This window comes from Pleurodeles waltl, chromosome 9 (genome assembly GCF_031143425.1).
Source record: "Pleurodeles waltl isolate 20211129_DDA chromosome 9, aPleWal1.hap1.20221129, whole genome shotgun sequence".
NCBI lineage: Eukaryota > Metazoa > Chordata > Amphibia > Caudata > Salamandridae > Pleurodeles > Pleurodeles waltl.
Window position 1 is genome coordinate 343685714 of NC_090448.1, and position 72089 is coordinate 343757802.

Genomic DNA, 72089 nt, shown 5'->3' on the forward strand with positions numbered 1-72089 from the left:
TCTCCCCTCCGGCTGCAGGTAGCCAATTTGCACCTTCAGCAGCCTGCTGGAGATGTGATCACCAAACTGCCGATATTCTGTACTGTCTCTTCTCGTCCATGTTTGCAGACTTACTGGCAGCAAGTATCATCCACCATCAACACCGGCTACGACCTCAGTTTGCACCACTCGGTTGCATTGATCTTTTTTTATGATACACTGGCGGAAGTTGATCATGATCACCATACGAAACGATGGGTCAATACATCATTGTTGGTGACCACGATGGTGACTCTACGCCGTTGGAAACAGATCACCACTCCAGCTCACTCTGACTGGATGATGGACATGGCCGTATCAGCCTCACATGAGCAAATTCTTTCTCGTTTTCAGAATCAGCTCGTTGTATTTGAAAGTACATGGTCTACCTTTGTTCCGAGGAGTGTGCATTCTTCTCATTGACTTATTTGGACAGACTTGATTTCGATTATCCTTCCTCCACTTTCTTATTTCTCGTTTTCTATTTCTTTCCCTTTAACTCTTCTTCTCTGATGTGAACCATTTCAGTTGTTTGGTGTTGTGGTGCTAGAGACAGAGCAGATGGTTCACGTATTTGAATGTTTCTTTGACTTTGTAGGCCCTTGCGGCTGTCTAATAATGTAAATAAATAATGTGATTGTAAATTTATGGTTCTTGATGTTAGTCGTTAGTGATTACCTGCGAGTAATTTGAAATTACGCAAACCCTTAATAGTGTTCAAGCAGTGTTTCACTCAAAATAAAATTTCTAATAAAGAAATGTTATTAAAAAAAACGTTTGGCAACAAGGAGAAACGTAGCAGTAAATCTGTTCTGCTTAATTGGTTGCAAAGTCTGCATTTTAAAATATATTATGGGGGTTAAGGCACCTGCTGTAGAGAGCTTTGTGTGTCCAGTAAATCTCAGGCAATAATAATAATGGTACGATAACTCCTGTTGGTAAACAAATTAACAATATGTGTTTGGTTTAGTCCCAATTTTGAATGAAAGAAACATGGAGGGTTAATGCGTTGCCTGCAAAGCTCATCATGTAACATGCAGATTACATCTTTTTATTTTATGTAGGTAGGTGGCCACTGCTTTTAACAAAGAGATCCTTTTGTTACTTGCGGTTCATAATTTGTAATTCTTGTAATATAGCACATTGAGGTGTGAAGAACATGTGACTCCTGCACCCTGTGGCACTCACTGACTTATTTAGCACATCCTGTACATTAATTTACACACTTACATAATTTTCTGTCAATGTATAATATGTTCGTGTGAAGTAAAGTGCTCTGACACGGCGCATTGGGGAAAGTTGAGAGCTCTGTATGAAGTGATGGCACGTGCACGAATCCTCAAAGGGACAGAGTCACACAATCCATGCGACTGATGGGTGGTGATGGCTCTCAATGAAACACAAGAGGCAGAACATTTGTAAGATGAAATCACATCCGGTACAGATCTTCTGAGAGGCATGCGCCCTGCACTTACAGGCAGGTTGAATTCTTAATGATAACCTCCAAAGGAATTTATTCCTGTGTTACCGGATTCGCACATGGTGCGGAAATGGATATTACTGAGGACGTGCTCTTGAAGCAGCGTTTGAAACTTCCACTGTGCATGGAATTGCGGGAGTCTCGAAAACATTTGATTTGTTTGAGGGTTTTATGCGTTTTATTCTGGGTTTAGAGCTCTGCTATGGATGACAAACCACAAACATTCCAGAGGTGACCACCTCATTTAATGTCATCAGGCACAGTATTTAAAGTTCTGAGTTTTAAAGATACAACTCATTATCAGGGCCTGTGTTGTACATAGGGTGTAATGTGCCTATTTGCACCATTTTCAAAACGTGCATCTGACGTAGGCGGGATAGTGCACTCTAGTATCATGAATGTGCTGCCCCGAGGGCAACTGTCAATTTGTGCCTACCCTGGGGCCAGTGCATTTAGTGAAATGTAAGCAGGGTCACTGGAATTATGCATCAGAGGGTTACCAGATTGTACGTCAGGGTTAAATAAATTATGCAGCAAGAAAAGGCAAATTATGCTGCATAATGCAACACATTTTTTGATAGTATTACTTCATCATTTTGTTATTTGAAATAATTTGTTATTGTCTGGGCAAAGATTTCACCTTTAGAGTACATGTTTAATAGCCAAATATATAAATGAGCAACTGAAAGATGAACAGTTTACTGTTGCGAAGGGTTTTCCAACGAGCGTGAACACATATCACCAATTTTTTTATCAAATTTGATTCAATTGAGCTAGAAACATTTTTTTTGTTAAAATTTGGAGATTATGCACCAGATGTTGAATTATCTGGCTAAGGTGGCAAATCCTTAAATATGCAAAAAAAAAAAGGCAGAGGCTGCAGAATCGCATAATTCCAGTGGCCCTGAATATAAACAACTGTTTACAAGCTGCTCCATATTTGACAGTGCAGGCATGACCGCCTGTGATTTAAAGATGGGACCAAATCTCCCTGCATGTGGGTACTGTGAGTAACCTCATCCACCAGCAGGGGGATGTCAAGTGGGGGATGTATAGGACCACTTTCCACCCTCCAGAGGGCTGCCTTTAGGGTGTACACTGACAATATGCCACATTTTTGTGGCACATTCAGCGCCTCTCCTAGGGGCCTGTTTGCCTCTGTGCCTGCATCTTTAATACAATGTGGGCACAGAGTCAAAGTGATTCCCTCATTTGCATGGGGGTTATGCCCCTATGCAAATGAGGTAATACCATCTCAACATAGCGCTGGTGCTTTGTGTGCACCAGCACTATCAATATTGATGAAGGGGCAGCACAAGCATCTCTGGTCTTTCCTGAAATACAGTAGTGACCTGGGTTGCACAAAACTGGCCCACATGCATGTTGTGGCCCCAGGGCACTATGTATAAAACAGCCCCAAATGTGTTAGTTGAATTACACAATGGAAGCAAAGACTACAATGCCCAGAAGGCATTAGGTGGTTATCTGAAAGCCTAAGACTTGAAGTCTTAGGTTTGACCTCTTATTCCACCCTGAATTGCCACAGCAGCCTCCTATTGGCTTCTGAATGTTAGGGGAAAGGCAAGCAAGGGCGGCTCCTTCACTGAGGCGAAGGAACGTCACCCCTGCGGCTGTGCCAGAAGCAGAAAAATAAAACAATAGTTTTCTATCCTTTTATTTTCCTGTTTCTGGCACAGCAGTGCAGGGTGGGGCTGGGCTGTGCGAGGGGGGAAGAGGCGTGAGTGCACGAGTGCACATGTGTGTTTGGCCGGCTGTCTGAGACCGGCCAAACACACATGCGCACTTGGGTTTCTCCAACTCGGCTGCATACACAGCCGGGCTGGAGAAACTGAACAGACCCCAGGCTTGTGTCTGAGTGGCAGTGACTGCCGCTAAGACCAATCCTGATGCTGATTACATGCTATGTATAGCATGTAAGCAGCACCAGGATTGCTGGGGAGCCTGTGATGGTGTCCCAGCAGTTCATGCCGGGGCACCAGAATAGGAGGAGCCCGAGGTGGCAGGTGGCGGCGAGGGAAAAGGGTAAGTTAATTTATTTTTTATTTCCTCCCAGCCCCCATCCTTCTCCCCCTTCCTCCTGCCCCTCCCCTTGAGATTTGTGGTAGCCGCCGCTGAGGGCAAGGAGAGGAAACCAGAAAAACCAAAATGCTTTTTATATCTCTTTTTACTTTTTGTTCCTGTTACTGCGTTATTGATGGGGCTCAGAAAGGATTATTTAGAGCACTGTCAGGGGTATCACATGGGAAGTTAAGAGGAGCAGTCTGTACCCCTTCATTCACATTCATAAATATCCAGGAAAATGATTTGAACTCATTAGACCTATACCTTCTGTCTTCTCCAACTCATGACCTTCGCAACATTCTTGACCTTACTTTCATCTCCTCTATCTGCCCCCTTCAGCTGATGCATCTGGCACAGTCTGATCATTTTGGGTCACGTGTACGAAATTCAGGTTTTGCGACTCGCAATTTGCGAGTCGCAAAACCTGATGTACAACAGTGTCAATGACACTGTTTGCGATTCCTAATGGGGTCATAAATGACCTACCTCATGAATATTCATGAGGTAGGTCGCAATTTGCGACCCCATTGGGAAAGGCTGCCCTCACAGGGATGGTGGTCTGCTGGAGACAGCAGAACACCATGTCTGTGACTGCTTTTAAATAAAGCATTTTTTTTTTTAAATGCAGCCCGTTTTCCTTAAAGGAAAACGAAATGTATTTCAAAAACAAAAAATGAAAAGTTTTTATTTTCATTTTTTCAGAGCAGGCAGTGCTCTATAGGTCCACTGCCTGCTCTGAAAAAATATTTTCGCTGCCATTCACAAAGGGGAAGGGGTCCCATTGGGACCCCTTCCCGTTTGCAAATGGGTTAGCACCAGTTTGAAACTGGTGCTAACTGCGATTATTTTGCTACCACGTTCGCAGTCACAAAACAATCATACATGGGACTGTGACTCGCAATTAGGAAGGGAACACCCCTTCCTGATTGCAACTCGCAAACCCTTTTTGCGATTCGGTAAATAGATTACCAAATCGCAAAAATGGGTCTGCACACCCCTAATTGCATTTTTCAAGTCGCAAACAGCCTGATTCGCCGTTTGCGACTTGAAAAATGCTTCGTACATGTGGCCCTTTATTCTTTTCTCAGAATTAATTCTCTCCCCACTTGACCTTTTAATCTTCATCTAAACTTGCATTACTTCCTAGTGACCTAGGTAATGTAGCCCCTTTCTAACCATGTGGTCTTACTGCTCTGCCTTATGAAGATGAAGTTCAAAATGTTTATCTGATGAAGCATCCGATTCTTCTACCTGACATATTCTGAGATGCTGAACTCCTTTGCCCCTCTTGATACTCTGCTGAAACTCATCAATCCTGGCTTATGTCTGAATTATTTCTACCTGCTTTGCTGCATCATATGGAACTCCTACAGCGCAAGTACACAACAGCTGATGACCTCTTCCATTTTATAGCCTTTCACAGAGGCCATGTCTCTAAACTGAAGTCAGCTAGAGAATCTCACTTTACATGTATCTATTAGTATCTTTTTAGGACAAATTTTGCTAGAAAGCAACAGAGGGCTGTATGTTACTTGGGTGAATGGCAGATGATCTACAAGATTGAATACCTTTATGGGTATAACACAAATACAAATCATACATACATTTGACATTTTTAGGCACAAAGAGATTAAGTGATATGTCCAGGATCACTCAATGTTTAAGTCAAGCACCGAGTCCGAGATTCAAACATAAGTTCCCAGGTTCCAAAGTTAGCAGATATAGCCACTAGGCCACATCTCCTCACATCTCCTCACTTTCAATCCCTTATCTCCAACAACTCTGATAATCTCATCATTGTATTGTATTGTAATTGTATTGTAATAGTATTTATGTAGCGCTTACTACCACTGATGAGGCGTTGAATCGCTTTTCGGCGAGTAGCACGCTACTCCAGAACCCAACAAGAATTAGTGATGGATTAGTATCGGGAAATATAAATACAGTTTTAGTATTATTATGAGTTAATTTGAGCCGTGGACATGAGAGTTTGTTAGACTGAAAGGAGTAATGGAGGGGTGGAGGAGGAAAGAAATCCAGAAGTGTTAATTGGGAGTACATCCCTCATTTACTCATCCCAGGGCCTTGGGATGAGTAAAGGGGGATGGAGGAGGGAAGATTCTGTGGAAGGGTTAGGGAGATCATAGTAACAGGGTCAGATAAATGAGGGCAAATTGAGTATGGTTGTTTGGGAGGTCATGGTAATAGAGTGAGGTTTTGTGAGTTAGATGTGGAAGAGGAGGGAAGAGCTTAGGCAGAGTTATTTAGGAGATGAAAGTAGTAGAATGGATTTGGGATGAGTCAGAGTGGGGATGGAGGATAGATTGATAGAGACATGACATATGATGGTGGGTAGATAAGTGTGATAAGATGAGAGCAGGGATTCATAGATATCTAGTATAACAACCCACCCAGGAGCCATGCAATGACCCACGAACATGCCAAGCACAGAAACAATATACACACACACACACACATATATATATATATGTATATCTATATATACACACACACACATGAATACACACACATATGCACACATATATGTACATACAATACATAATTAGAACCATGGGTAAATATACTTAGTCAAACAGGTTTAAAGAGTGTGTGTGTATTTTATTGTTATGACATAGTAGCGATACATATTTTCTATAGAACTAAAATAACTATACATAACTTGAAATAAACACATAATCAGAAAAAATATTTATCAACATAGGCATATGCATTCCATAGTTGTATGAATATGGTGGTTATGAAGGAAAGAGCCAACTCTTGAGTAGTTTTCTGAAGACAAGAAAGTTATCTGTGGCTCTTATAGTTGGGGGTAATGAATTCCATAGTTTGGCTGCTTGAACTGAGAAGGATGTACCACCTATAGTCTGTTTCTTGTATGGTGGTGTTCTAAGGCAGGGTGCCAATCTTGAGCGGAGGTTTCTTTGTTGGATGTATTTGGTTAATTTGCTTCTGATAAAAAGCGGTCCTGTTCTATGTATAGCTTTGTGGGTGATACAAAGCAGCTTGAAAGTGCATCTTCTGGCAACGGGTATCCAGTGTAGTGCTCTCAAGGCAGGGGAGATGTGGGCTTGTGGCTTTACATGTAATAGTAGCCTGGCTGCGGAGTTCTGGATACGTTGTAGTTTTTTCATAATAGAAAGAGATGATCCATGGTAGAGCCCATTGGCATTATCCAGTTCGGATAGTATAAGCGAGATAGTAGCTTGCAAATTTTGGGGAAATCCGAGGTGGGGGAAGATGCGTCGTAGAGTTGTCAAGGTGATGAAACTTGTTCATGTTAATTTGTCCACTTGGGCATTCATAGTTAACGTGGAATCCATGGTGATTCCAAGGTTTTTAACTTCCTTGGATAATTGAGGAGGTGGTCCGAGATCATCAGGCCAGACGCACAGAGGGTCATAACTTTTCCAGTCACCACATATGAGTATTTCTGTTTTGGAGTTATTTAGTTTGAGATGGCTCCAGGTCATCCACTGATCAGTGGCTCTGAGGCAACTGAAGATTTGTGAGTTTTCAATGTTTTTGGGGCATTCTAATTTAAGTGGTATTTGTGTGTCATCTGCATAGTTGTAGCATGTGAGATGAATATTATTGATCAGTTCTGGTAATGATATCATGTATATGTTGAAAACAAAGGTGAGGTGATTGATCCTTGGGGGACCCCTGCTTTTGTGAGGTGACCCCTGCTTTTGTGAGGTAGGGTTTGGACGAGAAGGGGGGTGAGTAAATGATATTAGATCTTTTTTGAAGATAAGATGTAATCCAGTCAAGAGCAGTCCCTTGTATGCCGGCTTCGTGGAGTCTTTGAATTAGGGTGTCATGGTCAACCGTATCAAAGGCAGCCGAGAGGTCCAAGAGAAGAGTGCAGCAACTCCATTGCGGTCGACTGTGTTTTTAAGATCATCATCCCAGATTGCTATGAGTGCCGATTCAGTGCCTCTTCCTGGGCGGAATCCAGTTTGGAAGTCTAAAAGTATAGAATTGTCTTCAATAAATTGTGACATCTGGGCGAATGCTGCTCTTTCTATCAATTTGCCAAGGAAAGGTCCATTTGTGATTGGTCTGTAGTTGTTGGGGTCTTGCGGGTCTAGGTTTGTTTACTTTAATAACTGTCGTATGTATGTCTTTTTCAGGTCTACAAGAAATGTTCCTGTCGTTAAAGAGTTGTTGATGATTCTTCTTACAGGTGTGGCAGCAGAAGTAGATAGAAGAATGTTCTTGAAGATTTGTGGTGGACAAGGGTCCGAAGGGCAACTAGAAGGCCTGCTCGCTTTGACCAAATCGATCAATTCACCTTGGGATATTTGTTGGAAAGACTGTAGAGGCTGGGGTGGTTTATTCTTAGAGGATATTTTTGGAAAGGGGTTGGTGCTGATGGTTTTCTTCTGTTTTAAATAGGAGTCCAATGTGTCTGCCTTGGTTGTGTAGTGAGTTGCCAATTTGTCTGTGAAATCATGAGTAGAGGGATGACTGCCTTCCATGCATGTAGGTTTTTGAAATTCATTGAGAATTTTATAAAATTCATTGGTTGTAGATTTAGCATTTTGAATTCTGTCTGAGTAGTACCTTTTTTTAGCTTTTTTGATTGATGATTTGTATATTCTGTTAAGTTTGTGTAGCTGCAGTTTGTCTTGACTGTTGTTTGTTTTGAGCCAGGTCTGCTGCAACTTTCTGATTTGTTGCTTTATCTTTTTAAGTTCTGTGTTTCTCCAAGGTGTTGGTTTTCTTTTGTCGTGTTTAGTTTTTCTGAGTGGTAAAAGCTTCCTGTAGCCACTCATAAAGTTTTGGCACAGAATTAATTGTATCTAGATCTGTGTTGGCTGTTAGTTGTGTTTCTAAGTCATCCAAATTGAGTTTGCTCTATGGCCGATAGGTGCATGTATGTAAGTAGTTGTGGGGTGTGTTGATTTGTGGAGCTTTATGTCGGAAAGTTATCAAATGGTGGTCTGACTAAGTGATTGGCGTGATGCTATGAACGGTAACTACTTCAGGCTTAGCAAAAATGACATCTAGGATGTGTCCTGCAATGTGTGTGGGATTGTGCACAATCTGATGTAGGTTCAATGCGACTAGGCCAGTGGTGATAGCTTTTGGATGGGGCATATTGGGTTTGTCAAACCAAATGTTTAGATCCCCAAGAATACATAGGTTGGAGTATAGTGTAATAAGGTTTGAGCATGTATCTAGAAAAGCATCTGGGAATGTGGAGTTGTTAGGTGAAGGTCTGTAAAGGAGGAGAAAGTTACAGGAGGAAGGTGGAGTAGGGTGGCATCTGGTGAGGAGGGCTTCACAACCTTGTATGGAAATGTTGTCTGTTTTTCGGAGGTTTATTGCCTGTTTGAAAATAATAGCTAGTCCACCTCCTCTCTTGCCCATACGGTTTTGTTTGATGGTTTGATAGCCCGGAGGAAGGGATTCGTGCAACACTGGGACCATGTCATCTCCCAACCAGGATTCTGTTATGAATAGTAAGTCAGGTTGTGTGTCTGTGAGCAGGTCGTAGATGTGGTGCTTGTTTTGTTAGAGTGATCAAGCATTTATGAGCTGGCAGTTTAGAAAAGGTGTGTTAGTGGTAGTGTTGTTTTGTTTAGGAGAAGGGTTACTAGTATGATATGAGCTTGAAGCAGGAGTGTTGTTAGTTGTGATAACTGTGTGAGGCTCACCATAGTCTTGCTTTTCAATATAGTGTTCCTCTTCCAGCAGGTTAAGGAGGCATTTTGTTGGGTCTGTGTATGTGGGTGGTGGACTTGGTGGCTGAGAGAGACATGAAGAGTGTAATGTTTTTGTAGGGTAGACTTATTATGTAATAGACAAGGGGATGCGAGGTTGCTAAGAGTGGCATGTTGTTTATTTTGTTTGCGTTTGTTTAGTGTAGATGGAGTATGGGTTAGTGGTGGTGGAGGAGCATGTGGATCATGATGTAAGGCTCTAAATTGTGCAATGGAGCAGAGGCGAGTGAATGAAAGTTGCTGGGTTAGGGTGCTTTAGGTAGGTGTTTGTGAAGAGTGAGAAAGTAGGGGTAAAGATAGGACGGAATTTGTATTCTTTGTGTAGTCCTGAGAGTGGGAGTGGGTGTGACGATAAGTATATTGAGAGTTTGTGTTGATTTGATGTGCTGATGTATGTGGTCTGTATTGTTTTTGTGGAATAGTGAGAGGGGATATTGATGTAGTTGTTTTTGGTGAGGGATTTGTATGTGATTTAGTGCTGGTGAGTGAAATTAGAGTGTTAGATGGGGTGTTGATGTGTTTTGGAGATAAATGTACGAGGTGTGTAAGAGGCGATGGATGTGTGTCAGGGGAGTTAGTGTTAGTTGATCATATTCCATTTCTTTTAATAAACCATATACCTTCACCTCTGTCTCTTAACCTTCAGCACCGATGACTGTGCCTCTAAATTCACTTCTAAAATTAGTAACATTCTTGCCTTTTTCTTTCTGCCTTCCATTATCAGCACCTGCATCTTCTCTGTCTTTACTTTCTACCTCATAAGTTTCTTATTGCCCCCTCTAGATTGCCTGACACATTTCATCTATCTCTGAGGACAATATATTAAATTCATCAACCGTGTAAAACCAATGGCTTCTCCAACTGATTCTGTTATTTCCCTTTTTGACTTTTGTTTGTCCGTACTTCCTTTCTTACCTTGCTGTTTTATTCAATACTCCTCACATATGACTCACAAATGCTCCTTCTAAATCTGCTCTTCTTCCTCTCTCTAAAAAAGTCTTGCTTGACCCCTGTGAACTAATTTTTGGAACACCTTGAATCTCTCCTACCCATGAAAAACATTTGAATGTGTTTTTCCCAACTTACCTCTCCATTATGTTGCTCCTACATCTCTGATGTGACTCGGGACCTCAGTAATCCGGGTGTACTACAACCTCACCAATTTCATTACTTTGTTCTGCTGACTCTCCTACTCCCATATCGGTTGTGACCTCTTTCATATGTACTTCTTCTGCCAAGGCCCATTTTATAGTTTCCTTTTCCCATTTCATTTTGGAGGTTGTCCTGGGGGAAAGGTAATGTTTAGCAATAATGTGTTTCACTAGCAGTGAGCCAAGTGCTGCAAACCTATGTTGTATCTTTGCTTTTTTGGACTTAGGAAGGATGTCTGTGAGAACTTGTGATGTTGGTTGACTGGGGTGTGAACCCTTGTCAAGTAACAGCAACAATCCCTTGAAGGGTGAGCCACAGAAGTTTATTAAATTAATCTGTGCTTAACCCTGAGTAGCTTCGCACAAAAATCAGTCAGGTTTAACTGAGGAGCAATGTGTAATGTATTTATGCAGCACACAAACAATAATAACGTGAAAACCCAACACAAGGAAAATCCCACACCAATTTAGAAGACATAGAGTAAATGTCAATAAATGATTTGACACCAAAATGAAAAAAATCCAATCAATAGAAACACAGTTAAGAATTTTCAAACTTTTATAAAACTAGCACCTAAAAAAATCAAAGCCCCAACCATGGACATCTAGTTGCATGAGACCTTGTCAAAGTTGAAAAATATGGCTGACTACGATGGAGTGCCGGTTGGATACTAGAAGTGGATTGGGCCTGGTGAGCACTTACTTTCGGACATAAAATACATTTTGAGAAAAATGCTCTGAGAAGGTAATGTTCAGCAGGGGAAGGCTGCAGGGAGTGTCTGAGGGGGGAACATCGTCATCGGGGAGCCTTGGATCAAACCTGCGGTGAACATTTCTAGGTTCAGACTTAGGACCCGATTTAGATTTTGGCTGAAGGGTTACTCCGTCACAACCGTGACGGATATCCTGTCTGCCAAAATATAAATCCCATTGGAAATAATGGGATTTATATTTCAGCAGATGGGATATCCGTCACCATTGTGATGGAGTAACCCATCTGCTCAAATCCAAGTCAGGCTTTAGTCTCAATTTTGAAAGTTGAAAATCTCCAGCGGGACAAGTCAGGAGACTGAAGCCGAAGACCGTTCCAGGGGCTCGGATACCTCTTTGGCGAAGGTCTGCTGATCCTGGTTTGCTGCTTGTGTAGAAGAACGTAGCAGGAGCAGGTTGACTGACAATGCACCTTGGGTAGATGGATGTGCAGGTTGGTTCCGATATCCCCTCTGTTCTAAGAGCAGATTTTAGCCAAAAATATTCTAAGTTGTCAGTTTTGGATTTTGGCTACCTGGGCACCTTTAGCACCACAATCAGGGGTACAGGACTAGTGTGACAACACTAGGGAATTCAGGACTCCCTCAGGCTGGGTCCCGGTGCGGGTTTCAGATCGTGAGAGGCTTTTTATGTCCATGTGGCTCTAACAGGAAGCCAGCAAATTAGCCTTTGGAGTCGCTCTGGTAGCCTTGGGTTCAGATGAGGATGCAGGGCTCAAACAGTAGGGTTGACCTCCGTGTGTTCAAGGCAGGCTCCAGGTAGCAAATCCATCCTAGTAGAGCAAAGCAGTCCAGCAGAGCAAACAGCAGGTCACAAAAGAAGGCAGTCCTCTCAGAGTCCTTTCACAGGTCCAGGAGTGAACTAATGAGTGGGACTAAGGGTCCTATTTTTATACCCAGTGCCTCCTTTGAAGCTGGGAGAAGTTTCTAGAGGTTTCTTCCTTGAAGTGCTTGGAATTTCCTGACTCTCCTGCCCTGGCTCCAAGCTGGCTGCAGTGGTGATGTGGCTGTGATAAGCCCTTTGTGTGTGGGCAGAGCACAGCATATTCAGTTTCAAGTGGAGCTGTGCCCAGTTCTCCCACCCCTAATCCTGAAAGCAGATGGCCCGTTCAGACAAATCTAATCCCTTTATTTTGTGACTGTTAGAAATGGGGTATCTAGTTGGCAGTCGGTTTGCACCCTGTCCAAGTAGGGACCCTCACTCTAGTCAGGATAAGGGAGATACTCGCTCAGATAATCCCTGCTCACCCACTTGGTAGCTTGGCACGAGCAGTCAGGCTTATCTCAGAAGCAACGTGTAAAGCATTTGCACATAACACACAGTAACACAGTGAAAACACTACAAAAGAACACCACACCAGTTTTAGAATAGCCAATAGTTATCTATTCAAAACAATACCAAATACAATACAAATCTAACATACAGTAATAAAAATATGAATTCTGCAAGATTTACTCAAAAATACAGTTCTTTGAAGTCAATAGCTCCATGCTGGGGTTATCACGGCGTCGTGATCAACAAAACCAAGAGTTCAGGCTGGCTGCATCATCGCGGGCCAACTACGGTGTCGGAAAGACCAGCAAACAGTTCCTTGGATTTGTAGGGCGTTGTGATCCTCGCGGTGAGCTCCGGAGAGCGGCGTCACTGATGTCGTGGTGTCGGTTCCAGAGTCAGTGCAGGAATCGTCGGGCCCTTGAAGTCACATGCGTTGCAGATCGAACTCCGGGCTGATGAAGTCAGGAGCACTGGCATGGATGGCGTTGGGGCTGCGGTGTGAAGCAGCACAATGTGATGTGCGGTGCCCACAGGTCATGGTGCAGGCAGCTGCTCGGTGACGCGTCCACCGACGTTGGTGGGACCAGAGCTGCAGTGTGAAGTGGGGCGGTGCAACGTGTTGGTGTTCACAGGTCACTGTGCAGGCAGCGGCGTCGTCGTTGCGGAAGCGCTGTTGTCGATAGGCCCAAGCCAGTGGTGCGGGATGGGACGGTGCTGAGTGACCCTCACGAGCGGTGTCCACAGGCCACGGTGCAGGCAGGGAAGCCTGGTGACGACACTGGAGTCGATGGTGCTGGCGTCGGTGGTCCAGGGCTGTGGTGCGGGACAGGATGGTGCTTCGTTCTCCTCATGAGCAGTGTCCACAGACCACAGTGCAGGCAGCGGCGTCGGGGTCGGCAGGAGCGGTGTAATCGGGGAGGCCCAGGCTGCGGTCTGAGCAGGCGATGCCGAAGTGTGGGGCCCACAGGTCGCGGTGCGAGCAGTGGCTCGGTTAAGTCATCTGATGGCGGCATCGGAGAGACCAGGGTTGCGGTGCGAATCTGGGCAATGTGACTCCGTGCAGCGACAGCAGGTCACGGTGGAGGCCAGTGGCGTCGTTGGCGGCTTCGCAGTGGTTTCTCCTCTTGAACAGCACAAAACACACAGTTCCCAGTGCTGCAGGTCGAGGAAACTGAAGTCTTCTGTGCCCCTGAGTTTTCCAACAGGAGGCAAGCTCTACTCCAAGTCCTTGGAGAACTTTCTCAAGCAGGACACACAGCAAAGTTCACCCTTTGCACCTTTTTCAGGCAGAAGCAGCAACTGCAGGCCAGTCCAGCAAAGCAGCATGGCAAATGGACAGTACTCCACCTCTAGCTCTTCAGCTCTTCTCCTTGGCAGAGGTTCCTCCTGATTTCAGAAAGTTTTGGTGTCTTCTTATTATACCCTGTTCTGCCTTTGAAGTTGGCAAACTTCAAAGCAAAGTCTCAAGTGTTTGCAAGATACAAGGCCCCAGATGCACACTAGGGACTGCATTGTGTGAGGGCAGACACAGTCCTTTTAAGTGTGAACGACCACCCCTCCCTCCCTTCTAGCTCAGATAGCTCATCAGGTTATGCAGGCTACACCCCACCCCCTTTTGTGTCACTGTCTAGAGAGGTGCAAAACAGCTCAACTGTCAAACTGACCCAGACAGACAATCCACAAACAGGCAGTCACAGAATGGTTTAAGCAAGAAAATGCCTATTTTCTAAAAGTAACCTTAAAAAGACATTAATGAACAAGTCCAAATCTAACATATATGACTCTCATGGCAGGTCACAACCACAAATATTCTTTTGTTCTGGCAAGTAGTAATCTTCATCACATCCTGTGAGATGTAAATTATTTTTCCATTTCAGGATATTTTTTAATGCAAAAGCACACTGCTTGTTACATAGGTGTAAATCTACATGTTATCAGATATGAGTGAGGATTTCCTCACAATCTCCCAAATTTTCTTCTGTCATAATATTGAACATTAAGGGCCATATGTACGAACACTTTTTCCCATAGACACAGAATGGGAAAAAACCTTTGCTACATCTGGCCCTAAGTCCCTATAGATTCAATGATGAATGATATGTGGAAAACAGTTATCTGTATTTTTAAGACCAGCTACGAAAAAATGTTATCAACAAGCTGGAGTTGTTTTCAATGAGAACACATATACCTATTTTTCAATCTCTTTATTGACATTTTCAATTAAAAGATATACAATTAATAAGCAACAGTAGTTCGTACAATCTTGAGCACAATTTCTAAGCGAGAGAGCACAGAATGGTTGTATCAGTGCTGTTGTCACATGTTATATGTAAACCAAATGATTAACTCAAATTAGCAAACCATCTAATGTAATGAGGCACTTAACAAACAATAATATACAGGGCTTCATGCATGAACTGATTAATCCGACCTAGTTATACAGTGATAAAGCCAAGAGAGGACAAAAAAAACCACAATAACAACCGTAACGCTAGCTTCTGGTTTGGAGGTGTCTCCTCATCATCGTAGAGAGAGTAGGGATAGTTGAAAGGAGGTCAACATACACAACATCAGTGAACCTGAGGGATCTTAGGGAGAGCAAGGGGACCCATAATAGAAAAAACATGGGGGACTTTGTGGGAGGACCAGTGCTATTGAGATCATCTTGGAATCGGGGACATAACACCCAAGTGCCAATCTATCCAGCCAGCAGCCGTAGCAGGGCCTAAAGTGAGGCGCATTAAGGGGGTAAGAATGTAGCCTGTCAAACAGCTTAATGACATATGTGTCACAGACTGTGGCGGCTCCTGCCCCACCCCTCCCAACAAGAGCAGGTGACAAAGTATCTTCTTCCACCACTGCCAACTTTTGCATCACCTTAAGCCACATTAAAATCCCAGGTGGCTGTGCTGCATTCCAGGACATGGATATCAACCTCTTAAATATTGCTAGCGCTAAGTCTGCTAGCCTCCAATAGTGTTTAGAGCGTTTTGAGTGCTTAGTGATTCCCACTAGACAAAGCAACAGATCAGGGGATAACTTTATGTCAATCACTGCAGAGGTGTTCTCCAATACCTGATTCCAGGTCTGCGCCAATGGCGACCATTCCCAGACCAGATGTAAAAATGTGGCATCATCATGCCCACATTGGGGGCAGGTAGGAGGTGTCCCCGGGAACATCATATGAAGCCGGTGAGGTAGGTCTGATGAAGGTAATTAAATTGTGTAAATTTAAGGCTCGCATTCCGAGACACTGGTTTAACATGTCCCAGCGCCATGGCCCATTGTTTGTCTGTAAGGGTAGTGCCCAAATCTGCCTCCCATCAGGGTTTACCCTTAGGTGTTCAATGTAACCTGGTCCCAGAAGAGCCGCATAAAGAAAGGAATATAGCTTTCCGTCCTACCCCATGTGTAAGGAAGCATTGCAACCCATGATGGAGTGTAGACTCAGTATCTCCCACTAACCACATGTCCTTAATGGCTAGTGTTAAAGTATGTTAGGTGAGGAAGGAACGTGCACCAAAGGTGTCTTGAAACTCCTGAAATTACTGTAAGGACCCATCTTCGAAGAGGTCCCCTAACTGTTGCAGTCCTGCCTCCCGCCATGGAGTTGAGTTGTGACTATCCAAGAGCAGTTTTCCTGTAGGCAGGTCCCGGAGAGGGAGATATGGTGCATATGGAAGCAACAGTCATTTGAGTTGAATGTTCCTATTTCATAATTCTTTTGGCTAATCGCAAAAGCCTATCCAGTTCCCTGGGTGGGCCTCCTGCTAACAGCCAATGTAATAGACTTCCACCCTCAAGCTCATTGATTATGAATGTATACTCTCCCATATTATCTCCAACAGCCATCGCATAGGCCATTGCAGCTGCACACCTGCGAAATATAATTCCAAATATGGAACTTCCAGGGATCTTTCCAGCATAGGTGAGTGTAGCATCTGTATCTAAACACATTTTTTAGAGGGCACCTAAATCAAGTCTGACTCCAGTCCTCTCAACTCCTTGAAGAAGGCTGTAGGTGGCACTACCTAAAAGAAGTATAACAGTTGTGGGAGGTCGAGCATTTTGGCAATATCCCCTCAGCCTTTAGGCGACAGAGGCAATTGCCTCCAGAAAGCCAGTGAATGCCGCACAGAAGCCAGAGTCCAACCATGGTTACCATCCAAAAGGTCCTTGTCATCATGATACGCATTAATTCCCAGGTACGGAGAGGTCTTTAAGTGTCAGGGAAGGCGATCCTGTATCAGCTCAGTCCGGTTTTCTTGATTTATCCACCGCAAGGGGAAAATACAATATTTGCTCCAGTTTACCCCAAGTCCTGCCAAATAGCCAAAGGTATCTAGAAGGTCATAAAGGGCAGGAAGTGAAATGATATGCCAGTTTGCGTGGACCTGTAAGTCCCATGAGGGGCCCCTGGCTCGCAAAGCAGCAGCCAGCGGCTCAATGGCCAACATAAAGATTATAGGCAATAGGGAACAACCTTGCCTGGTTCCCCTTTTGATTGAAAACGAGCATGATATGGTACCTCTCATGCGTATTCTAGACCATCATGTGGCATATAATAACTTGATCCATTTTAGAAACTCGGGGCCCATGCCGAAAATCTCCAACACTCTGGTCAAGTAAGACCAGCTCAACCTGTCGAAGGCTTTCTCAAAATCTAGGGAGATCACCACTGGAAAGGTCTCTGTATTCTTCAAGGCTCCCAGAATATGACCCAGGCGAAGCGTGTAATATGTTGTCACCCAATGTGGAATAAATCCACGCTGGTCAGGGTGGACAAGAAAATCGAGCATGGGGAGTAATCTGTTGTCTAGGACCTTGCTGAGGATCTTGTAATCCACAGACAAACATTGGTACCAAGGACCCAGATATCACCGCAGCAGGGGCCCTCAGGGAAGGAGTTCACCCCATTTACTCTGCGAGGGATAACTCTCCCAGCAGAGGCCCCTCTAAGAACAGACTACATCAAACCAACCCCATACTAGGTGAGGTTGTGTCATCAGCTCAATAAAACGTGCTGGAAAGTCCATCAGCATTCCTGTGATTCAATCAGCCCTGTTCTCCTCTACAAAATCTAACCCTTGCAAAGAGACCATCTTAACAACTTGGGATTCTCTCCCTTCATAGCCATCAAACATTTCAATAGCTGTTGATCGGTTTGCATTACAGACCTAATGCCAAACAAGTATGGGCGGAACCTACGCAAGGCTCACACTATTGCAAAGCACTTCTCAATAGCCACCTAGTTCTGTTCCCTGGTTAGTAACTCTGACTAATTAAGGTTACTGGATGCTCTCTAACTTTGTCATTCATTTGTGCAAACACAGCTCAAACTCCCATGTCAGAGGCATCTATCTGTACAGTGAAAGGCTGCCCATAGTGGAGTGTTTTGAGTACAGGGGCATTCCATGGTGCCTTCTTCAGTTCCTCAAATGTCGTTTGACATCTCCAGTCCAGAACACATTTCTGGGCTGCTTCTTGGGGATCAAAGCAATCAATGTGGCAACTATACTTCCATAGTTCACCAAAAAGTTCCTATATCAATGAGTCCTAAAAAGGCCCTTTATTCAGTCTGGATAGTAGGTATGTCCCACTCTATCACAGACTGAGTCTTGGCATCCAACGTGAGGATATTCTCATTTCCCCACCTCACTGTCCAACACTGGCAATTGGCCACCTTGATGAGCAGTGTAGCCTCCAGTATGTTAGCCATCACCTCTTCTAGGTGCCTCAGGTGGTTCCACCACGACACCCACTGACCAGGCATGCGACCTGGGATTCATCCTGGACTCCTCACTATCTATGACCCAGCAAGTCAACGCCATCTCCTCCTCCTGCTTCAACACCCTCTGCATACTTCGAAAGATCTACAAATTAATCCCCACTGAAACCAGAAGAACAGTCACCCAAGCCGTCGTGAGCAGCAAACTGGCCTACGGCAATGCCCTCTATGCAGGAACCATGGCCAAACTCCAGAAAAGGCTGCAACGCATCCGGAACGCCTCCGCACGCCTAATCCCGGGCATTCCTCCACCACTGCCACATCACAGGCCACCTGAGAGACCTGCATTGGCTCCCCGTCAACTAGAGAATCACCTTCAAACTCCTCACCCACGCTCACAAGGCACTGCACAGCATCAGAATACCTCAACAGATGGCTCGCCTTCTACACCCCGACCCGACAGCTCCGCTCCACTGACCTAGCCACTGTCTCACGCATCTGTAGAACAACCACCGGCGGCAGATCATTCTCGCACCTTGCTGCCAAGATGTGGAACACTCTTCCCACCCACCTACGTCAGACAAAGGACCTTCTTACCTTCAGGTGACTTCTCAAGACTTGGCTGTTGAATCAGTAGCACCCCCCACCCCTCAGTGCCTTGAGACCCACACGGGTGAGTAATGCGCTTTACAAATTCCCTGATTGATTGAAACACCGCAATATAATCCGGATGGTTGCATAGACCTCCTCCAGCCCTTCATAACCTGATTCACCAGGTGATGAAAAATGACAGGAGCATTCATCAACCCATAGGGTTTAATCTTAAATTGATACAGGACCTCTAGCATAAAAAATGCAGACTTCTCTTTGGCACATGGGGCTAAGGTGATTTTCCAGTACCCAATGGTCAGATTAAAGGTACTCAAATATTTTGCAGCACCTAACTAATCCACAAGTTCATCCATGTCTACTTCATGCACACAGACTGGTGTCAACCCCGGAGCCAACGAGAATAGGTTGGAAACCATCGCAACACCTCTCAAAACTCTTTCTGCTGCTCAGGCGTTACTTAGGGGCAAACTGAACTCCTTCCACAGTGTCATCCTTCACATGACTATGTAACAAGTCAGGAAGGGGCTCACTGCCTTCCTCAACTTTCTTCTCCATAGCTATGACATTCAGTGTCTCCAGAGTTAAGGCTTCTCTCCAGAGTTAATGCTTCAGCCTGTTTCCATAGAACATCCTCTTGACTTTCCTTGCTGCTCCTGTGTTCACCAAGCAGTTTACTTCAGAAACCTTTTGGACTACCTTGTGTGGTCCACAGTATTTGTCGTCCAAAGCTCTGGGACAAATAGGCTTTAGCACCAACACCTCCTGACCTACCTAATATGCAGTCAGTGTAGCTTTCTGCTCATACCAGTCCTTGGGACAGCAATTTCCTCCCATTGATACTAACTTCGTGCACAAACCCCATCATGTTAGAGTGAGTGTGCTTCAGAGCATCTAAGTCCCTCTATCAGACGTACATAGCCACCAGGTTGAGTGTCCTCTTAGCCCCCTTCACTCACTCAAACCATACTCGCTATCATGGGTGCAGCTGAGCTGGTGCAGAATCTTTCCCCTGACAGTCACTCTTCAAGTGTCCCGCCTGGTGGCACTTGTAGTAAGTCACCACCTTGGATGTGGAAGACGTTCCTTGTCCTCCCCTCCCTTCTCATGATGCTCCTTACTGGACACATCATTATTATTACCATTTTCCTATTCCTGCCTGCCAGGTCCTATGAGTATTATCCTAGCCCCTAAGTTCAGGTTTGGCGCCGGACTGGGGATAGGTCTTTTCCCCCTTTGGAGTAGAACCATGCTGTTCCAGCCCCTCGTCCACCCTGTTAGCTAACCACTTGTCAGCGTCAAGTGTCCCGGGATCCCTCTCTGTCAGATCTAATAAATATTGCTTAAGTGGGGTAGGACGTTCTTCCTTGAGCAGCTCTGTCACCATCAACTGGTTAATAAAATGAAAAAACTGGCCTCCTTCCCTCTCACCCACTTCTTCCATTCCCACAATACTCCATAAATCCATGCCCCAAACAGAACACCATCCGAACAGTTAGGTAGCCTTATAAGGTAATTGCAGTTAACGGTTGGCACGCAAATGCATCTAACTTCTGACATAGGCTACCTAAAACTGCCATGTAAGGTACCAATTTAAAGGGGACATCAAACGTGACTCAATGGTGCAATCAACAGTTATGTCCACTTTAATGCTGGCCACTTTTACGAAAGTTGCCATACTTTGACCCAGCTAGCCCAGTGTTTCAGGAAGACAGAGGGACAGGTTTCTCCCTGCCTCCGGAGATGTGTGAATGACTCCCAGGCTGAGAACAAAGGCGGTTGCCACACTGGAGGTACAACCCCCACTCACAGGATCGGCTGCAAAAGGGTCTTAGCCCAAAAGGCAGGCATTAAGGGGTGATGCTTCCTTCAAAGGGCCACTGTGATAAGATTCTGGTGCAGGAAGCCCTTTGTTTACCCTAGACAGGGTAGAGCCAGGGCCAAAGGAGGGGAAAACGATTTTAGAACCAGTGTTCCATGGGCGTGCTGCCTGTGGTAGCCACACCCCCAGGAATGGGCTACCAAGGTCCTCACACTCGAGGAAGCCCTCAGCCAGGTTGGTTGTGACGTGCAAAGTGCACTCTGGGATAGCCAGATGCCACACATCACCAGAACTGTGTCACCAGTTAGGAGGGGACCTACTAGTCCATTGGCTACTGACCACGTTTTCTCCTGGGGGCACCTTACTGAAATATAATGGGCACCCCTTGCACCCAACATTTGGGAACTCACTGGATTTGGACCAATGACAAGAAAAAGACCACTCTGCACCCTTTTGAAGTGCACAAAGAGAGGCTGCGATGCCGGAGCGGCTGCACCTGCTGCACTTTGAGCTAGTGGACCCTATTCTGCATGCCTGGCCCGGAAAAGAGTTAATTTCTGGCCCCAATCCACAGGAGAGGCTCCAAGGATCAGGTGGCTGACCCCCTGGAACCTGTTCCAGGGACACAAGAGTGGAAAGAGCCCAAAATGCCAAAGTGGTAGCCCTCGCTGATTTTGCGCTGCTACCAGTCGCTGTGGTCACCAAAAAAGGAATCAGAGATAGCCATGTCTGCACCTGAGCCTGATGGATCTGGGAGAGCTGTCAGAGACTAGATTTGTTTGACTTCAAGGACACTAGCCCCCACGAAAGGTTTGCACTGGTACCTCTGTGTTGCATGAACGAAAGGTCTGCAGCAGCAGCCCTTTGACCTCTGCATAGAGGACTTTGTGGGACCCTAAGATCTGTGGCCAGAGTAGCCCCTACTCGCCTGTGGACCAAAGATGCGACCGGACTTTATCCTCGTGGACTGCACAACATCTGGGGCTTCCATTGAGCATACTTAAGCCTGCATCCCTCAGCATCAGGACCACTTCATACAAATCAAAGGTGGTTGTCCTATAAAATTTGGAGCTTGCTTCGAAGATACTCTGGTGGCCAGGTAACTGTCCAAAGTTTACTTTCTAGACTCCTAGACCACCATCTTCGTGGATATGGTCGCCCAACCCGGGTTGGAGTTGCCAAACACAGTGTTACAAACTTTTACAAAGTTTGCAAAAGTTTGTAAAGTTTTGACTTGCCAAAGCTTGTTGGCGCTTGATGTTAAAGTTTTTAAATGCTTTAAAAATTCATATCTCCAGAACACTGCAGTGGATTTTAGTCATCAATGACTCTAAAAATGCATAAGAATGTGCTCTATTTTTATAATTTGTTGTTCTTTCTCTTTCTTGTTTGGTGACTTTCTTAATTCATTGTTTGGTGTTCAATGCTTTATACATTGTTGCTTTGCTACACCTTACTGCTCTGTGCCATAGCTATAAAAGGGTTTAGCTGAGAGTTGAGCAAATAACTGACTGGACCCAAGAAGACAAATGCGAGTGTACTGCATAAGGCCCCATCCTTACCACATACTGCACCCATTTTCTTACAAAACATGAAGAGAAAGCAGGTGACCACTGTGGGCATTGAGATTTATTAGAGAAAACTTTATTAGTTAATGTAAACCTTTCAGACGCCTGCCACGCGTTGTTTATGCAGAGTTTATTGTGGGCTGCACTTGACTACAAGTTCCAGACTGCAAAGAAAAATCCTGTACTCGATAAACTACTCGCGCCTTGGGTTTTAAACTTGAGAGTAGTGCAAAGTGTAAATCGTAACATTTGGTGTTGTTATTGCTATGACATTACTGAACTGTCAAACTATTCGTGTCTCAAAATGTCAAACCAGTTTTGCAATATGTTGGGCATTTTCAGCGTTCCACAGAATGATCCCCCTCTAAATTTGGAAAACTCAATAAACCTGATCATGGACGGTTTGGGGAAGCGTTTACTTTACCCAAATATTATGGGACTGGTGGAGTCTGAGTTTAAAAGTAGCTGTTCCAATCAGCACCACATTCCTGCTGCCCTGGGGGCGCGCGCTAGGAAACTTAAAGCAGCCTTAGTATCACAGTCTATTAGGCAAAACCTCTACTAATCCTCTTAATGTCGACCGAGAAAATGATTATAGACTGAGCAGCCGGCAGGGGTTCGCGCATGCGCAGCCTATCTGCGATGAAGTCATCGCGTGGGTTTTCCTTTACCAGCACACCCCTCCCACGGTGACTCGGAAATAGCCAATACGTTCGGGAGTTTCCCATGGATGACGTTGCAGTGGGCGGGCGCCTGCGCCGCTAAAAGTTCCTTTTCTTTCCTGAATATAGATTCAAATCAGGAGCAGTGAGGGACGAGGTAAGACAAAGGGGTTGTCGACGTCATCGCAGGGGTTTGCTTGCGGGGTATGTGTAATATAGTCGTGACATCAGAGCATTGTATATAATTACATCAGCTGTGGCAAGATTATCGTCAAGGCAGGAGCTGGAGTCTTTGGGGTGAAATGCTCTATACGCCTGACCAGCACGGCGTTTATAGTTGCTATTTTCATTTTTTATTTGCTTTTAATATTTGTTTTTATTTCTACATGTAACGTTGTGTATTGACGCGTGCTAGGCTTTCGGTGCAGCGCTGGTGTGGTTGTGGGGGTCTTAATTGTTTTGGGCAGGGGAATATTGTCTTGCAAGCACTGTGCCCGGGATCAACCATCCAAAACCTATCTTTTGTAACAGTTCGCTGAGTTCGCCTTTCTTGACCATCATTATCTATGTTGTGATCATTTAATTGTCGAGTTTGGAACAGGGAATGTGTTTTGGTGGTTAATCCGTTTCTCACGACCCGAAACAGATCTCGGCCAGAGCCCCCAACCCGTTCGCCCTTGAAAGACATTCATTTGCCTCGCATCACAATGAGAGGACGCCCCCCGCCTGCCTTCATGGGGAGAACTGGTCGCAGAGGGGCTGCGAGACACTTGAAGGCAGGTAATCTAGGTCGGAGTGACTCTTAAGACTTCAGACACCTCAGTGCCACCGTCAGTCTCTCTTCCGTTTCATTGTCTAGTGCGACCCCTTTGTCCTCGCCCCCCCCCCCCCCGTCTTCTCTTTGTTTTCTCCACCCTACCCCCAATTCACTTAATACCCTTGTTTTCCTCTTCCCATCACTGAACCGGCCGGCAGGGGTTCCTCTTACAGTTTCACTTGGTGGTTTTTTACAGTGCCCCCAGCTATCTCCCTCCTTCAGTGCGAAATTCACGACTAGTTTCACGTGTTTTAAATGGGACGAATGAGGTGGGGGGCGTTAGGTCGCAAATAGGGACGTGGCCAAAGAAATGTAAGTAGGGATTCTTGGCTTATATAACTGAGAACGTGGGTTAAAACATATAAACTAAAACCACATTCTTCGCGCAAGTGCCTCCTGACCAGTCTGTTGGGATTCCCCGCTGTGACTTTTCCATTATCGCCGCCAGACGTATCACCCACAATGAACATATAAATAAAACAAGCCAGGCCTCCTATTGGTTTTACCCAATTTATGTTACTTGTATCTGGCAAATAATTAGAATTGAAAATGTTTCAATTCTGTAAATGAGATTTTTGATTAAACTGTACTAAGGTTTTCGTAAGTGGTAGTGACCTTTGGAGTGTTTCAGACACTGTTTTTCTCATTTGTGTTACCTTTTTTCTTCACTGTCTCACTCTGTTGGACATTTGTACCCCCCGCCCCCCACATCTTTCTGTAATGTCCAAGTGGCGTAGCTCACATTTTCGGACAAATAGGATTGGCACATAGGCCACCATCACAGATTGAAGGATCATATAGTCTGCGCAGCTGTATTGCCCTCTGACAACCACTGTGGGAAACTTGCTCTGCTTTCTGCTTCAACTTTCAGAGCTCTCAACCGTGCACCGTCATAAACACCCACCTACAACCTGAACTCACTCAGTCACCTAGAGGCGATTCAGTTAAGTGTGTCCTGCAACAATAGTATGTTTCATGAACAAAAATACAAGCACAACATTTTTGTAAAAGTAAGTACCCTTGGGCACTGCAAGATAAAGTAAAATGTAAACAGAGATTGCTTTGCTGGACTGGAATACCTTAAGGGTTTTTTCAGTAATAGCTGGGAAATCCATCATGGTTTTTGCTAGTAAACTTAATGGCCTGGGTATAGAACTTGACAGGGAATCGCTTTAGTCTGTCTTTAATTATTGCCAGTTCTGAAACCCGACAGGACCGACTGACTTGAAATGAGTTTTTATTGGTTTAGGTGCTGGCATATGTTGTTTGGTGGAAAACTCAGCGGTGATGGGTGGAATGCTTTCAAAAGTCTCAGCCGCTGGTAGTCATTCGGGGCTGTATTCTGGGCCATTGTCTTATACCTACTGCGCCATCTCACAGACCACAATATGCAAATCTTAAGTGACTTTTAACATCAAGAAAACTGCGGTGTAAACAAATCACTATCAACGTACTCAGTGTTTTGACAGTTTTTTGGTTTCTTTTTGGCCTCATTCGGTTTAATTAGATTTACCATTTTCCCACTGACGGTTCAAATCAGGCAAGTTACAGATTAATTGCCCTTATTGATGCAGAATCATAGTACTATGCCTATCTAATTACAGCCGAGCTGATAGAATGGTCAACTTCAAAAGATCTAATTCCTGTCAACCAGACTGGGTTTCGTAAATGCTTTGGCACAGTTTCCAACATCTTAGCATTAGCATCAATTGTTGACAAATGCAAGCAATCAAAAAGTAAGTTCCACCTATGCTTTATTGACTTCGAAGTGTCGTTTGACTGGGTGGATCGCGGCCTCTTATGGAAAAAGCGAACAAAATGTGGGCTTCCATTAAGTCTCTTACGTGCTGTGGAGCAGTTATATTCATCCACTTGGATACAAATTAGATTGGCAGATGGCACCAGGCTGTCTAGGAAAATTCCAACTGACGTTAGTTTAAAGCAAGGGTGTGTGCTAGCCCTGCATTTGTTTAATCTATTTGTAGCGACTTATCCCCCAGACTTTATCAGGTTAACTCTCATCCGCCTCGGCTGGGCCATTGAGACTGACCCATCCTACTTATGTAGGTGACATTATTTTCTTTAGTCACACAAGAGTGGGTCTACAGAGACTGTGTACAGGACTTGCAGAATACGCCATGCTCAACAAATTGGAAATTAATACAGGAAAAATTAAAACCATGTCTATTTGCAGCAACTTTGCTTAATTTCCAAGGGTCAGGCTTGGTGATTCCATCTTAGAAGATAACTGTTATTAGTATCTGGGGATGTACCTAGATAACAAGTTGACTTTCAAGGCTCATGAACAGTAAGTACATTGCTAAGAAAGGAAACACATATATATTTGCATTCTGTGCCTTTACAAAAATCTGACTGGCCATTCAAACCTCTTATGTCGGTTATTACTGCAAAACGTTTGCCATCGGTCACTTATGCTAGTTCAGTCATGCTTTGAAGGGATGCTCTGTTTATGGATAATCTTCATATAAGGAGTTATGTGGGCTCCCTCTGAGCACCTCCCCATTGCAGGTCCGATTAGAGTTCAGACCCCTGAATCAAACCCGGCGGGAGAAGGTACTCTGTTATAAAAGCATGGCATAAGATAGGAGCAAATCAAGATCAAGCTCTTTCTAACTTCTTATGGCAGTCGGGGGACCTGGATCTTAAGTCATCTTACAGGGGATATCTGCACTCTGCATTAGAAGCAAAATGCGCAACAGCTTTGTGGAATTAAAATTAACCTCATGATTTATTCTGCCAAGCATTGAATAAAGCTGCAAAAATCCACTCTTTCATTTTTAATAATCAAACACACTCATCTCACACCCGCGCTTGGATGGTCCTCTTTACACACAGGAACTTGCAGCTGGTAGCATACTTAAGCATGACCTTTTTGTTACATCTAAAAGGGAAATTGATGGCTATTCGCTTTGGGATCTTACCATCTTTGGCTGACCAGCCTTTGTGGAAATATTCTGGCCCAAAATCATGCAGGCTTTGTGGAGCTGCTAAGGAGGACATTGTACACCTAGTTTGTATGTGGCCACTATCAAAACATTTGAGGATTGCATGGATGAAAGAAGCTTTTTTATAGGTCGGCTTTAATTAATGCTATTCATCCATCAGATCAACTGTAGACTGATTAAGTATTTAATTGCATGTGATAGTATTCTGAGTGAAGTGCTGGTTGGTAGTTGACATTAACCTTCATGCTGTAGTAGTCCCAGAGACGTGCCACTCGGTGCAGGTTTAAAAGCTGTGGCAGGTATTTTTTGTTCAAATTAATGTGTAAAATGCATGTGGAAATCTGGGCCGCTGAACACATATTTTATTGCTATTCAGTCGTTGTAATTCCGACACCTCACTGGTTTTAGGTAGTGTATAAGAAGATCACGTTTAATATTTAATGTTCTTAATTATATTTCTAATCTCGTACATAGATATTTGGAGCGTGTAGGAATTGTGATGGTTTAAATTAACTGACACAATAAATTATTCATTCATTCGTATACACCGACTACTATGCACGTGAAGTATATTCAGGGTCACTGGAAATATTTGATTCTTCGGTCCCTGCTATTTTTTTTGCATAATTGAGCATTAGATTCATTTACCGCATGATCATTCCTGCATAATCTTCTGATTTTTTTTAACAAAAACATGTTTTCTAGCTCAAACTGATCATAAGGTACTAAAAACATGGCAATATGTGTTCGTGCCCATTGAAAGGCGCGTTGCAAACGTTACCTGGTCGTCGTTTCAGTTGTTTCTTTGTGTTTGGTAGGTAAACTGGTACTAATGAGGTGAAATCTGTGCCCAGACACTACTGTCATGAGTAAGAATTACATAATAATGAAATACTATTTTTTTTTAGAGTGCTGCATTATTTGCTTTTTCTTGTCACATAATTAAGTGCGCCCTGCCGCATTATTTGGTGCCCCGGTGCAGCATGATCCCAGTATCTTGTCCGTACAGTGGAATTAGATCGAGCTGTAATTGGATAGCCGCAATTATCTCCTGGGGTCAGCGTTTTGTGGCCCACCTCCCTCCCGTCGGTGCCAACAGCCCTCAGTAGTCTTTGAGCTCGGTTATGTTGTTGTCACGTTGCTCTGTATTACCTACCCCCACCGCTTCCCCCCCATTACACACGTACTCATTGGATTTAATCATGCAGGGGGTAGTGTGATTCTCTACTTCGCCATGACATTGGTAACACCCCCGCCCCCTTCCATTGTGCTTTTTGTCTGTGCCCCACGCCATGTTGTCTCCTGGCTGTGTTACATTGTCTTGCACGTTAACCTTCCAGTGACGCTTGTTACCGCGCGCTCCCATTGTGGCTGTAAATTAGATGGCAATGCCTTTGATGTCTAGCTAGGCTTGTCGAGAGTTGCCTTTGCTCCGCCCCACTCCTCCCATGCTCCCGCCATGTGATGCTCCCCTGTCAGTCCGTTCTCTCCATCTCTGGAATCGAGGGGTGTCCCCTGATTTCGCATATTATTTGACCGGGCGGACGTGGTGAGCTGTCTCTGGTGGGGTCAGCTGTCACTGACTCACTCTGGAGTTTCCCAGCCTGGCTCGTCGCCTCCATGGAACAGTTGGTCTGTGGGCTTGTGGCAGGCTGTGCCGGGCTCCTGGCCCAGACGAGTAGGCGTGAGACCTAGGCAGGAGGTAGCCATGCTCGGCTTGAGTCAGATTCCACAAAAGGCGGATCACATCCTGTCTGTCTGCACCACAGTCGTATGCATTGTTGTCAAAGGTGGCTTGCTGCACCGGCGTTAAACCGACTTCTGCATTTATAGCTACTTCTTCAGGGGCTTGTGACTGGCAAAGTGAACTTATCTGCAGGGTATCTCACACCCTGGCCACTTGTAGAAATTGACTTTGAAATGCTTTGTAATTGGTTCCGATCGTCTTCTGCCTCCGTATTTGGAATCCATCTGTTTCCGCATCCCAAATCTCACAAGCAACACAGTCAGGTTATGCCTTAGTGGCTACTGAAACAGTAGTCGTATTTGTATAAAAAAAAATACTTTAAATCTCAGCCTTTCAAGCAGGAGTTTCACTTTTCTTGCATCCTATCAGCATTGTTCCCCTCTTACTACCTCCCAAAAATAGGTAGATACTCTTTCTCACTTCAGTAGCTTTGCTGATGGGAATCGTATTCTCTTCTAGAAACACAGTGCGTGTAATTATATGTATCTATTTAGCGACAATAACATTTCAATCAGAAACGTTTCACAAGAGCCACGCTGAGAATACATTGATAATGATGGCGAGGTGGTTAACATGCCATCCAAGAAACAACACTTAAGAAATTGATTAGTTGAGATAGTTTTGTTGTGTGGTTACCCCTGGTGACGACAGACATTCTTCTGCTTGTACACCTCTGCCTACTTTTTTTTATAAACCTCTTAGTATAATTTTTCATTCTTTAAAACAAAAAGGCTAACAATCCGTAACTTTAATCTCTGATTGCCTAACTTTAAATGAAGGGATGAGTGTAATTTTCTTCTCTTTGCCACTAACACGCGGGCTCACCGGTACGTGAAGCAAGCCATGGGGCATCTCTGCAGGTCCCTTTGCTTGACAAGATGCACTCTATTGGTGACATTATTAACATTGACATCCAGGCACATGGGTCTAATCATAGTTTCAACGCATGACCAACAATCTCCGCCTCCCTTTGCCTTAAATTGTAAACGTGTAATGTAGATATATTGTTTGATCATGTAAGTACCTTTCATCACGTATGACTTTAACAACATCTGAGCACCAGTTTTGCCACTGGTGGACATTTCTTGTGCATTTGCTTAATTCATAATCATAATCTGTCATGCGTGACACCCTCCGGCTTCCAGTTCCTGCTCTGTCATTGGATACCAAGTAATCACCTGTGGGTTTGTGCTGATCTAATGGTACTTTAGTCAAACAATCGAGGGTGACTAGAAGAGGTGATAAGAGTTTGAAATTAAGATGCAGCATCGCATACATAGTAACAGAGTGTCCAGTAAGAACTAATGCTTAACAAAAAAAACAGCTAGTTAAAATGTATAGAAATTGCGAGTCTCTACCACCTTTTGGGGGTGAGATGTGACCTTAACCGGTTTTTGTAGTGATCATGCAGTAAGGTGCTGTAACTATAATAACACTCGAGTCTTTTGGCAGCGCTATCCTATGGGCCAGAGACCGCACAACCTTGTGCTCCTCTTGAAATCCTCTGGTCTTGGTTCTGTAAAGGAGGACTCTTCAGTGTAGTAAGGTGCTAAATGGAAGGTTATCAAGTATGAAATGTCCTGGGATATGTCTGCCTTTTGTCCTAGTTTATTGGCAGCTGCAAGTGCATCAGGGTGCAGTAAGATTGGGGCTGCAAGTGTTTGACCATCCACGCCAAGAGTTTAAATCCAGAGAATTGGGCTCTGTTGGCCTGGGGCATCTGGTCCACGTTGTCCATTGTTCAGATAATGGATTGAGTGAGCATTCGCTGCTGGGTCACTGGGCAAACAAGATGGGTAAAGGACACAAGGTGATTGAGTTGAGGGCTATTTTTACATTTTCACCAGTCATGGATGGGGCATGACAAATTAACTTCTGAAAAACACATGCATCAAGTAATGTATTAAAGCTACTCAACTCACAGCTCTGAAACTTGTTTTTGTAAAGTAGAAGTAAACTTTATGGATTGGGTGCAGGTTAATTTGTCAAAATATTGCCTGTTTCATTTTCTGCTTACAGTGCTATGGCAGAGTTAGTCAGATGTGTGTCATGATTGACAGTATTTTGCTATTAGATGCTAGACTGACATGTTAATGACTTGTCCATACAACCTGTAGATGTGCTCCTAAAACTGGGTTTACTGCTCCCATAATCTCTAATTATTCAATCACTGGCCTGAAACGTGTGTTCATAGAAGGGAGTGGGAAGACACCCTTCACTACACACTCACATAATTTTATGTAACATATTGGTAGCAACTCCCATGCTGTCCCGTTTCAGAGGCAGATTGTACACTTAGTGAATGCTGACAAGATGCTGTGGGGAACGAAAGTCATTGAAGGTAAATAACTATTGGGTCTCACATTCCGAAAAGTGACTCTGCGTACCCTCCGGTGTGCACAAAGGGAAAAACATATGTTTTGTTGGACGCAACCACAATTTTTATATTGTTGTTCCCTCACAAGATTAACAACTACAAAAACAAAAGTAGACTGTCATTCACCCTTCGCTGTAACTGTCTGCATGCTTGTGCATACTTTGATGCCCTTAAGTCGTATGCATTCTCCAAGACAGTAAGTTTGTGTGAAAATGTAACCACATTTTCCTGCAGAGGAGATTGTGCTGATGTTCTGAACGAGGGTACTTTACAATTGATAGAAAGTACACCAGAGTCTAAGGGTTTTCTAACACTGTTAGAATCATTATGTAACATGTATATGAAAATTGGAAACCCTATATATTCATCTTAAGCTTCCAAGATAAACTGTCAGGGATCAATTTATGGGATCCACTAATGAGATCTTGACAAATGGGTTTGTACCTGCAACCTGCCTGTGATAGTTGAATCTCCTATTTTTGCAGCCATGTGTTAATAGAAATACATTTGGTGAGATCCCAGAAGGTAGCATGGTATTGGTTAGAAAGTAATTGTTTGCCTTCTGTGGTATTTTCTACCCTCAGTAGCTTTTTGTTTTTCATTAAATGACACATTTACATTTGAAGCTGAATATAATGGCCCTAGTGGTCACTTGGGTGCTGTACATGGATCATCGGGGCCAGCTCTACTTGTCTTTTAGACACAAACCTGTCTTGTGTCTGGCCTTTAGCCTGTTATTCTTACTTTTATTTGTGATCCTGGCATGCCTGATTATTCCTGAGTCCCCCACCCCCCCCGCAGCTTTTCATGGGTGTGCGTACACTGAGTCTGACTCCTGCTGAGTCTGTCTGCCTTTCAGACGTGATCTGTTAAAACAATTTCCACTAGTCGTCTTAGGTGATCTCTTTGCCCTTCTTCGTGGGGGTCTGCTGACTAGCAGGCCATTATCTCCCCAGAACGTGCTGCCTCAGGGCTTCTTCTAGCCTTGAAAGAAACAATACATTCCTGTTCTGAGAAACCTCCTTCTCTGTTGATTTGGTAGAACTTATACTTCGTGTAAACTTGAAGTGAGCACCTGGCTCATGAGGGACAACTATCCTGATTTGGGGGCCCATCAGGGTGGCAAGGGTCACCAAATATCACGCTACCCTTGTTTTTGAGGTCGAGTGCTCTGGCCTATTGTAATCTATCTGTGGGCTTTTAACCACGCCCATCAATATCACTTGTTCATGGACTTGCCTTTCAAAATTCCTTTATTAAATGCTTTACATTTATCCTTCCTTGGGGCAGTTTTGTTACCGCCTTGGCCACCGACCCTGTTACATGGATAATTGAACGTTTGCCAATACGTTTGACTCCGAGCAAACTTCTTTTTCATTTTGTGTCTCTCTTTCACGCTCATGGCGGCCGTGGCTCTTTGAATCGGCTTGCTTATGTCAACTGTTTTACTTTTCATTTTCAATTTATGTGGCAAGAAAAGTCCTGTTCGGAGTTTACAGTGCTAATAGCTCTAACTCGAGCAAACGCAAGACCCATTGCATTGCAAATGCTTGTTTTAAAGGTCTTCCAGCCCCAAACAAAGTGCATCTTCACAGGTTTCCTTTACCAAGTGTCTGTATGGCAGGGTGAGTGGAGGACCTGTAGCGTATGTTTATGCGTTCTAGGGAAACTAGCTCGGCACTTGGGGCTTAGTCTTTATATTGCTATGTGAAGCCCACCACAACATAGGAGAGCTCATGTGGAGGAAAGGCCGTAAATGGATGAAATTCACTTGATCCATCTTGACATTTGTGTTCCGTGAGCCATGAGTCCAGGAACAGCATCCTGTAGGATGAATCATTCACAGAAAGTACAAAGATGAGATGAGAACCACCTTTTTGTGCAACATTCAGTGTTCGCCATAGGACACTTCTACCATCAAACAATTTATTCACACACTTGTTAGGTGGTCTGGGGCGCAGACCACAGTTATCTTCTGATATTGTGCTAAGGTTAGTCTTAGAAAGCATACCATGAGACAGCGGAATATGGTGCTCTACAGGGAAACCGCAGCAAAAACATGTAGCCCCACCAATGGCTTTGTATTTCAAATTCAGTAGAGAGAAATAAATCACAGGCTAAACCAAACCAGCATTTGCAATGCAGTGGGTCTCGTGTTTGCTCGAGTTACAGCTATTGGCTTTGTAAATTCCTAACTGGACTTTTCTTGCCACGTACATTGAAAAGTAAAACAGTTTACATAAGTGAGCCGATTCAAAGTGCCACTGCGGCCATGAGTGTGAGCGCAAAGGAGATACACAAAAGGAAAAAAAATAATTTGCTCACAGTCGAACCTTTTGCAATTATCCATGTAACAGGGTTGTCCCCAAGACGGTAACAAAACTGCCCAAGGAGGGACAAACATAAAGCATTTACCATTGATAACAAAGGATTTTTGAAAGGCAAGCCCACAAACTAGTGAAAGTGATGGTCCTGAGGTGGGCGTGGTTAAAAGAACACATAGATACCAACACGTCGGAAAAGCTGCTGTGCTCAACCTAAAAAGTGCACCTGCAAGGTGGTTCAGTTGCGAGGTCTTTCACGTATGCTTTCGGGCAGCCTTTTTAACTCCGCCCCTGGTTACAAATGGATGCCTAGGTTCCTGCACCATCCCCAGAGAGACCTCCATTGACAAGAGGCTTGGGAAATGATGTCCTTGGACTTGCATGCTCACGTCATGTAAGTCCACGCACAATAAATACCCTGTAAGGAGGGCACATGCACAGCAGTATTTCAGAACAAAAGTTTTTCTTCGGGGTCCTCTTTACTGTTTGTCAAGTGGGACTGTTGCTTGTGTTACTAAAGTGCAGTTGGTGGTTCCAGTCAGATGTTGTTAATGTTACCAGTTGTTAATGATAGCAGATGCTATCCAGGTAACAGTATATCAAAGTATGGAGGTGTCTAAATGAAGTTCTAGAAATCATCTTTCAGTCTCTCTCCTACGGTTTGTATCCTTTCCTGTGGGCTTTCCTGCAAAGTTGTGAATAGAAGATAACCTTTCTGTCAGAGTGGGACTTTTTATTTAGACCTGTTGGAGTGTGATTAACAGTATAGTGCCAATCCAAGCTCTCGAATTAATGCAGCTTGTATCTAAATCCCTGCACCCCCTGCCCCCTCCCAGATCTTAAACCATGCCGATATAATGTATACTGCCTCTATGGTCGATGCACAAATTAGCCAGTGCTTTTCACTCACTTGCCACTGCTTTTGCCTGTGCTCATTCCACACCTTCCCAGACCTAGTGGAACAATGAGCCAACATATGACAGCAAGTTTGATTGTGGATATTTTTTTTCTAGATCGTTCGTATTTCTTCAAGTGACAATACGATGTTGGGAGACCGAAAAGAGCGCAATGGACCATACTTGTGGTGCCGCCCCGTGCCTGTAGCCCTGTTACTAATGACACTGTGTGACTGCGCCTCCGTCATCCCCAGGAGCAGTGGTAAGTGCTCCTCATAGGCCCGCGTCACTGTCTGCACCTAAGAAGGCAGGCCTTTTTTTTACAGCCCAGGTGAATTCACTAACCTGTATTATATACCCCAAAGGGAGAGGGAGAGGGGTATAAATCTAATAAACTGCCCTACGTTTCTCGAGGTTGGGGCTTGCTGCACGATCAGCACCCCTGGAATCTCCTCTCTTCAGCCCCATGAGCTGGCTCACTGCTAATGCTCTAAACCAGTGGTTCCCAACCTTTTGATTTCCGTGGACCCCCTCTTTAACATTAATGGAACCCAGTGACCCCCCACTGAATCATCATTGGAATCCGGGGACCCCCGCCTGAGTCATTGCTGGGGACCTAATTTGTCAATATTTGTTAATATTTTTTAATTTTCTTAGCAGTCGCGGACCCCCTGAGAAGGCTTCGCGGACCCCCAGGGGTCCCCGGACCACAGGTTGGGAACCATTGCTCTAAACAGCGGACTTTGCACGTGTGCCTCGGCTGGGACTGCGCTATCCTATTAACTAGTCTTTCACGCCTGTGTGTTTCCTTTCTAGTGTGCCCCAGGCCTCCAGTCCCTAAACATGGAGGCTTCCAGTGCTCCTACAGATGTTCACCACTTTGTGATGGCATGCACTTTCTGTCCGGCTGCGAAGTGAACTATTATTGCGATGCTGGCTTTGCCTTCAGTGCCCCAGTGATAAGTGCTCGGTGCCGGCAGGGGAAATGGAGCCTCACAGGGGATATTATGTGCCATCCATCGCCAGGTGAGTGCCATTCCTCTTTCACATTCTTGCGTTTTCATTTGTTCTCAGTTGCCCCTTTTCCGCAATTCTGCTCGCCATATTCTTACTGCTGCATGTGCCAGTTTCCTGTTCACTAGCTCTGAGCCACGATTCACACGTTCATACCCCACCTTATGATCTCCTTAGTTTGTGGCCTCCTCTTAGCCCCTTTCTCACCTATGAATGTGCCTGTGGAGCTGGTTCTCTTTCCCTGCCTTTGCACCACCCCTGGTTTGTGGCGCTTGATTTTGCCACCACTGGTACTTTTTTCTCTCTGACGTCGCTGTGAACCCTATTCTTGCTCATATATGCACCCCGTCTACCTTTTCCTCTGAATGCGTCTTATACTTAGGTCCGACTTGTTTAGAAAAATACAGATGGGCTCTGTGTCAGACCAATCTACCCATTGCTTTCAGGCAGTGTGCGTCACATCCTGAATCATTCCAGAGGTCTATACATATCTCACCAAGTGCTATTGGCTGATTGATTTGTTATTCTGCTACCTATGGAGAAAGTATTTTGCAGTGTATGAGGCAGTATGTTTTACTCGAAATAATGGCACTTTGCTGCATGTTCAGCAGGCTCCATATTTGCAACATACAGTGGACCGGAATCCAGCATCCATTTCTTGGAACATATATAATATTTCTTAAATTTCCGACCAAATGTGCTGGAAAGACTTTTCTAAGGTAGAAGCTGTTATTTCATGGTACGGATCCACTAAGGCAGGATCTCATTCATACAGCGTTATTATTCATGAGGTCGCTTATCAGCCCCTGTAATTACATTTTAACAAATAAAATGCATATATTTCATTACCTGTAGCCTGGGGACCATAGCTGGAGCAGAAAAGAAAAAAACAGGGTGGAAAGTGTGTGTGTGTGCTTACTGTTTGTACCAAGCATTTATACCAGGTGACAGGAAGGAGTATGTTGCCGTATTGGAGGGATAGGAAAGGTGTATATATATATATATATTTTTTTTGTGTGTTTTTTTTGGCCTAGCTTGTTGATTATTCTGCTAAGAGGAGCCTTGCTTACAAGATAATGGCTGTGACGGGGAAGTCGGACGAGGAGATAATGTTGTGGAGCTCAGGCCTGCTTTACCAGCTGAACGTGTGGCCTAAATATTTACCTGCATGAATTCTTTCCTAATATCTGGCACTGTTTACAGTGGTCTTTAGCTTGTTTTCCATGGCACCGTATGATCTAGGCTCCTCGCTGTGTGACTGTGTAAAGGGAGCCGATATTGTGTGTCACATGGTGGTACTGTGTGAGTTGGCAGGTCCAAGGATATAATGGGATTGTACTACGGTGGACAGGATATCTGTCACGGTTGTGACAGAGTATTCTCCTCCACCGACATTCAAATCAGGCCCATAGTCAATATAAGGTTGGCTCAGCCCAGAGGACTATTTCTTTCACCTGGTGTTTTGGGCTCTTTGGGTGTGGCGTTCCAGCTCCAGTACAATGCTTGCATTATATTGCATCTGAGACTACTGTGCAATTCTAGGTCTGTTAGCTCCTGCTGGCTTCCTTGCACCCTTCTTCACCTGTTATCCCTTTTTGTTCCCCACCCATGAGTGGCACTTCTTTTTGTTATGCTTTCTGCCCTTTCTCTTTTCCCTGTGTGCTCTTTGTTCTACCTCTCCCACCCTCAACCCTCTTCCATCTTGGTGGCTTTAATTGCTGGTACTAAGACTTGTTTTTTTTCCCAGAAACTAAATTCTGTCCATATTGAATGCTTACTTGTCTTCAAAATGGCACTCCTTTTTGTTTCTATCACAGTTCAGTCTTGATTGCCAAAAAGATCTTCATATAGTAATTCCTTCCTGTTTCTATGTCATACATACGATAGAGGGACTTTAATTGAGGCTTCCTTCGTTTATTTGTCATAGAAACAAAATCAGGACTGTATTGAAGGCAAGGGAGCCTTAAATATTGACAGCATTTTCTTTTTTTTGTCTCGCTTTGATGTGGATCTGCTGCACACCTTAGCACGTCAATGCCAGACCTGTTAATTCAGGCCAATACTTGTTCTGGTCTGTGTACGTTTTTTAAGTTATTAAAATAATCCACCAATACCTTTTAGCGTAAACCATTTACGTTTTTGTAGTCCAGTGATCTTTCGAGATGTGTGTGTATATATATTTTTGTGTTGCAACGTACATGTAAAATAATTTACAGTTCATCCTGTGACATTCTTGGTTATACATGTTCCCGCATGGCTCTACCAAATGTTTATGTTCTTTGTTGTCAGCATTGTGTGCCTCCTACCAAAAGGGAGCACTCCAGGGCTTGAAACCCTTTTCTCTAGCATGGCTATAGCCTGCCTAAAGTTGTTTTCTTTATTCTGGAAAAGTAACGGCCTGACAATACTCACTGCTGATGTTTCTGTGAACGTGGCCTGTCTAAAAGACTCCACTTCTAGCTGCATTCTTGTTTATGTCTCTTTTCTGCGTCAAGTCCATCACAATCATCTGGTACTAAGATCCCTGAAGTTAAGCTTTCTAGAAAATGAAGCACCAGAGGCATTTGGCTCAAGAGCACTACTTTGCAATATTACATTGCAGACAAAGACGGCGATGCCAAGCCTTCCACTCATCTTACTATCATCTCCGTCTCCCTGTCTATCATCGCCCAACCCATCATCTTCCTCCATCCATCCACATCCATAGATATCCATCTCCGTCATCATCCTCATCAACATCTCTACCTCCATCTTCATCTCCATATCCCTCACGCTTTGCAATGCAAGCGCCTCAGAGGAGGTAGAATGATACACCAAGCAATTCATAGCCTGAGTGAGAGAGCCATTCCTCTGTGTGGAGTAGAGCCCATTCGATTTATATTTTTGAAAATAAAGTAACAATAGGTCTTCAACACACGTGCGCTCTCAACCAAAACCTTAAAAAAAAAAAAAAATTCAAGTTGTAACCTACTTGCACATGAAATCGAAAATGAAAGTGTTCTAGTGTGGGCTGAAAAACTCATTCCTATTACAATACTGATTTAGGTTGCCTAACCAGAACAAACATCTGCATTTTGGTGGAGTTGTATACCAATGTATTCACTCTGTGAGCTGGATGATGATGATTATTCTTGTGTAGGAGTATTGAGCACCAGAATTGAAAAAATAATGATGATAGGACTGGTGCATATATTCTAATTCCCACATTCTTTCTTGTGCCTTTTACAAGGGTGTTACAAGATGGTGTTCTGCTGCTAATACCTCTCTTGAAGGTCAATCCCCTTTTTGGCCTCTTATCTTCTTCTTCCCCATTTATTAAATAATAGCTCAGCACTTAGCAGTGTCTCTTTACAAAAGAAAGGGGCTGGGGAAGTGGGGTTAGCTCCTTTGTGCTTTTTACGTAGTTTCTCTTGAGTGGGCTTTCATTCTCTGAGAGTTCTGTTGTTTCAAATTCACTTTTGTCTTGTTGTCATGGTCAACTTAATGAAAGATTGCAGGAGTCACATTGTTGAATTACTTGAATGTGGATCGAACCATTATTTTATTGACTGAAATACCAAACTTTGGAAACTTCTAACTCGGTATTTCCGTTTTAGGATACGAAGACTCCGTTCCCCCAGGCCCAATTCCTGGGCCTTCTATCTCGCTTGTGGCTGCTGTGGCGGCCACAGTGGCTGGTTTGCTGCTGATGGCCTTGGTCTGTGTACTGGTGAAGCCCAAGAGTCATACTTGTCAGTGTGGCAGGTAAGTGCTGGATTATTGTGCATTATTTTGTCATTTTAAAGGAAATACATTTGGGTATATGGGAAAAACATTTTTTGGAGGTAAAATGGGAACTGCAGCTTTTAGTTACAACTTTTAGTTGGAACCTCTGACCTCATAACAATTTTGCATGAAATGTAACCCCTTCGCTGCCAGGCCTTTTCCCCCTCAGGTGCCAAGCCTTTTTTTTGGCTATTTGGGAAAGTTCGCGATTAGGCCCTCATAACTTTTTGACAACATAAGCTACCCATGCCAAATTTCCATCCTTTATTTCCAACTTCATAGGGATTCTAGAGGTACCCAGACTTTGTGGGTTCCTCTGGAGACCAAGAAATTAGCCAAAATACAGTGAAACTTCAGTTTAAAAAAAAAAAAAAAAAGTGGGGGGGGGGGTGGGGGGAGGCGCAGAATGCGGCTTGTGTGTGTGTGTGTATTTTTTTTTTTTTCCTGAAAATGGCATCAACAAAGGGTTTGTGGTGCTAAAATCACAATCTTCTCCGCTTTCAGGAACAGGCAGACTTTAATCAGAAAACCCCATTTTCCACACAATTTTGGCATTTTACTGGGACATCCCCCATTTTTACTATTTTTTTCTGTGCTTTCAGCCTCCCTCCAGTTAGTGACAGAAATGGGTGTGAAACCAATTCTGGATCCCATAAAGCTATACATTTCTGAAAAGTAAACACAATTCTGAATTCAGCAAGGGGTAATTTGTGTAGCTCCTACAAGGTTTTCCTACAGAAAATAACAGCTGAAAAAAATAAATATTGAAATTGAGGTAAAAAAACAGCCATTTTCCTCCACGTTTTACTCTGTAACTTTTTCCTGTGATATCAGATTTTTGAAAGCAATATACCGTTATGTCTGCTGGACTCCTCTGGTTGCGGGGATTTATAGGTAGGTTCATCAAGAACCCTAGGTACCCAGAGCCAATAAATGAGCTGCACCTTGCAATGGGTTTTCATTCTATACCGGGTATACATCCATTCATTTTCTGAAATATAAAAAGTGAAAAATAGGTATCAAGAAAACCTTTGTATTTCCAACATGGGCACAAGATAAGGTGTTGAGAAGAAGTGGTTATTTGCACATCTCTGAATTCCGGGGTCCCCATACCTGCATGTGAATTACAGGGCATTTCTCAAATAGATGTCTTTTTTACACACTGTCTTACATTTGGAAGGATTTTTTTTTAGAGAAAGACAAGGGGCAAAAACACTTGTTTTTGCCATTCTGTGTTTCCCCCAAGTCTCCCGATAACAATGGTACCTCACTTGCATGGGTAGGCCAAATACTCACGACAGGAAACGCAACATGGACACATCTCATTTTTACATTGAAATCTGACGTGTTTTTTGCAAAGTGCCTAGCTGTGGATTTTGGCCTCTAGCTCAGCCGGTACCTAAGGAAACCTACCAAAGCTGTGCATTTCTGAAAACTAGAGACCTAGGGGAATCCAAGATGGGGTGCCTTGTGGGGCTCTCACCAGGTTTTATTACCCAGAATCCTGTGCAAACCTTAAAATGTGGCCAAAAAACACACCCTTTCCTCAGATTTCAGTGACAGAAACTACTGGAATCTGAGAGGAGCCACAAATTTCCTTCCACCCAGCATTCCCCCAAGTCTCCCAATAAAAATAGTACCTCACTTGTGTGTGAGCAGGTCTGGTGCCCGCGACAGAAAATGCCCCATAACACAACATGGACACATCACGTTTTCCCCCAAAAAACAGAGCTTTTTTATTTTTTGCAAAGTGCTTAGCTGTGGATTTTGGCCTCTATCTCAGCCAGCACCTAGGGAAACCTACGACACCTGGGCATTTTTGAAAACTATACACCTAGGGGAATCCAAGATAGGGTGACTTGTGGGGCTCTCACCAGGTTCTGTTACCCAGAATCTTGTGCAAACCTCAAAATATGGCACTTTCCTCACATTTCGGTGACAGAAAGTTCTGGAATCTGAGAGAAGCCACAAATATCCTTCCACCCAGTGTTCCCCCAAGTCTCCCGATAATAATGGTACCTCACTGTTATGGGTGGCCCAAGTGCCTGCAACAGAAAAAGGCCAAAAACATGTTGAGATCGAGGGGATAGCATATCAAGTTGATAAGCACATATTTTTCTTTTATACATGTTTAGGCTGACTCTTCTTTGGGGACCCACACAAGTGAGGTATTATTTTACTTGGGAGACTGAGGGGAATGCTGGGTGGTAGGAAATTTGTACCGGAGCGGTGATCTGCAAAGAAAAGTGAGGAAAATATGTTTTTTTTTAAGCAAATTGTGAGGTTTGCAGAGGAAAATGGATAAGAAGCTGTTGGGGGATCCACGCAAGCCACACCTCCTTGGACTCCTTGGGGTGTCTAGTTTAAAAAAATGTCTGGGTGTGGTAGGTTTCCCTAGATAAAGACCGCAGCTGGGACCAAAAGCATAGGTCCCTCCCCCCCCCACCCCTCCTCCACCCCCCCCAAACACAGGTAGTTTTGCCATAGATCATTTTGATGTGTCCACGTACTTCTGTGATGTTCCAAACACTAAAATTGTGAAAAGAAACGCACTTAGGTTATGTTAAAAAGCCCCCTCACCCACCAACCAAGTTAATGGCATGCTTAATCATCGGCGTTCCACCTGAGACACCTAGCGTGTCATGGGTGTGCTGCAATGCCTGATTACAGTGGAGCAGGTTTCGTCATTTTTACCACGCATACTGATTGGATTTGGCATGAAGGTGAGTGATGGTTCAGTAGATCAAATTTTATTTAAAAGATTTTACAAAAGTGAAATGCACTGTTAACAACTTAAAATCCCAAAAACAGAACCAATGACTCGCAGCTTGTGAACAGTAAAGCCGTGTCAAGGCACCAACCGCTTTACAGTTCATTCACACACCTTTCATACATGACATGCACAAGACTATTCACGCCTCCAGCGGCGGGCCCAACACATTACAACACTCGCATCCACAGACAGCGTGATTCAAGTGCCCAACACTTTCATACGCCCACATACCTGACAAAGCAAACACACCAGCTGATGGGAGTGTGCGGACTGGCGTTTGGCTGGCACCACCAGCCAAGCGCCACACCGCGCACACAGCCAGCCAAGCGCCAGTCCATGCACACCGCCAGCCAAGCGCCAGTCTGTGCACACTGCCATCACTTTTTTTTTTAAACAACAAAGAAACCACTTATTATAAATAAGTGCAAAACTACAAACACAAAAGCTCTAACTGAATACATGACAGTAATGCCAACCGTAAAACTGAACATATGAAAACATAAAACAGCAGTTTATGCTCGCAGTATTTCCCAATAATTCTTCTGCATGTGTGGTAGCTCCTGAAACAGCCACCCACCCACACACCCCAGGCTTTGGAGGACACTCTGGGCAGTACATCCTAGTCTCCTTCCTGATACCTCTTCGAGCACAGACTCTACATCTCTTAGCAGGAAAATCTTTTTTGGCCATGTGAAGTATGTGCTCCACAAAGGGACTCTCTTTCAATCTAGCCACATCCTCCACCACTGCTTCTATAGGAACTCTTGCCTGTCCAGCACAAGGCTCGCTATGATAGACTCCTGAAATTTCACAAATGTCATCCTGGACTCTGGAGATCTATTCTTGAACAGAACAAAAGTATTAAAAGTTGCCAAGTGGAACAGGTGAACCGCTAATTTCTTACACCAAACATAAGCCTTACGAGCAGCTGTGTAAGGTTCCAACCTCTGATATACTCTATCAACACCACCCATGTGCTTATTGTAGTCTAATAATGCACAGAGGTTTGCGCACCTCAGCAACTTGACCCCAAACAGCCACAGGTGAAGTACTTGCATCACGGATGGTAGTTAGCATGTACACATCACTCCTGTCTACAAATTTCAGAGCTAGGAGCTCATCATTCCTCAAGGCACTGCACTGTCCCTTCTCAAGTTTGTTTACAGACAAGCTATCTTGGATAGCCTTTCCGATTAGAGTGGATTGTGCCACAAGCAACAGTGTCCACTCTGAACAATTCCTTGAATAACTGAACTCCAGTGTAGACGTTATCTACATATAAATGATGACCTTTGTTAAACAGTCATCTAACAAGTTCCCACACAATTTTATCACTAACTGAAAAAGTGGGCAGACAACCAGGGGGTCAATACTGGAATCCCTACCAGTGTAGACCTGGAAATTATAAACATATCCTGTACTACTTTCAGACAGCATATATAATTTAATTCCTTACTGTGCCCTCTTGCTACTGCCTAAAAACCAAACAACCCTTGAACAGGACCAAAGACTCATCTACAGATATTTCTTTGCCTGGAACAAAGATCTCTGAAACTCCCCTACAAAATGATCAAGGACAGGTCTAATCTTAAAAAGATGGTCAGAATCAGGGTGATCTTGTGGCAAGGCTAAGGCATTATCTACAAAATGCAACATCCAAAGAAGACGCTCATACCAGTTATGGCTCCTGATTGCAGGAAATATAGCAGTTGCCATGAAGGCACTAGTAGACCAATATGAAGACAGTGATGGCTTCCTTATCAGCCCCATCAAAAAAGTTAAACCCAAGAACTTTTTCAACTCTTCCAGATTTGTGGGAATCCACCAGCTAGCTCTAGAGTGTGTCCTTCAAATACTGCTCTGCATACACATTAGTCTGCTCAACAATCTCTTCCAAAAATACACCGTCCATAAACAACTCAAAGAAGTTGACAGGCAAAAAGTTTTCCATATTTACTCTACACCCTGGGAAACCAGTAAAGGCAGGCAACTGTGGCTGCTCCATATTTGGTGCAACCCAGGTGGGTGTCAGGTCTTCCAGTGGGAAGCCTTTCAGCCTCTGACTGCTGCACCATTGGGACATCAGTGTCCTCCTCTAAAACAGGCACTTAATCAGCACTGAGAGTGGCTTCATCATCAGATGATTCCTCTCTGACAGAAAAATCATTTTCAGAATCTTGCACTTCCTCCTCTGCCTCAGATGCAGAGTCAGTCTCATAATCCTGGTCAGAAGACGACACCAACAACCTGCTGAGCGGTCATCCTACGGCTAGCCATGATCCTTCCTACAAAAAGTAACTGGACAAATGCATCACCCACAACCAGCACTGTGTAAGATAAGTAATAAACAAAGTGTGGCTTGATCACTAAGATTTATAAACTCAAAAACTATACTGCTCACATGCCCAAAAAAAGCTAGACTCACCAGCAACTACTCTGCACAGCCACAGCAATCACCAATGATAGCCCACTAAAAAGAAAAGCAAATTAGACATAAGACAACACAAATATAATTGTGCATAAATCTAAGGACAATTTCACACACAATCCTGCATTTAGTACACCACCTACCAACATGTCATTCATGCATGGCAGCAATCCTCCTTTGGAGTCAATTTATTTACTTACCTAAAACATGCAACTACGCAAACCGCAGGACAACCACTGCCAAAACCGCAACAAGCCACAGCAAAGGAAGCAAAAGCTTTGAACTAGAACAAAAAGGAGAAATAAACTGTTATAATCACAAATGCAAATACTTCGCCAGTTGACACACCCGCCACCAAACATTTATTCATTTTCTCTAGTGCCTAGTCTTCTCTGCCCCCTTGGGGGCAGATGGGCCTAAAAATAAAAATAGGCCAATCTGCCCCTAAGTTGTGCAGGAATGACATAGAATATATTGCCCCCCTTTGGGTGCGACTGTCAAGGGGACACACCCACACACAAAATTCTGCCCCCCGTTGGGGGCAGATGGGCCTAAAAAAATAAGCTGATCTGCCCCCATGGGGGGCAGAACTACCCAAAAGTGCTTTGTCCCCTTTGGGGGGTGACTCTTGCCAAAGGAGGTGCCCCCCCAACACAAAACAAAAAAACAAAGGGGGGGGGAATCCCTGGTGTCTTTATGGCTTCTGCCCCCCTGGGGCAGATGGGCCTAAAAATAAATAGGCCAATCTGCCCCCAAGGGGGGGCAGAAATGGCATTGAATATATTGCCTACTTTGGGGGCTGACTCTTGCCCAAAGGGCCCCCCCACCCCCCAACACAAAGCACACACACACACACAGATGATCCCTGGCACTAAGTGGATTCTGCCCCCTTGGGGGGGGACAGATGGATTTAAAAGAAATAGGCTGATCTGCCCCCAAGGGGGGGCAGAACTCCATAATAGTGCTTTTTGCCCCTTGGGGGCAACTCTTGCCCTCAGGGCTGACCCCCAACACAAAAAAAAACACACACACAAAAACAATCCCTGGCTTCTAGTGGGGGCAGATTGGCCTAAAAATAACAGGCCGATCTGCCCCCAAGAGGGGGCGGCAGAAATGATGATAAATATATTGCCCCCCCCCCCCCCCCCCCCCAAGGGGAGCAACCCTTGCCCAATTGGTTGCTCCCCCACACTATAAACACACATACACAAATCCTTGGTGTCTAGTGGGCATTCGGGCAGCAGGAATGCTGAAAGAGGCATTGAGGGAAAGGAAAACCCCTTTCCCTTCCCCCCCCCATGCCTTTTTTTTAGTAATCCTCCCCCAGCCCAGAGGAAAAACTTACCTCCTTCTAGACCCGCTGGAAGCAAATGGCTTCCAGCACGTCTGGCACCGTCTGGTGATGTCATCGCGTGCTGACCTCACTGTGTGGGGGGCCGGGGTGGAAGGGGTAGCGATTTCCCCTTCCAACCCTGACCTGGGGGTGTGGGGGAGTTGGCCATCAGGGGAGCGCTAGCGCTTCCTCCGAAGGCCAGTCCCAAGATGTAATGGTTATATCTGGCCATATCTAGTCACGAAACCGATAGGGATCAGCATGTTAGCACCCAGCCTTCATCGGTTTCGCTTGTAGTCTTTCAGCCTCTGACAGAGATGCTGGTCACGAATTATCTCCACAATATAAAATCAGGATCTCCCCTCGATCCTGCTCCTCTCACTATTCTTGCGCTGGCCTCCTACATAATTTCCCCTCCCCTGACAAATATTCTTAACCATCTTTTAATCTCAGGATTTTTACCTCAATCCCTCAAACATGCTGTGGTCAAATCTCTTTGGAGAAAACCTAAACTTGACCCCCCTCTGCTCCGTAACTACAGGCTCTTCTTCCAATTTTGACTAAGATTATGGAAAAGCATGTCAACAATCAGTTGACATGTTTTCTTGAGGACCATGAACTTCTAGACTCTACTGAAATGGGATTCAGACCCCATCACAGCACAGAATCAGCTCTATTAGCTGTCACGGAAAATACTCGCCAATTGTTAGATCGTGGTGGGCATGCAGCCATCATCCTGTTAGATCTCAGTGCCACTTTTGACACTGTAAATCACAACATTCTCCTTCAAAGACTTTCCGCTATAGGAATAGAAGGCACAGCATTGGCCTGCTTTTATTCATTCCTGAAAGGTAGAACCTTTAAAGTCCTCGGCTGCCGGCTGCTCATTTCTCTCTAAAATACTTCCCCTTACATGTGGTGTTCCTCAGTGCTCTTCATTGAGCCCCACTCTTTTTAATATCTATCTTTATTTAGCCAAAGTCGTGCAACCCCATGGCCTTTCTGTGGTCACATATGCTGATGACACACAATTAGTAGTTTCACTCTCTAATGCCAAGGACCCCTCTCTTACGAATCTTTCCCTCTGCGTGGCTGTTGTAGCCAAATAGATGACTGAGTCCAAACTGAAACTTAATGACGGAAAGTCAGAAGTAATGATTGTGGGCAATTGTGCTCCCTCTAACTTCCCTGCACTACTTCCAGAGGTTTTTAATAAACTTCTGCCCCCTAAGGATCATATAAAGAGTCTAGGCTTCTGGCTAGACCGTGGCCTCACGATGGAGCAACAATCTAAAAAGATTTCCTCATCTTGCTTTCGCCTTTTAAGAACTTTAAGGAAAATTCTTAACCTCCTACCTCCACTTGCCAGAAGAACTCTCATTCGGGCCCTGATACTTTCATGACTGGACTATGGTAATTCCCTTTTTCTCAGCTTCCCTGGTTATGTAATAAGGAGACTGCAGGTTGTACAAAATGCGGCTGCAAGATTACTTATGAATATACCCAGACATCAATCAGCTAAACCTGCCTTAGCCTCCCTTCACTGGCTACCTATAAAACATCGGATCTGTTTTAAGGCCCTATGCATGACACACAAAGCCCTTCATAATAAAGGCCCTAAATTTCTCAGACAAAGCATTTCCCCTTACGTTCCTATAAGGACTTTGAGATCTTCCACCTTCCAGCTAGTTCATATCTCACAATTTAAGAGATGTTCATGGTTAGGTAACTCATTTTCAGTTAAGGCTGCTCACCTTTGGAACTCCCTACCCCTAGAGCTTTGACAAGAACCTTTGGAACTACCGTTCCGGAAAAAATTAAAGACCTATTTATTTTCATCATAGTTCTTCCCCTGGGTGTTCTGTTTTGGGCAGTAACTTACCTTTTAGCACTGGGAAGCTTTCAGGTAGCCATGCGCTTTACAAATTATTTAAACTAAACTAAACTAAACCAAAAGCTGAGGTTGTGTTTTTTTATTTTTATTTTCCTGCAGATACGATAAGCAAAGACAATGGATCAGTGTTCCATTTGCTTCCTTGATATTACACATTTAGGCCACGAAAGACAGTGCCAAGCAGTTGGTGGCTCTTTTTATTTTTTTGTGTAATTTATATTAATAAGCACAACCTATAATAAATTGCTTTGGGCAATAAGTAAAACTACTATTCTATACAACTTGAAAGAGGGCCAATGCCATAAGAGTAGAGATTTCATTCAGTACACTTTGTGAACTCAATGCCTCTTCATGCCTGGTGTTTCTTGGGCCGAAGAAGCTGGAGACCGCATTACTCTGGGGCTGTTGAAAATAATTGTACTTGATTTGATCTCTTCTCCTCTCCAGTGCCTGGCGCTAAGGGTCTGAGGAATGATGTGTGCCTCAGTCAGACGGGTCCTTGTTCTCTATGCCTGGTGTCTTGCTAGACCTCTTGTAGAGTAGTCTGACGCTCTCTAGAGCACCCCCTCTTTGGATGCTGCTGTGGTTCTCTGGGTTCATCATAATCTGCCCTTCTGCTCACTGCTGCACCCACTCCCTGAAAATCCCCAACTCTCATATTGATTGTGCATCCTTTTATTCTTTAATATTAATAGCAAGTAAGTTTCCTTAACGTGCTTTTAAGAGTCGCTTATTTCAGTCTTATCAATATATTATAAACCCCAACCGACCTAGGAATGTTAGTTTGGTTTACTAGTAGAAAATAAACGCCTGGGAATAATAGTGAGGTACCCTACTCTTTTAATAAATAACAACAAAAGCAGTCGGAGGGTGGACAGGGGATGTACACTACTATTATTTGGGACACGTGCGCTGGGTTCTGCCTGGCATTGTGCACCTGACATTGGACATCCGAAGGAAATTTTCTAGCATTATGGGAAATGCTGACCAACATCCTCTACCACTCCCTTGGCTTACTAATTTTGTTTGCTACGTTGTTATAGGAAACCTTGCTGATTTCCAGCGTGGCACCCATTACTGGCTGATTTATACCACTGAGTTTTATAATATTTGAAATCGGGCAGAAGAATCTAAACATTGGGTGGGTGTGAGGGAAAAAGGTTTCATAGGCGGGCCTCCGTTTTATTGGAGAAAATGTAAATGTACTGAGGTTGTTGGGAGAGAGGGGAGAGCACGTTATTGTGTGCCTCAAATAATTCCTCAAGGGAGTTAATGGTTGGAAGTTGAGAGAAAAGTATTGCTGTTGGGGACTCTAGTTAAGCAGATGCCGGTTGTCTCTTCAGCAAGGGTGCGGTGTGTGTCTTTCTCTGTGTTTGGGTAGCGGGAGGGATCCACATCTTGTGGGCCCAACAAGCTGGCCCGCTGGGCGGTGTACCGTGGGGGAAGAGTGCTGAATATTTGCCATTTTGGATTTAGCTGCCACTGGGTGTTTTGAAGATTTGTTTTGTAATCTGAGATCTAATGTTTGGCCTGACCACTTTCTTATGCACCTTCTCGTTACAGAGAATACAACCGCATGGATGAGCCGGAGTTACACTCTGAGCACTGGTGCCCCGTCCCTCTGCCCTCCTATGAAGAGGCGGTGTACGGGTCTCAGGGGCGCCCTTTGTCTCCAACAACCTTGCACGCACCGCTGCCCCTCATCCTGGCCGAAGAGGACCTCATGCCGCAAGACATTGCTGCAGCCCACGTGCCAGATGCAGCCAGCCTTCACCCCGGAGGCCGCACTCCACCCCCGTCTTATGAGGAGGTGCAGGCCGACGTGTGGGGAACGTCTTCAGGTGGAGAAACGGGGACTGTCCTACACTCTCCTTTGCCTTTCCTCCTTGGGGCGCCAGCAGAGAAATAGAGGGGACACACGTGTGAGCTCCCGGACACTGCCATGAAATCTTCTGTTTTGGTAATTGCCTCTTTGCCAATGGAGGATGCCTACCATTGATTATGCAGAATGTTGGCGGGATTTCTCGATGCCAGCTAAAGGTCCCGGATGGATACGAGTTGAATCCAGCATTGCACGGCCCTGCAGTGGGGATACCAGGCTGAGGAGCCGTGCTGTTTTCCTCAGTGGTGGAGATATTTAGCCAGAGTACGGTCCTGCCAGCCTTTCAGGTGGAGCCACTGCCCAAGAGTGGACTGCCTATTGGTGAACCCAGTTTGAAAGTCGGAGGTTCAGCAGAGAGATACTGTTTACAAATGGGGTTACTCAGGCCTTTGTTTAAAAAAACAAAAAAAAATACTGTAGTGTTGGGGGTGGGAGGAGGGAAATGGGGCCTTTACATTTTGGGGTGCTCCTGTTTCTGCTTGTGCCCTGTTTTGGAGGTTGGGAAAATGTGCAGGACACACCTCCCAAGCGCTTCCAGAATCTGTTTAAGAAGAACGTATTGCATATCGTATATATTTGTAATTTATTGAAATATTCTATTTTTGTTAAAATGTTTTTGTAATAAAAGTCGATTTTTTTTTTTTTTTAAAGTGTCTTCTGTGCTCTCAGCTTTGTCATGGTGATTTCTTCTCATAAAAAGACTCTATGGTGGGAGCGTAGAAGGAGATGCTAAGTGGAAAAGAACCCCCTTCCTAGCGTGTGACTAGGGTAGTTCTGGGGAGAGCGTGGAAGAGAACAAGAGTATACTGTGTTCCTTCGAGCATCTGATAGAGGGAACCAGCCCTTTCCACTCTTCCCAGGTTTTCTTTTAGGCTCCCCTACAAAAAAGCCTACTGGATCTGCTCTAACGTTTTATTTTTTTTCCTTATTATTTCATCAAACCTTTTCTTCGATTGGACCTCTTTGGTGCCACAGCGGGGACACTGTCGCTGGTTTGTGTTGGAGACCCAGGGTTAGCTATGTGGTTTTTTTTACACACAGAGCTGATACACCCGGCCATACTATGGCGGTAGTGTCTCAGCGTGAGTATGTAATATCCTCCTTAGTTGCTTTACAGTGACTGCCTCTGGAAGCTAGTTTAAAAATTCAAGAAAGGTTGCCTGATCAAGAAGGATGTTCTCAACACACATCATAGCTTGCTGCCAATCCCACAGCGGCAGGTGGCCTACGTGTGTTGAGAGGCAAGATTTTGCCCTGCTCTGTTCTGAGTAAAAAAAATAATTCTTTATCAACCATTTTCTGCAGCCTCATTACATTGTCACTTGTTCCCACCCCAACCCGTTCTTCACATTGTCTTGCACCCTTGCTGAGGTTTAAACATTTTTTTTTTTTTTTGGGGGGGGGGAATAATACTGAGGTGTCTAGAAAGTGTTAAGGTGTGAGATTGTGCATGCTTGGGGTGTGTTAGTTAGAATTGGAGATTTACCTATTTGTGGGAGACGGTGACATTATTTGAATATTAATTTTAGTCGGAGAGTTTACTTTAAACTTATATTTTTTTTAATTGAACGTTGGTTGATATGCAGTGTCTGTATGTGTGTTTTATGTAGAAATAAGACAGTTTTTGTGTCGCACACAGCCATTTGTTAAGCAACGTTTGATCTTCGTTCAATACCAATGATAAAAATGTGCACTGAAAATTATTATTCAAGCAAGAGCAGTAGTTAACATTTGAAACGTTTTTTTTTTTTTTAATGAAACCTAAAGCTAGACACTTGGACCTGAAGGGAGGCCATCGAACATGTAATTAGGGATTTTTTTTTCTAAGGCAGCCAGCCACACTTTCTTGTGCTGTTCTGCAGATGTTGATAGACTGTCCCATTCAACATTGGAACATGTCTTAGATCGAAAGATCCTCCAACTGAGAAAGAAGGGTTGAAAGTTCGAGCAATCTTTCTCCTCGGTGACACATTGATTACTTGCATCCAGCCCTCCTTCTCTCAAACTTGTAGAATGCCCTTCCATTTCATGGCCTGTAATGTCAAACTTGATATCCGCACAGATGCCTAGTCCATACAGATCCTTTTCTTGATATATTGGAAACCAGTCCCCTTTTCCCTTCCTAGGTAGAAAAGAGGTAGGACAGATAAACCACATAATGGCAGTCCTTTAATAAAAGGGGAGTTTAATCTTATTTGGCATGATGGTTATCTAGAAAAAGCATTCATATACAGAATGCAAACGCCAGGAATTTATGCAACAAATGGATAATCATTGTCCAACCTATAATCGAACCTATGAGGTCTCAGATCACTCGCCTTATGAGATCTGCACCCAACGCCCGTTGCCCGGCACCATTGTTCAACAAGCACTTTGCTCCTTTTTCTCGTGCAATGCCCAACTGGCTGCTCCCCAATACAGTTCTAAAGATTACATATTCTGCAAAATTTTTGACACATCACTGATACCATATCTCGACCTTGACGCTTGAAAGGAATTCCTGAAATATCAGTTCCCTAACATCGCTAGTTTGTAAGATGTTCTGCAAACAAGCCTAGAAGAAGCCCAAGGCTGTAAGGAGTGAAAGGTGTTGGTTCTCAGCAATACGAGCGACAGGGCTCAAGATATTTCTAAGGAAGATGCTTCCCTTTGCCTTTGCTCTCATGGCCCACTTCCACCACTGGTGACTTCCCACTACCAACGTGGGGTGCTTACCAGTGCCTTCAGTGCTGTGGTGAACTGCGGAGAGTGTGCAGTGAGCAAGTCCCACAGTCTCCATCAAAGTAGGGTGGGGGTTTCCCCCTGAGAAATATTTGAGAAAATGGGCTTAAATAGAGCATTTTGAAACACTTTTTTTAAATATAGATTTGCTAACAAGCCATCTGGTCACACTACCTGGGGAATGATCCTAATGTGCTAATGTGTTTGTGCAAGTCCCATGATTCCCATGCTTTCGTTTACTATTTCTGCAACCAATGAACAACAGAAGTGTGATGACTGCCCCATGTTAGGGATTAAAAAGGGACAGACGTATAGACAATCTAGCCCGCCAAGAGATCTCAATTTGCAGCATGTCATATGTGAGAAACCTATTCAGATACTTTTTCTTCACAACCTGGGGCATTCAGTCTGCATTTATGATTTAAGCACCAAAATACAAAGAATAAATCAGGATTGCTTAAGTATCTCATGCCTGGCATGGACCTGCTTTTTTTTTTTTGTCTACTTTTCCAGCACCCAGCACTTTACATATATAGTACCTCTAGTCTGTCGGCAGTAGGTGTCAGAGGCAGACTTCAGCCTGCGAAGTGTAGACATGGTCCTCCCTTTAGCATAAACTACTATGTCCACGACGAAGTCTCGGCCAAGCACACCTTTAGGTCAATTTTTGAGCAGCTCACTCCGTCCTGGTTTTTATTTTTACTTTGAAATTTCACTTTATTTGTAGTTCCGTGTTTATAGCGGGAAAAATTAAACTGAAGGTAACGGAATGCAGAGTTAAAAACCGGGCAACATTAGTTAATTCTAATACCTGACCGCTTGGTGGCTGCATCTATGGCCTGCAGGAGCTGACGACCTTGGGTCAGGATGGCGATGCCTGCCCACCTGAGGGTAACACATCAAATTGCATTGCACCCAGATGATTGGAAATGAAGTTTGATTTTTGCACCATATGACCTCATGAGAAATTATTGACATAACATAGTTACTTTCTATTAACTCCTTAACATGCACCCTGAGCATAATGCTATTGTTGGCAGTTCAAGCAGCTGCGGTGAAGCGTGCATGTCCAGGTGTTCTACAGCTTTTAGAAGGTTGTTGATTATTATCCACCTGCTCAGGCAGTAGACATTCACATCTTAACAGGTTGACTTTGCAAGCTTCACAAGAGCTGTTGGATGATTTGAATAAATCTGTAGGCAGTAGTTTATTGTTTATTGTTGTGTTTTTTTGTTGGGTTTTTTTCCCCCTCTTTCTTTAGTCTACCTTCATCAATAGGGGTGTCAAGTAAAACTTCCACATGATTGGTGGGCACTCTGACAACTCGGCCCACTCCAAGCCTACCACCCCCAGCTTTCCTCATGCCCGGCTCCCACTTTGGCTCATGACTTCTCACTTCCAGTTCTTTACTGTAATCCCGTGGCCCACCCAAGCTCTTGGGCACACCACACACGTGTGGCCTTCAGGTAAGCCTCATTAGCAGCATGCGTGTTTTTTTTTTTTTGGGGGGGGCAGGTTTATTTCTCCACACTGACTCTGTTGCCACCTTTCCAAATACCTGGTCCAAAATATTTAACTGACACGATACAATTACGCGAGAAGGTGGGATGCAGAGGTGAGATGAGATTGTAAGGGAGACATGTTAGCATCGGACCCTTTATTCAGAAAATCTTAAGTCGGGTGCAGGAAGCCAGGGTATGCATTGGCATGGATCATGGGCAGTATTGATGTGTACTCGCAAACACAAAACCCTTGGCTGCCACCTCCGTTGTGGGTGCAATGTCTTGCGTCAGAGTTTTTAACAAATACATACACAGCATGATAGTTTCTACCAGCAAGTGCAAGGTAACTTAGTTTCTCTTTTAATTAAGCCCCAAATGTTATTTCAGACATGTTTACAAACCCAATTAAACATAGCTGTGTGTACACTAATGATAGCGTATCTTTATGGTACCTTCAGATAAGATAAATCTAACATTTTGGCGGTGAAAGTTGCTATAATTCTAACTGTGTATTTGTAACATAAGTTCCCAACAGTGTAGTAGATTTGCTGTTACGCCAACAGTAAGATCTCCTGGCTTGATGACAGAAAAATGTGCAGTTTTTAGTGATAAGTTCTTGATACCATTTGTATAAGAGCGTCACTCTTAAATGAAAGCTACATCTCGTGTGGTAAAGACTGATCTGTCCAATAAAACTGGTTAACAACTATGGATAATGTGTGATATTAAAACTTCATTTAAGACACACCTAACGCCAAAACAGAGAAATCGCACTTAAAAGTTAGATGATAGTTATTTTCAACATACAGAGATGCTGTCACAAATTATTAGAATCTGCTTTGAATACATTTTACCAATTATTTATGAATTACTCGGGCAGCTAAGTAATGCAACAAATAGAGCTGAATTTACTCTATTACATGCAATCTCTTACTATGTGGGGCAACGAGAAAGAAATATATGAACAGTAGAACATGGATGAATGACTCAAATCCATTAATGAATTATTGGTAACCTGGGACGGGAAAACAAAAGAATTTGTGGTCTTAAAGGGCTGGCTATTTCTAATTTAACGTTTACTTGCAACCTGCCTAAGATAAATGTGGAATTGGCATCAGTTTAGAATGGAAAACTCAAGATGGAAACCTTCACATAAACACAATAACCACCCTTTCCGAAATTTGTTTTAAACACAGGGAGCACTATTTCATTATGTGAGATGTTAAAGTTCAAGAGAAATTCCTGAAAAGAGGCAGGTTTTCATGCCATTATAATGAAATAAAGCGAAAGGAGAGATATTGCTTTGAACCTTAAAGCATGCATTGCATCTAATCAAAGACTGAGGTGGGAAATTGAGTTCCAAACCCCAAAAAGTGGGCTAGGCAGCAGAACGATTCGCAGTTAGACTGGGCACACTGTAGCAACCACGTGTGATCTACTCTAAATAATATTAAAAAAACACGAGTGATCTACTCTAAATAAGCATCTGCACATTTTAAAAGTCGTACAAGAGTGACTAAAGATTGCTTACAAAAGGTAGGTAAACTTGAAAGACAACTTGGTGCAGTCTTGCATCCCCCCTACAAACGAGATATGACGTGGTTGGATACCATATGGTTTGTACTGCTGTGCAAACGGTATAGTTTGCAAATTTTGTATAAAGCAGGAATTATTTTCTCCCTCTCCCTCTCCCTCTCCCTCTCTCCCTCCCCTTCCCTTCCCTCCCTCCCCTTCCCTCTATTGAACAATAACTGACTTACTTGCTCTGGTGACTTGACTCACTGTGGAAGGCTATGGTAAGCAGCCAAGGCACAACGAGCCATTATATCCATCTTATCAAGTGTTTTATTGCTTACGGCCAATGATTATTGTGTTATACATCACGTTGAATAAATATCTTTTTGGCTTCTGTTTCAGGTAATTCATTGACCAGTAAGATTCTATTTATCAATGTATCACATGTAACAGTCTGTCAACGTAGACGACGCCTCTTGAAGACATTTCTTACACACATTCTTGGGCTACATCACCCTCTTTTGAATCCCACTTTAAGCACTGAACTCGCGTTATTAGACTCCAGGTGCCCATGAAAACAGACTGTGCTGAGGTTCACATTTGAATGCCAAGAGTTGAACGTTGTATTGTGTGGCTAATTTGCGTAAGCCTACAAGAGAAGGAAACAGATAATATTTTATGATAGGTGCAATGGAATTACTTGACGATATTAAATATGAAATCTGTCGAGGGATTCGACCAGACAGATGGTTTACATTTATTTTTAAAGTGATACCATCTAGTGAACAATCATACAGTGCATATTCGGTGGAAAAAAAAAGTCATAAAATGCAACCAATAAGTAAAGATTATAGGTATAGAGGCAGTCGTAATAAGTGGAAATATGTGACCATTATCCATAAACATGGTCTTACTTTTTGTGGGGAAAGAAAGTAAAATTTGCTAATACAATGGCAAACAATCGTGTTACTTTTCTCAAACCAGTGGCAAATATAAAGAGAGAATTGCATCAAACTGCGTTCTTCGTTTACTGCATTTATTTATGTATGTATTTATTCTAAATATTATACAATTAGAAAACAGCCTAATTGAAAATGTAAGATCTCTGTTCCACAGCGCACATTTATCTTCAATTACATGTTGTGAGTCCTGATGCCAAGTTCTCTGTTTGTACAGCAAATTATAACCACATTATTCTGCTCTTTCTTTTTATTCCCGCCCACGATACCCACCATTATAGAAATGCCCTTTGGGTTTTCCTCAAGTTATTTATATATAACAACTTGTATCCCTAGACTGTCCAGTATTTCTTATATAGAAGTCCCTTTCACCAAGATCAAGTCCACCCTGATAGTACGATCTCATCGGAGTGGGATGAGGCTGCCTATGATAAAGCATGCCACAATGTGTGTGAGGCTTCCAATCTTTACTGTATTGTTCAGTTGATCAGGCCACTGAATGACTGTAATATAACATTGAACATCCTCACATCTTTTTGTGGTCTTAAGTTCTCTGCCTCCCATACGCATCTTCTGTGGATATTATTATGACTTTTCTTGAGTGGCTGTATTTGAAAGGACTTTTCCTTCACTCGTTTGCTTGCCAAGAAGAGGCAGGACCAAGCAAGGTGAGATGGGAAGAAGTACCTAAAAGAAGTGAACTGCCAAGGAAAAAAATAAGCTAAACAGTGAGAGGACCAGAGATCCTCAATTACAAAGATCAATATTCTAAAGAAATAAACTAAACTAAAACAGTAACATGGAGGGCTTTTCTCGAGCATAGCATGCAACGCTGTGGTCGAAATGAGGAAATAAGAGGGAGATAAGATATAAACTGGAAAGAATTGGAACTTTATTGAGGTAGCAAGGCACTGATGTGTTCCTCTATGTTAATCACTCTATTTGTACTGGAAATGCTTCTAGGTGCATATGGCCGGTATTCAAGGATGCCTGTAATTGTAGTGCATGGATGCTGGCTAATTTGAATTAAGAAGACCCAGTCACTGATGTGATGGAGGATGGGACAGAACTACCCTTAGAAATACTACACGGATATTTTAGCTGCGGACTACTGATTAGTCCTTCCTGAGCACTGCCATTTAGTGGCTGGTAGGGAAGAGGGGAGAGTCATCAGAATCTGTTGTTGAGGGTGAGGATATTTCTAGGTAGGGCCTTCCCTTTCATCTTTCTGTGATTGCTACTGCAAGAGGGCTGATGACAGCCATGTATAGAGTCTTCAGACTACATTGCGCCCTTGTTTTGAGTTACTCCTGTTTGGAACCATAATCAGCATTACCTGTTGTTTGAGTCATCACTTTGCACAAAGCCTGAGACTGCCCTGCAGCAGAAAATGAGATGTTGAAGGAATAAATGTTAACTGGTTCCAGGACTTTAGGCAGTGGATCAACATCCCTTGCCTGGAGGCACCAAGGTCACCATGTACCCCTAGAGTAGAGACACCATCAGCGTGATGGCAAAGGGTGCACAGCAACAACTGCCGTGCTAAGCCACTTTCCCATTGATAGGTAAACACAGGGTCTTTTTGAGAGACTGTTTCTTAAACTGCACATTGAGAGGAGTAACAATTGCAAGTGCAGACTGAACTGATGTAAAGATCCCTACATTTAGCCATTATTTGCAAAAGCCAGGTAGTGAACTCACACCTTTGTCAATTCTTACCCATGAGCTTACCTTTAACTGCTAAGTCAGCATAGTAGTCTAGAAACTGAAGCCACTTTGCTAGAAAGCATTAGTGGGCAGGAACTGTGGTGATTACATTAGGTTGATATGATTGGTGTGAGTGACGTATGCGAATTACTGGAAAAACAAAAACTGAGAAACGACATTGAGGAAACCAAATCATGGAAAACCAATTTTAAGGAAAGACAAATGTCACAAAATACAAACAAATTGAACAGGAAAAGGAACAGTTTAAATGAAAGATAAATTTAAGGGGAAAAAAACACAATTACATTAAGCATGGGTATAGTTTAGGCGCACTGAGGGTTTTTTGTGTGTAGCTAGGTTTAGGAGTGATGTAGAGTTTTTAGGTTTCGGGGATAGTTGAAATTTAGAACTGGTGGGGTGTTTTAGGGATCAGGAATAGGTGGAGTTTAGAGGTGTTGAGTGTTTTTTAGGGTTCCTAATAAGTGATGTGTAGGGGTAGTGAAGGGATTTTTGAGATCATGGATATGGGGGAGTTTAGGATGTTTGATTTTTAGGTTCCTCAGAGGTATCGTTGAGGGCTGGTGAGGGTTTTTAAGGCTCAGTGATGTGTAGAGTTCAGGGGTAGTGAGGGTTTTTAGGGTTGAGAATGGGTGGAGTTTAGGGGTGATGAGTGGTTTTTTAAGGGTTATAAATGAATGACGTTTATGGGCAAAATGAGTTTTAGGGTTTAGGAATGTGTGAGGTTTATGGTAGTGAGGGAGTTTTGGGTTCAAGGGTGTGTGTAGTTCTGATGTAGCAAGGGTTTTTAAGAGTTCACAGATCTGTGAAGCTTAGGGGTCATGAGTGTTTTTAATGGGTCGGGGATGAGTGGTGTTTAGAAGTGGTGGGTCACGAATTAAAAGCATCTAGTTGTTTCATCATATAATCTATATAAATCTGAAACCATGCCCTCTGAAGTAAAGCACTGAAATAAATACCTCAACAAAAACGTTCTGAAAATAAGACTTGCAACCATTTCATTCACACCTTAAAAAATAAGATTGCAAAGGCCAACTTCAAATAAAAATTACATTCCATGAATTGGTTTCTATAAAATGGCATATGCCATTCTCCCTGAAAATTCCCATGAAACAGATTAAGTGAAGTGGATTCTCAGCAATGGTATTCCATGAAATAGTTTTTCTAGGAAATCACATACAAATGGTGTGGGAACTATTGTAGTCAGTTTGAACCCGTAGGGTTATAGACCTTATAGAAGAACCCTCATAACAATGTGTGGTATTTTGTTTTGCTGTACTATTACAGCACTTCTGTTTTTACAAGTTCAACCACTGGGCTGGACATCAGGTTATTGTGTCTCTTGGTTGTTAAGTTCTGAGCTCTTTCCCTGTTCACTACCTTGCAGAGAAGCCTTTGACTGCTCACCCTGAGAATGAAGCACAGAAAGGATTGTACTTGGTCCAGTTTGAAGAGTCATAGTAGCACTGACCCCGGGACATCACTCACAAATGATGCCGACTGTCCCTGTTGAGGCCCAGGGTGCTTTGCGTGACCTGTTACCCCTAGAACAAAGTTTGACACTGGTCAAACAACAGATCAAGAACCTCCGGAGCACCATCTTCTGAGGTCAGAGCAGTTAATAACCAGCTTTTAAACTGGTGTTAGGGATACACACTATATTGAATTACAGATGGGTAGATGTCAATAATGTGGCTGTTTTCCACTTTACAGTTCCGACTGGCATAAATTATACAATGACAGTTAAACAGGAATTCTCTATCACTAGCAGCATTGGGTGAGAAACTGCCCGTTATTGACAGCTACCTCTCCTGTTTTATGTTGTGTGAGCAGAACCCCCACAAATCTTTTTCACTTGCTCACGGCCTGACTTCCCCAGCTCGCCTACCCTGCAAAGGCGAGACCTATTGGCTTTGCCAATGCTTATTTTCACATGAATTTAACGTTCTTGGTCGTGGCATACAGTACCTCTGTCTTCTTTCACTCTTTATAAACATTTAATTTTCAGAAGGCAGGAAAAAAATGCACTCTTAATATTTAAACTGTGTTCCAATATGTGCTTTCTGCAATTGATGTTGGGATTTAGGTTGAACGTTTTCGCTTGTGTATATTTTGTAGATAATCCCCTGCACAGTGTGATAGCATTAGTAACAATGTGTGGCTGATAAACATAAACTGAGATACTGTAGTTCCCAGCTGTTCAACCTCTCTTACAGGGTGGCCATTGAGGGAAATGAAAACATGTGCTACCCTTTCACCTCAGAGCAAGATCTTGTGAGGAAATCTTATCTCTTTTGATTACACTAGGGTTTCGAGGACAGGTCTTTTTCATAAACACGTTCTTGGATGGATGAGACATGGGAAATTTTTTCCTAATCCGGAAATATACTCGTGATAACAATGATGCATGCTGAGGCATGTCCTGTTACTTATCCGCACCCCTCGGTGTATACGTTTAATAATTACACGTTATTGTGTGTAGTGATTTATAGCACACGTGTGCGTCGAAGTGCTTACACTGCACACTTCGTTTTGGAAAGCACATAGTTTCTTTTTTTTTTAATGTATTATTCAAAAGGCTAGTAAGGATTTTCAATGGACTCAGGACCCCGTCCAAACTCCTGCAAGACATAGACCTACGAACCTTAAGATAATTTTCTCCTTGTGGTAATGCTTAATTTGAGCCGGTGGTTGCAGGTAGGGCCTATCAGCGCTCTTTTTTTATGGGGACCAGGGCTTATTCTTAATCATCAGACTTTGACCCTCAACAAGAAAGCAGAAATCAGAAAAGGGGAAAAGAAGGAGAAAGAGCAGAAAACAGTGGCAAAGGGAGAATGCAGGGTTAAAAAAGAGCCCATAAGAGTGCTCTATAGGGCGAGGAGAGTGCATTGGTGGAGGCAAGAAGCAGGAGGTGAAATAAATACTGGACAAATGTATGATTCGGCAAACCTGGTGCGCGACAGCACTGCTGTCGGAAGGCTTAGAAAACGTTGGGCCCCAGCACTTACTCTTTTACAAATTAAGGCCCATATTTATACTTTTTTAGCGCTGCGTTTGCGTACTTTTTTGACGCAAAAGCAGCGCAAACTTGAAAAATACAATTGTATTTTGTAAGTTTGCACCGTTTTTGCGTTAAAAAGCGGCGCAAACGTGGCGCTAAAAAAGTATAAATATGGGCTAAGTGCTGCCCTGTGATCGTATTGAAAAGGGTGCGTGGCCTTGGCAACGGGCGGGGACTTGGCGACAAGGACTTTGGATGCCCTACTTTGCCTAAGCAGCACCGACCTCACCCCAGAAAGAATATCTTCATCTTCATCCACCTCCCATGTCCCAGAGGAAATTTTAAATGGAGCTCTGCTGTGCAAAGCATTAACTCCTGAGCTGGAAACATTTACTAGGAACGAGTTTCCAGCCAACCTTGGGGAAGATTTTTTTTCTGATTCACTTTCCAGTGCAAAACTTGTTTTGCGCTGGAAAGTAGCAAAAAGTAACGCAAAGCATTGTGAAACGGTGCTTTTCATTACTTTACATTATGGGGATATTACTTGATGGTACATGGGCATTCTCATGCAACCACACATGCTTGTTGATGCTAAACACTATTTACTAACATTAGTAGACAGGGTTTAGTGCCAAAAAGTAACGCCACCAAAAAGCAGGCGTTAAAAGGGCAAATATTTTCATTTCTCCTTTCTTTTCACACAGTTCATTCACCTTATTCTTATTATCTTCAAAATCAAGTAAGATTTTAAGAAATTATTTGCTGACTTACTGCAAGCTCACTAAACTACAAATGACAGGTGCAAGAATTAATACTTTGTCTAGAGTTTTATGGTTCCTGGTGAAATCAACCTGAAACCATCAATTCCCAAATTATTCCCCACACATGAATATCTTCTCAAAAACATTTCAAACGGTTTTAAATGTCTTAATCTAACCAAACTCACTCTCCATGTAGCTCATCATGGCAACTCGGGGTGTTAAATTAGGAACACAAAAGGATGATGGATGGAGTGCTGAAACTTAGCAAACACTCACACCCAGTTACAGATCTAGGTTAAATCCATAATTGTTTTGCCCCCTACGCCAACCCAGTTTGGACCCAGCCCTATGCAAATCAGTCATGATCCTGCTACCCATGGGAACAGTTCAGGTCGAACTGCCAGGCCAGGCCCTCCCCAGACTGGAAAACAAGCATCCTTAAACCAGTTTCAGGGTATCACCCCTGATCAGCCAGGCTCGCTTTCATCCATTGGCAAAGTGAGCAAGGGTCCAACGTCTGGGCATACCCTGACCCCTTAGACTGACTTTAGCAACACAAAAGGATGATGGATGGTGTACTGAAACTTGTCAATCACTCACCCCCAGTACTAAGTTAGCGCCAAAAACTGCCCAGTGGAATAGCCATAACACATGATATTGAGTTCTTTTTAATGCCCAAATTCAAGTGGCCATGAGGGGGTAAGGGAAACAGGCAGGCATTTTCCACTCCTTCTGTGGGTTGCACTTACAGGAGTGCTTAGAATCTGACTCACCTGACAAAGAATCATATGCTCTTACAGGGTAAATGTAAGGATGCCCCATCCTTAAGCCGGAGAATCAACACACAAACCTTAGTATTTTGTAATAATTTTATTTTTCGTCAGCAGCTGCAGACAGAGCAACAATTCCCAAGGAGTACTCCTATTGAGGGCAGTTCATAAAGCAAGCCAATCTGACAGGGGCATCTCAAGGATTTTGGGGGGCCTTGGGCCAAACGTATTTTGGTGGCCCCTTTTGGTAACTGCTTTAAATTTATGATCCAATTCAAGCTGTTTCATGCCCTCTTTTGCCAGGCCACTGAGAGTGGCAGGCACGCATCCAAATTCCAAATGTGTTTACACCGAACATTCACGGAAAGTGACCCGTGTTTTTAACTCACTAATAAAACTGCCGATTCTCATATGTCCGGTCCTGTTTTGATCAAAAATAAACTTTTTTATGGTCGTTGCAGGACACATAAACACAACATTTCACTGGCAAACACCTGTAATAGGCTCTCACACATCACCCATAGTAAAAATAATTAATAGTATTTAAAACAATCTGTTTCAGAATAATTCAAGGTCATCTGGGCCGGCCTCTCTGCAGAACAGAGCCGGCTCTATCGGGGGTCCCCTTAAAGGCAGGGGCTCTGCGCCAGAGCCCACTTTGCCCATGCCTTAAAAGGCTTCTGCAATCTGCTTGTCTTCTGTTCCTGCAGGGTCCTCCACGAGTGGATGGTCTTTGGTTTCAGGAGAAGCGGCTGACTATTCTTGCAGAGAAAAGATAACAAGCACGGGACATGTTAAGAAGATTAAAGAGAAGAAGCAGGGAGGCAATAAAGGGATTCCAGATGAATACATGTGAAACAACATAATTTGTGGAGTGAAATTATCCAGGAAGAGACACAAGAGAAAAGGTTTGAGTAGAATACTTGTGAAACAGAAACATTAGTGACGCTCCAAGATGGTGCAAGTTACAAAGACTAGGCCATGAATGGACCCTTAAGCAAGGTCACCAGGACATCTCCCACCTAAGGAAACAAATTTGCGGAATATCCAATCAACCTAGACGCAACAACGACAAAACACAGTGATCAAGAACCAACCTCTGTTTTTGGGTCATGTGAGACTTCATGAGCTCTAATGTAAGATCTTCAACAGCATTCTGAAGGACCAATTCTGTAAGTCTCAGATGCACGTCTGCTGTCACTGGACAGCCACAGGCCATGTTGTGGGCTCGGGGCAGAGAAGCAGCTTGTATTTAGCTGAACTATGAATGGACCAAAAACCTTGTAATACCCAGCAGGATACTCCTAGGAAGAATAGAGAAAGTGGATTTCTGAACAGGAAGACCGAGAGCAATCTCCTCTCTTTTCCCACTCCCCTTTCTGTTGGGTTTCTGCAAACATGCCAGAAGGCAACTTCTCTTGAGGCATCTAGAAAGCTTCTGAGGAGTTTAGAGCTGTCTTTACCCTGATCTACTGAAGCGCTCATGTATTAGACAATTTACAGGATTTCAGAAGCGCAGAAGCAATAGTCCTTGCTACCTTTCGAATCCCGTGAGCATAGAACCCGAAACCTGCTGCAAGGTCATTCTGCAGAGGAACCTTTAACTCCTGGGTACAGCCACAGCAAACACTCCACAAAATTGAAAATTTCCATTTAGCTGAAGCACCCTAGAACAGATATAGCAATTTTGTACACACAAATCACTCCGTCACAGGGATGCTGCTGCCTTTTTGATTCTGCATGTGTTCTGGTCGCACCCTGTGTGATGAAGTGTTGCACATTGTTAAAGTTCTTGAGCCTTCGTTCACAGGCTATGCTGAATTTCACAACTTGTGGCAAATCTGATTGATGTTCTGAAAAACTGAAATTCTCTAAAGGTCTTGAGATGTCTTTAGCACTGATTTGGATGCCTGATGTCGCCAGTGTCCTGTGGTTCGAGCTGGGATGCCATCCTTTGACAGTGGCTTTAAAGGCCTCATGCTTCACCCTGTATTTTGTGATGGTTAGAGGGGAGTTACAGCAGCAAGCGTGATATGCTTCACCCTGTATTTTGTGATGGTCAGAGGGGAGTTAGAGCAGCATGAGCGATCTTCCGCCCATGCTGCTTTGGCAAGTCTGGTCGAAGGATTGGGTGGGTTTTAAGCCTGCCTGTCCAAGATATCTGCCTGGCAATTGCCCAAGGGCTCTCGTTTGACCTTGTGGTCCATCTCTGGAGCGGCTTACAAAGCTGAAATGTCCTGGCACAGTCATGGCACAAGTCTTGTTCTACTATGTTGATGGGCTGAAAACAGCAGGAGTCAAGGCCTACCTTGCATTCATGTTCTGTGCATGAGCCTGAAAAGGTTTTTGACTTCTTGTGATGTGTGGTCGGCATTTCTCTCTGTTTGTCCCTGTGGTGTAACCTGTACTGTGATCACATAAATCCATTTGCCTACCATCTAATCCTAATGAAACTGTGATCACGACAGCTGCAGAAATCACTGGAACTGTTACAAAGGGAGAAGGGAAGTAGGTACAACAGTACATAATGTCAGACAAGGCTGCGTTTGAATGGAGGGGGGAAGAGGGATCATTGTCTATGAGAGTAAACAGTAACGGCAGGTGAATGGTGCAAAACCTAGGCACGGCATGAGGCAGATAGTCAGGATGAGGCAGCAAGACGGTAGGCCATAGGCTGTGGGGATTGCATCAGAGTGGATAATTAAGGAGTGGAGAAGTGTTCCAGAAACAAAAAAACAGGATATAGTGGCGTTAAAGGTGGCAAGAGGTTCTGGTGCAGCCAGCAGGGAGCAAGGGAGCGATGGTCCATCTCGTCAGAAGAGAGTTAAGGCAAGAGGTGGTAGTTGGGAAGGCAAGTATGCCAAAGGCAGTGCTGTAGAGTTAATGTTGTATCAGGAGGTGGTCTGAAGAAAGGGAATGGTCTAGTGCAGTCTGCCCAGCTGCAGCATCAAAGAGGAGAATGATGGATTTGTTTAACGGCGAGGGACGATTGCGGTCTGTGACACTAGTCGGGTAGGGAAGGAAGGGGAGTGAGTCTGGGAAGATACAACGGAGAAGGCCTTTGCAGGAGAGGAGGGTGGGGAGCCTAGGAAGAGTGCTTTCAAGGTTGTGGGAGACATCCTGCAAAGGATGGCATGGGAGAACAATTGTTTGTGGTGTGTTGAAATTAGTGGCTGGTGGTGTCGCCTGGAGCACAAGAGGAGAAGAGAGGAGGTGATTTTTAGTGTATGGAAAGATTTTTTAGCCCACAGGACCTGATAGAGGTGAGAATTGAAGGAGGGTGGTGTGGTATGTTTCCGCAAAGAACGTGGGTTTGGCACATAATCCAAGACTCTAAAAGAAAGGTTTATTCCTGGACACTTCCTGTTCCCGAAATCACTCCACTCTGGTTACACTCCTATGGATGCTACCCGGAAGGGTTTCCTTAGTTTCCTTTGGAAATTTCTGTATTTGGGGTGGCATGTCTTTGCAGGTAGGGAGTTGCGGTCTCTCCCCTTACATGCTGATTCTTGATTCTGTGCGTAACTGTGAAATTATGAAGGAGAGCATAGTGGCCAGGTTGGTGTCTTTGAGGAATTGCCAGCCACCCTGATGTCTATTGCCCTAAAGGCCTCAGGTAAGGACGCTGTGGTAGTCAGCAATGCTAGAAACACAGATGCAGCAACTTCAGTGCATCCCTGAGCTGCAGCAGTGTGAAAAGCAGTCCCTGCTGACCAAATTTTAAAAAGCTATATTGTAAACAAGAAAAGTCCTGACCACAATTAAAGATCAGGGCTTAGTTTGTAAAACTGTAAGTGCGTGGCCCAAAGTTTCGCTCATAAACCCACAGCTGGCACTACAAATACAGGGGGTGGGTTTAAATACCAACGCCGCGTGGTCTCTTTAATCCACCTCATGCTTCTTTCATCCACTACCAGACACATTGATGCTTTATCTAATACTCGCAAGTGCCTTTTCATCCCTGCCTTTTCCCTTTGTTACTATTGTTCCATCTTTCTTTTGCTCTTTTCCCCGTTTTGTGTTTTTCTCTTTCTTGTTCTGAGTGAAAGTCTGATGATGAAAGATAAGTGCAGGTCCCTAATAATGAGAGCCGGTAGGCCTCAACTGCAACTACCATCTCAAATTAAGCACTGAAAAACAGATTACCATGAAGGAGAAGAAGTGCAATAAGGCTGTCAAGAAAATGGATGGGGAGCTAAGGGGGTGAAAGCAGAGAAGAAATAGGCTGCAGGGAGTTTGCAAGGGACAGGGTAAAGAAGCAGTGAAAAAAAGCTTCTATATATGTGGATTACAAAACTGCTGAGGTCGCATTTGATTGCAGTCACAACAGAGATGTCGAAATAGTAGATGTTGGTGTTTTAAAATTGCCACATAAAGGAAGTTTGGATGAAAGTGTTCTAAGGAGGTGGTCCTGACTCATAGTAACCATTGAAAATTAACCATCGGTTCCTCATTTATAAAAGCGTGTAATGTGAACAGTATCTTGAATGGTACCTCACACTTTTTAAATACATGGACTTTATTACAAAACTGTTGTTAAGGAGATGTTGCAGAATTAGGTGGAAGGCAGCAGAGTAACTCGCCTATTAAGAACTAACTGTCTGCAGTGTTGCCATAAGGATTTTTTGGGTCCCGGGCAAGACATATTTTGGGGCACCCTGTCCATAACAATTTTGAATTGTATTAACGATTTTCTACTGATTTAATCCAGCCTGATCCCAATCAAACTTTTAGAAACATGGTTCAAACAAAAACAGTTGCACTATTAAGATGCCACTGGCCAAGGACAAACAGGCTTAGAGGTAGAGATAGGTAGAGAGGAGAGGGTTTGAGATATGGAAGGATACAGAGGCGAGCTAGTTAGAGAGACAGTTTACTTTCTCAGGGAGGGCCTTGGAAAGTGAGGGCACCCAGGCAATTGCCCACTTTTCCCATGCCTTAAAATGGCTCTGACTGTTTGAAGACCTTATCATACCACCTTTGGGCGGGATCCCCCAAAAGACAGAGGGTAAATTTCGAAACGTACATCACTTGTCATTGATAGATAGGCAGTTGATGAATGGTTTTACAGCAAAATACAAATTGGCGCAGTATACAAGCATCAATGATGCAGTATGCACGTTTCCGGTGTTATTGGTGCATCCTGTAGTTCTAGGGTGGAATCTGCACAACCAAGCAGGGGCACCGCGAACCCCTTGCTTTAGCAGCTTTAGAGGGATGGGTCTCTTTATGGGCCTCTTCTATCTGCAACTTGGCAGACAAAAGCTGGTCAATTCTGCTATAAAGTAATGCAACATCAATATAAGAGTAAACAGGTGCAAGCAAGAATGAAAGGTTAGTAAGTAGAAAAAGAAAAAGATGGAAGGAATATTGAATGGGAGAAATAGTGAAAGGATGTATGGATGATTGGGTAAATAAGTGGGTGGATTAGTAAATAGGTAAATAGATGAAAGGATGAGTGAATGGACAGGTGGATGCACAGGTAAATTGATGGTAGAGTAAAGGGGTGGAAAGTTAGATGGATGAGTGAGCGAATAGATAGGTGGGTGTATAGGTTAAAGGATGACAGAGTAAAGGGATGGATGGATAGGTGGATGGACAGGTAAAAGGATGGCAGAGTAAAGGGATGGATGAATGGGTAAAAAGCTGAGCATATGGATGGTAGAGTGGTTGGACAAATGGCTAGATGCAGATTGGCTGAATATAGGATGGATGGATGGATGGCAGAATGGCTGCATGAATGGAAGAGTGGATGGATGAGTGGATAGATAGATGACAGAGTGGATGGATGAATGGATGGATGGCAGAGTGGATGGATGGCAATATGGTTGGATGGATGGGAGAGGGGTTGGATGAATAGATGAATGGATGGATGGCAGAGTGGATGCATACGTGAGTCAATCAATAAATCAATCAAATTTCTTACCCGGTCGGGTCTCTAGGCCCTGGGGTGGGGGTGTTACTGCTCGAAGAGCCATGTTTTGAGGCGCTTTCTGAAAGTTAGGCGGTCCTGGGTCTTGCGTAGGTTGGTGGGGAGAGAGTTCCAGGTTTTGGCGGCGAGGTGGGAGAAGGATCTGCCCCCGGAGGTGGTGCGTTGGATGCAGGGGACTGTTGTGAGGGTGAAGTCGGCAGAGCAGAGCTGGGGGGTCGGGATGTCGTTTGTTGAGGTAGGCCGGTCCGGCGTCGTGGAGGGCTTTGTGAGCGTGGATTAGGATTTTGAAGACGATCCTTTTGTTGATGCGCAGCCAGTGTAGGGACCTGAGGTGGGCGGAGATGTGCTCGTGGCGAGGGAGGTTGAGGATGAGTCATGCAGCGGCGTTCTAGATGCGCTGGAGTTTTCTCTGAAACTTGGCTGTGGTCCCTGCGTGAAGGGCGTTGCCCTAGTCCAGTCTGCTGCTGATGAGGGCATGGGTGACCGTTCTTCTGGTTTCTATTGGGATCCACATGAAGGTCTTGCTTAGCATGCGGAGTGTGTTGAAGCAGGATGATGATATTGGGGTGGATTGGCTGAGTCATGGAGAGAGACGAGTCAAGTATGATGCTACAATTGCGTGCGTGGGTGGTGGGTTTTGGGGGTGGTCCTAGGGTGGCAGGCCACCAAGAGTCGTTCCATGCTGTCTTGTTGGGTCCGAAGATGATGATCTTGGTTTTTCCTGAGTTCAATTTGAGGTGGCCTGCTGTCATCCAGCTAGCGATGGTGAGGAGTCCGGCGTGCAGGTTGTCCTTGGTGGTAGATGGGTTCCTCGCGAGGGAGAGGATGAGCTGGGTGTCGTCGGCGTATAAAATTATGTTGAGGCCGTGTGGGCGGACGATGCTGGCGAGCGGAGCCATGTAGATACTGAAGAGGATGGAGCTGAGTGAGGATCCTTGGGGGACCCCACAATGGTCTTGGTGGCTTTAGACCAGAATGGAGGGAGGCAAACTCTTTGGGTTCTTTCGGAGAGGAAGGAGGTGAGCCAGTCGAGGGCTTCATGGTGAAATCCGGCGTCGAAGAGGTGTGTGAGAAGGGTGGCATACGGTGTCGAATGATGCGGAGAGGTCTAGAAGGATGAGAGCGACGGTTTCACCCTTGTCCAGTCTGTTCCTGATGTCGTCTTTGCAGGCGATGAGGGTGGTCTCAGTGCTGTGGTTTTTGCAGAATACAGACTGGGAGATGTTGAGTATGTTGTTGTCCTCCAGGAAGCGGGACAGTTGTTTGTTTACTATCTTCTCTATGACCTTCGCGGGGAAGGGGAGTAGAGAGATAGGTCTGTAGTTTGTGAGGTCTTCGGGGTCTGCTTTTGGTTTTTTGAGCAGGGCTTTGACTTCTGCATGTTTCCAAATATCTGGGAAGGTTGTGGTCTCGAAGGAAATGTTGATGACGGCCCGGAGCTGGGGAGCGATGATTTGGCTAGCCTTGTTGAAGACGTGGTGGGGGCAGGGGTCTGTTGGGGAGCCTGAGTGGATGGAACTCATGGTTTTGCTGGTTTCTTCATCGTTGGTGGGGGCCCAGGTGTTCAGCACGTTGGTGCGGCAGGGTGCTGTGCGGTTGGCTGCGTTGGTGGTGGTGATGGTGGGTGGCGACGATATGAAGCTTTCGTGTATGTCTGCGATCTTGCAGTGGAAGTAGTTTAAGAGGGAGTTGCAGAGGTCTTGAGAGTGCAGAGGGTCGATGGCACAGGAGTTGGGTTTGGTGAGTTCTTTAATGATGGTGAAAAGTTCCTTGCTGTTGTGTGCATTGTCGTTTATGCGTTCTTTGTAGAAGGATCATTTGGTGGTCCAGATGAGCTGGTGGTGTTTGCGCATGGCTGATATGAGGGCGGCAAAGTTGCTCACTGATGGTTCTAGGCACCAGGTTTTCTCAATTTACCAGCATTCTCATTTGGAGGTCTGAAGTTCTGTGGTGAACCAGGGAGCAGCCTTGTTGGTGCGGGTGTTGTTGGTTTTTTTGAGTGGAGCGAGGGAGTTAGCGCCTGCATCGAGCAATCGTGTGAGGTTGAGGGCGGCGGCGTTGGGGTCGTTGGTAATGGGTGGTGGTGCTTGGGCCAGGTTGGAGATCAGTTGTTCCTTGGAGAATTTGTTCCACTTGCGGTAAGGGATAGGATGTTGTTGGTGGTGGGTGGTGGCCTTTGGGAAGGAGAAGTGGAAGCAGTGGTGGTCAGTCGAATGGAATTCGGTGGTGTGAGTGAAGGCGATGTGGCTGCTGGAGGAGAAAATTGCGTCAAGCGTGTGACCGGCTGAGTGAGTGGGTGGGTGAGGTGACCAGTTGCCTGAGGCCGAGGTTTGCGAGGTTGTCCAGCAGGTCAGTGGAGTTGCAGTTGTTAGTGTTCTCCAGGTGGAAGTTTAGGTCACTGAGGAGTAGGTAGTCCGTGGAGGCGAGGGCGTGGCAGCCGATAGCGTTGGTGATGGTGTCACAGAATGGGGGACGGGGTCCTGGTGGTCTGTAGACGAGGGTTCCTTTCAAAGTGGTGTTGACGTTGATGTGTATCAGAAAGTGTAGGAGCTCTGCGATGTCCAGGGTGTCGTTGGTGTTGGTGGAATTTCTGTATATTATGGCGATTCCTCCTCCTGGTTTGTTGACACGGTCTCGTCAGGTGATTTTGTATCCCTCCAGGATGGCTATGGCAATGTCGGGTTCCGATGAGGGGTTCATCCATGTTTCAGTGAGTAATGCAATGTCGGGAGAGGTTGTCGTGAGTAGGTCCCAAAGCTCGATGGCGTGCTTGTGGATAGAGCGGGTGTTGAGGTGGATGCAGCTGAGGTGATTGGGGTGTTTGTTGTTGTTGTGGTGCTTGTTGGTGTGAGTGCAGGAGAAGTGGCATGAGTGACATGTGAAAGGTCCGTGGGTGTGTCTGGGATCGGCCTAGGCGCAGACGGTGTGCCGGCTGGGGTTGACAGCAAGGAGCTCTGTGGAGGAGTAGAAGCGATTTGGGACGCTGGAGGTGCGTGGACCAGAGGGACGGGCGCTGGGCGCGGTCCAGGCACTGACGGGCGCGGACGGGCGCAGACGGGCTTGCCTCTGGTGCGGCCACCATTAAGAAGGGGAGGTGGGAGGGAGGAGCAGCTGGGAGGTGGGAGGCGGGAGGGAGTGGCGAATGGGGGCGCGAGGGGGGCAGGGCCACAGGGGACGCAGCGGCAGGGAGGAGGGAAACCGGCAAGAGCCAGAAAGCGCAAACTAGGCAAAAAACGGGCAGAAAAGCAGAGCAGACACAGCAATGGGCACAGAAAAGCACAAGAGTACGGGAAAAAACAGAGTGCAAAAAACAGAATACAAAGTACTGTAAAAGCAAGATACGCCTACCACTAGGCTCCAATGATGAGGTGCAGGCGGGAGCCTGCGGGTGGTGGAGGGCCTCGAACTCTTCACAATAGCAAGGGCGGGGTCTGGGTCACGGGGGCAGGATGGTGGAGCTGTCTGTCATGTCGAGTGTACTCCTGGCCTTAAGGCAGGTCAGGGGGACACACTCGGCACCGCGCAGTGGCCGCCATTAAGAAGGGGAGGTGGGAGGGAGGAGCAGCTGGGAGGCCGGAGCGAGTGGCGAATAGGGGTGTGAGTGGGGCGGGGCCGCAGGGGACGCAGGGGCGAGGGAAACTGGCAAGAGCTGGAAAGCGCAAACTAGGCAAAAAACGGGCAGAAAAGCAGAGCAGACACAGCAATGGGCACAGAAAAGCACAACAATACGAGGAAAAACAGAGTGCAAAAAACAGAATACAAAGTACAGTAAAAGCAAGATATGCCTTCCACTAGGTGGATGAATGCGTGGCAGGGTGGATGATTGGAAGGATGGATGGCAGAGTGGTTGGATGGATGGATGGATGGATGGACCGATGTATGGCAGAGTAGATGGATGTATAGATGGATAGGTCAATGGATGGATCACAGAGTGGATGGATGGCTAGATGGAATAGGGAAGGACTATATGATAGATGAAAGAATTAATGGATGACAGAATGTAAAGGTGAAATAGTCGATAACAGCGAGTGGATGGGTGAAAAGATGAATGGATAGATGTTTGAATAGAAA

The 72089-nt window shown here is 44.4% G+C and overlaps 1 protein-coding gene across 1 annotated transcript; it reads left to right on the forward strand.

The window, feature by feature from the left end:
• Positions 1-23173: 23173 nt before the first annotated feature.
• Positions 23174-49782, forward strand: LOC138259292 (sushi domain-containing protein 6-like). Its single transcript, XM_069206914.1, has 5 exons — positions 23174-23213; positions 34161-34305; positions 34860-35069; positions 38654-38801; positions 48814-49782. Exons 2-5 carry the CDS (start codon positions 34191-34193, stop codon positions 49157-49159), a joined length of 819 nt encoding a protein of 272 aa, XP_069063015.1. The 5' UTR covers positions 23174-23213; positions 34161-34190; the 3' UTR covers positions 49160-49782.
• Positions 49783-72089: the final 22307 nt, after the last annotated feature.

What these genes read in the sequence shown, in the direction of transcription:
- LOC138259292 (XM_069206914.1), top strand. Translation starts at nt 34,191, where the DNA reads ATGTTGGGAGACCGAAAAGAGCGCAATGGACCATACTTGTGGTGCCGC. An exon ending in TATGTGCCATCCATCGCCAG is followed by an intron (nt 35,070 to 38,653) that starts GTGAGTGCCATT and finishes TTTCCGTTTTAG; the next exon opens with GATACGAAGACTCCGTTCCC. An exon ending in CATACTTGTCAGTGTGGCAG is followed by an intron (nt 38,802 to 48,813) that starts GTAAGTGCTGGA and finishes TTCTCGTTACAG; the next exon opens with AGAATACAACCGCATGGATG.